The sequence below is a fragment of the Electrona antarctica genome (assembly GCF_951216825.1).
Source record: "Electrona antarctica genome assembly, chromosome: 16".
In the NCBI taxonomy this organism is placed as follows: domain Eukaryota; kingdom Metazoa; phylum Chordata; class Actinopteri; order Myctophiformes; family Myctophidae; genus Electrona; species Electrona antarctica.
The window spans coordinates 770,341-842,429 of NC_136797.1; the positions used below are offsets into that span (position 1 = coordinate 770,341).

Here is a 72,089-nt window from a genome sequence, read left to right on the forward strand (position 1 = left end):
GGATGTGTTCAATAGGGATGTGTTCAGAATAGGGATGTGTTCAATAGGGATGTGTTCAATAGGGATGTGTTCAGAATAGGGATGTGTTCAGAATAGGGATGTGTTCAGAATAGGGATGTGTTCAGAATAGGGATGTGTTCAGAATAGGGATGTGTTCAATAGGGATGTGTTCAATAGGGATGTGTTCAATAGGGATGTGTTCAATAGGGATGTGTTCAATAGGGATGTGTTCAGAATAGGGATGTGTTCAGAATAGGGATGTGTTCAGAATAGGGATGTGTTCAGAATAGGGATGTGTTCAATAGGGATGTGTTCAATAGGGATGTGTTCAATAGGGATGTGTTCAATAGGGATGTGTTCAATAGGGATGTGTTCAGAATAGGGATGTGTTCAGAATAGGGATGTGTTCAATAGGGATGTGTTCAGAATAGGGATGTGTTCAATAGGGATGTGTTCAATAGGGATGTGTTCAATAGGGATGTGTTCAGAATAGGGATGTGTTCAGAATAGGGATGTGTTCAGAATAGGGATGTGTTCAGAATAGGGATGTGTTCAATAGGGATGTGTTCAATAGGGATGTGTTCAATAGGGATGTGTTCAATAGGGATGTGTTCAGAATAGGGATGTGTTCAATAGGGATGTGTTCAGAATAGGGATGTGTTCAGAATAGGGATGTGTTCAATAGGGATGTGTTCAATAGGGATGTGTTCAGAATAGGGATGTGTTCAATAGGGATGTGTTCAGAATAGGGATGTGTTCAATAGGGATGTGTTCAATAGGGATGTGTTCAATAGGGATGTGTTCAATAGGGATGTGTTCAGAATAGGGATGTGTTCAATAGGGATGTGTTCAATAGGGATGTGTTCAGAATAGGGATGTGTTCAATAGGGATGTGTTCAGAATAGGGATGTGTTCAATAGGGATGTGTTCAATAGGGATGTGTTCAATAGGGATGTGTTCAATAGGGATGTGTTCAGAATAGGGATGTGTTCAATAGGGATGTGTTCAGAATAGGGATGTGTTCAGAATAGGGATGTGTTCAATAGGGATGTGTTCAATAGGGATGTGTTCAATAGGGATGTGTTCAATAGGGATGTGTTCAATAGGGATGTGTTCAGAATAGGGATGTGTTCAGAATAGGGATGTGTTCAGAATAGGGATGTGTTCAGAATAGGGATGTGTTCAGAATAGGGATGTGTTCAATAGGGATGTGTTCAATAGGGATGTGTTCAGAATAGGGATGTGTTCAATAGGGATGTGTTCAATAGGGATGTGTTCAGAATAGGGATGTGTTCAATAGGGATGTGTTCAATAGGGATGTGTTCAGAATAGGGATGTGTTCAATAGGGATGTGTTCAATAGGGATGTGTTCAGAATAGGGATGTGTTCAATAGGGATGTGTTCAATAGGGATGTGTTCAGAATAGGGATGTGTTCAGAATAGGGATGTGTTCAGAATAGGGATGTGTTCAATAGGGATGTGTTCAATAGGGATGTGTTCAGAATAGGGATGTGTTCAATAGGGATGTGTTCAATAGGGATGTGTTCAGAATAGGGATGTGTTCAATAGGGATGTGTTCAATAGGGATGTGTTCAGAATAGGGATGTGTTCAATAGGGATGTGTTCAATAGGGATGTGTTCAGAATAGGGATGTGTTCAAGTGGTTGATTGTGAAGTGAGCGGTGCTCTTATCATCATACATCATCTCATGAACAACTTTCCGCCATGGGATTGGTTGGTTAAACCACATTTCTCCTTTCATTGTCAATAATGGCACATATTGAGCCGTGTGGGCCTATATACAACAGCTGTATATAGGAGGGGCTAGGGGGAGGGGCTAGGGGGAGGGGCTAGGGGGAGGGGCTAGCACTGCTCAAAAAACACAAAAACACTGTTATAACTCCGAGGACCCCCGGGGGCAGTGGCTCTCAAACCTTTTCATGTCAAGGACCCCCAAATGGACACCTATTAGCACCTGGTGGACCTCCATTAGAAGAGATATTCCAGGGACCCCCATAAGAGAAGATCTTTACGGCTCTAGCAGTGATCAACAATTTTAATTTCAAGGACCCCCAGTTTGACATGCATTAGTCTACGGACCCCCATTTAATGGCATTTCCATCTCTGAGACCCCAATTTACATTGTAAAATCCATTTGGTCCCTAACTAACTATCATTTAGCTGGGGACCCCCCTGGAACTCCCTCGAGGACCCCTGGGGGTCCCCGGACCCCACTTTGAGAACCACCGCCCCCCAGGGGGGTCACACACCCCAGGTTGAACACCGCTGGCCACACATGGTTTTTTTTAGCATTTGGAACAGAAGTAAAACGTGGAGAAGTTCAGAGATCAACAGTTGGAATAACACGACTTGGCAAGTCAACGCCAACCAGAGTCCAGGTCCAGGGCGCAGAGGATCCGGCTCATGTTTTGCTTTGAACCCACATAACCAACAAGGTCATTAAAGTGCAAGGCTGTTCGTATCAATCATCGATTCAAACACAAGGAAAAGGTGGAATTAGATTTTACAATTAGTATTATAATTTAATTTGCTTGTACGGCTTTGTGACTCGCGTGGCGTCTTCAGATATTACTACTTAATATATAAACGCTTCACTTCCTCTGTCCATTCCAAGATGGCCGACAGAGCGCTCTGTCTCTGTCCATTCCAAGATGGCCGACAGAGCGCTCTGTCTCTGTCCATTCCAAGATGGCCGACAGAGCGCTCTGTCTCTCGTCAAAGTCTTTGGAACGTTGGAATGTGTGTCAACGCCAGACTACAGGGACCATGAATAATTTAATGTTTTGGACCATGAATAATTAAATGTTTTGGACCATGAATAATTTAATGAAACGTTGGAATGTTACGCTAGATAAAAACGGACCATGGATGTAGGGCTGTCACCATTAAAACGTTTTGAGTTGACGATTAATTTGACACACAAATAATTGCGTTTTTCTTTTTTTCGTTGAACATTGGAACATTACAATTTGTCCTTCTGTTTGGCCTTTTTAAGGCTTCGTAACAAATTCCTTTTGTGTAAATAGTTTATCTGCTATTTCTATTTTTTTTAAATGTACATGGAACGTTCAACATGGAAACAATGATGACGATTAGAATGTTCAACATGGAAACGATTATGTTGTCATAATCGTTGCCCACATGCCCACAATTACGATGCCCATTTGCGATCATCTCACATAATCCAGTAATAACTGCGATTAGGCGAATCATTGTAATAATGGTTGACAGGCCTACATGGACGGATGTTGGAATGTTTCGCTGTAGAAAAACGACATTAATTAATGTGACACATTTAGACAGACTAGATTTATCACATGCAGTAGAAAACCTTCCGCTCGCTAAACCTCGGCTCACACAATTAGTTTCTTCACTAGAAAAAAATATAATAATAATAATAATAATATTAGGGCTGAACAATTTGTGGGAAAAATCTAATTGTGATTTATTTTTTGTCTGACCAATAAAGCGATTGCGAGTCAACATTAGACCACCAGTTTGACATGCATTAGTCTACGGACCCCCATTTAATGGAATTTCGATCTCTGGGACCCCCAATTTATATTGTAAAATCAATGTTAATTTAACTCTGAGAGTGTAACACATTTGTACTGAGTGGCCGGTTCCGTAGGCAGCGCAGGTGTACCATTAATGATCTAATTGGGCGTGCTGCGATGCTCGTTTGTAGCGCGGCTAGAGAGACATTTCAGCCAATCCGATGGCTTCCTCCAAACGACCTGTGGTATAATTGTGTTTATATTTTCATTAATTGTTCAGCCCTACTAAAAATTAAAAATAAACACCCACTAACCCGTCCTGTTGTTTCCGTTGAATAGAAAAATGTACATTTCCAATCTAACACGTACTTATCGTACTGTACACAGTTACTGTTACCACGAAAAGAAATTTTCAAGCATATTATGGACATTTACATGTTCATGGCAGTGAATGAGTTAAGAATGGCCGATTGCACCGTACTAAATATCATAGCAATAACAGTCATGTTTTATGACTGCTGTACTTATATGAACCCATTTAGACCTGAGAACTCATTCTACAAATGTCTTCTAAATCATTTTCATTTTCTGAAAAGCCCTGTTTCTATATCAGTGGTGCTCAAAATATTTCATGTCAAGGACCCCAAAAATTATCTGTATTTGGCCGCTAACCCCATCTGAAAATATTTTGGCGGAAAATATACAAGCTCCGAGTGCCGCGCTATGAGCTTGTAGATCTGCTATTTTTGAAAAAAAAAGGTGGTTAAAAGCCGATGCGGCCTCAGGTCTGAATGGGTTAATATTAATAATAACCGCCATGTTTGAGCCGAGTTGAAACTCGTTTGTGTGCGAGTGCTGCCCCGGAGCTGTGTGTAGCTGTCACTACCTGTCACATGGGGGCGCTGTTGGCATACATGATGTACAAATGAGTTTGTTTTTTTTCTTTTTTAAATAAGTGTCAACAGTGTGTTGTTGTTGTTATGTACATCGCTGCCCGGCCGGGCGGCCATCTTGGTCCCAAATGATGGCCAGGCGGCCATCTTGGTCCCACATGGCTGCCGGCCGGGCGGCCATCTTGGTCCCAAATGGATGCTGGCCGGGCGGCCATCTTGGTCCCACATAGCTGCCGGCCGGGCGGCCATCTTGGTCCCGCATGGCTGCCTGGCCGGGCGGCCATCTTGGTCCCAAATGGTGGCCGGGCGGCCATCTTGGTCCCACATGGCGGCCCGGCCGGGCAGCCATCTTGGTCCCAAATGGTGGCCGGGCGGCCATCTTGGTCCCACATGGCGGCCTGACCGGGCGGCCATCTTGGCCCCTCTGAGGAGGAGCAGGAGGTGTCAATATGTCTCCAGTGAGTCGTGGTCGCTCCAGAACAGGTTGGTCACATCCAACATGGCCGCCAGGTCCAGGATGTGCTTCTGCAGCAGAGCGCTCTCCACCGTGTCCTCTAGGGGGAGCTGTGGGTACGACTCCGGATACGACCTCACTTCCTGTTGGAGACGTAACATTATGAAAGATACGACCTCACTTCCTGTTGGAGACATTACATAATTAAACTCAGAGTGCCAGCGCCATCTAGCGATAGCTCAGCTCGCGCCACCCCGTTACATCATAGAAGAAGACCCGCCTCTCGGATCCCCAGAAACAGTAATGGCGGAGGTGCTCGCGCGGATCGGACTATTAACTACAGCAGGGGGCGCACTTGTAAAGATTTGGCTCTTGTTGACTAGTTTTTGAATTCTGGTGTGGTGTTAGGTTATAAGGTTATAAGCAGAGATTAAAATAGGGTGCATTTTGCATCCCAAAACGCAGTTTATAGTTTATAGGGACGCAATAAAACAACAACCTCTGCATCCACGGGATGCACGGCACTACTGTACTGTAATGTTTTTTATTCTAGTTTATTTTGCTAGCTTTAGTTATAATAATCATTTCTTCTTTTTCTACGTTTTCTACATGAATATAACCACATAAATGACTCCTAACGTCGTTGAAGTGGGACTCATAAAATGTCCCTGGGACTCATCTAAAAGACCATACCTGCATCCCAGGACTCATTACATTGAAAACCTATTTACATCACTGGGTTTTCAAAAAGAACGCGTTGGGCGATAATAGTCTACTACTACATAAGAGTCTTTAGAGGCGTTCATATTTTAGAGGCGCAGTCACCGGTAGTTGAGCCACTAAACACGGTCGCTTTGTTAACCCAGCGCCATCTGAGCTGGAATAACAAGCCCCCACCTTTCTGTTTATCCATGCACTGAGGCTAAAGGGAAGGCCAATGGAACACAGAGCTACAGATCGACCAGAGCTTTTTCTGCGGTAAGCCAACATTACATGTTTATCATTAAATAGAACGATAAATAACACTTTGGCGACGTGGGAGGTCCTGAATAATCAGTTAAATCAGTACTTAACCCTTAGAAGATGAAAGACGCCAATTGGCGTCTTCATCAGAATTCCGTAAATGATCAATGACGCCAATTGGCGTCTTCACAGTTTTTGATGAATCTAAACATATTAATATGCTCCGAAGCGCTGTTTAAATTCCTGAGCTTATATTCCAACTACATTACCCAGAAAACCCGTGTCACGTGACACACGTGTACGTGTTGCCATTGGAAGCTGGTCCCACCCCCTGTAAACAGTGGGGGCAGAGGGAGTCTTCATAGTTTTCATTGTTTTGCCTGTTTGCCGTCTCGCCCGAGCGATTTTCTAGCAGAAAAAGTTGAAAGCAGTACTATTTATTTGAGCGAGTTTTGTGGTAGTAGTATTGATCCATACGCGTCCCAGTCGCCTTCTCCAGGCGGAGTAGCCCTGGTCCAGTGCTTACAGCGAGACTCGCTGCTCCCTCCCTCCTTTTTTCATTGTCTCCCCATCGTCGTCCGATGAGCTATACCGGGAAACCATTGAAGAAGACGATCAACCCGGAATGTTTTGAGGTAATCTTATTGTAGAAAATGCCCTTCTATAGTGATCAGAAATCATAAGATGATCGCTACAAATAGATGCTTGGATAATTACTACTACTAGTCAGATCATGACGCCAGAATGACTCACCACGATGGCCCCCAGCCATTAGCCAGCACCGAAGGTGCTGGCTAATGGTGTTGGTCGGTGCATTGGTGCTGGCTAAGGGCTGGAGGGGGGGTTGGTGTCGGATCGGTTGGTTGGTGCAGTACAAATGTATCGTAGCAGGCATGCACGCATGGCAGTACAAGTATTTTATATTGTAGCGTGCCTTATAGGCGATCTGATCTTTAGAGTAATGTTCGCTCCTTTTATTTACTGTCTACAAAGACGGAGAACAAACATGCATCGTTTACTGAAGCAACGCGTGGTTATGATGACGTTGCTACAAGGATCGGAGGGGGGACGGGGAGTGAAGCTAACAGTAGCGTATTATATAAGATCTGTATGACGTTTCATTGACGTCTGAGCTTGCATGATAATTGCATTCATTGTATATTGTATACAATCATTATTGTACATTGTTTAGTGTGTCTCCGTGTGATGATGATGATGACGATGATGTCAGATAGCCTACGTCCCCCCCCCCCCCCCCAACTGGCTATTGGCCGGGCTGACTACAGCTAAATGTTTATTTTTTATATATTTAGAACTGGCATCGGAGGAGGAGGATGATGATGATGATGATGATGATGAAGACGAAGAGTCAAGACTGCGATGGAGTTCTCCGACACTGAACCGGATGCATTCATTCATTTCAGTTGTTGTTTTTTTTTAAATTTAGCCTACACACACACACACACACCGTCAAGAACAACTGGAATGCAGTGGTTTGGGGACACTGGGGAGTTTGGGGACAACTGTTTTGTATGTAGGCCTATTTATTTTCTGTAATATTTATTATAATTGTATTATGTTAGTAGTCATAAAAAATAAAAGACAAGCTTTTACAATGAGTTAGACCTGTCATGGCTATTTTGTTCACTAGTCTGAGGTTTATGGTTTGACTAAGCGAGTTTCAACTGTGATTTACTCTGTAACGGTAGATGGTAAGAACCCAATTTTTTTGTTATAATACAGTATACATTCAAGTCTATATTTTGATACATATCATGGGCACAAAGTCATATCAAAACAATGTCCTTGGATGAGTTTTTTATCAAAACTGTTTCTTCACAACAGGTTTTTGAGATACATGCATGAATAGACACGGTACTGGTAAGACTATGTAAACATGGTATATATCAAAATGTGCGTTAGAATGTCTAATTTTACCCCAAAAAAGAATTGAGTTTATATGATGTTCCATTTCAGAGCTAGGGGGACTTTTAGCTGGATAGGTCAGATTGATCATGACTGACCATGCTATTTATAGATGGCAAAATATCTACAGTGGTACATGTGAGAAACTTTTTATTTTATTTTAATTGAACTAGACAACTCACCCTTTAAAATGAGATATTGCATGGCTATGTACGCCCAGCAGAAAAAAAGTTATTTAGAAAATAAAACTTCAACCGGTCATAACTTTTTTTGTTGTCCTAGAAACACTACCCAGTGTAAATGCAGGCTCTTTTAAATGGCTTCCAACACCACAACTAAACATTTTATCAACTCAGTTCATTTTTTTCCTGGAAGCAGACAAGCCAAGCTTTCTCTGAAGGTCTTTCGTTGTCACACATTCACAACAGAGAATTTTCAATAAATCATTCAAAAACGCCATTCTGCCATAGAGAAGTCTAAAAACTATATAGAAATCCATGAAACTCTCAAAGAGTTAAAGGGTTAGTTCGGAGTTTTGGACATAAAGCTCTATGAAATACTTACCATTAACATCGTGGTTGCAAAGGTATTAATTGACTTATAGTTGAAGTAGTTCTGTGGAGCACTGGGGGGCCACGCATTAAAAATAAACCACTGGGGGGCCACGCATTAAAAATGAACAACTGGGGGGCCACGCATTAAAAATAAACCACTGGGGGGCCACGCATTAAAAATAAACAACTGGGGGGCCACGCATTAAAAATAAACCACTGGGGGGCCACGCATTAAAAATAAACAACTGGGGGGCCACGCATTAAAAATAAACCACTGGGGGGCCACGCATTAAAAATAAACCACTGGGGGGCCACGCATTAACAATAAACCAATGTGGAGCACTGGGGGGCCACGCATTAACAACAAACCAATGTGGAGCACTGGAGGGCCACGCATTAACAATAAACCACTGGAGGGCCACGCATTAACAATAAACCAATGTGGAGCACTGGGGGGCCACGCATTAACAATAAACCAATGTGGAGCACTGGGGGGCCACGCATTAACAATAAACCAATGTGGAGCACTGGGGGGCCACGCATTAACAATAAACCAATGTGGAGCACTGGGGGGCCACGCATTAACAATAAACCAATGGGGGGCCACTGGGGGGCCACGCATTAACAATAAACCAATGGGGGGCCACTGGGGGGCCACGCATTAACAATAAACCAATGTGGAGCACTGGGGGGCCACGCATTAACAATAAACCAATGTGGAGCACTGGGGGGCCACGCATTAACAATAAACCAATGGGGGGCCACTGGGGGGCCACGCATTAACAATAAACCAATGGGGGGCCACTGGGGGGCCACGCATTAACAATAAACCAATGGGGGGCCACTGGGGGGCCACGCATTAACAATAAACCAATGTGGAGCAATGGGGGGGCCACGCATTAACAATAAACCACTGGGGGCCACGCATTAACAATAAACCAATGGGGGGCCACTGGGGGGCCACGCATTAACAATAAACCAATGGGGGGCCACTGGGGGGCCACGCATTAACAATAAACCAATGTGGAGCAATGGGGGGGCCACGCATTAACAATAAACCACTGGGGGGCCACTGGGGGGCCACGCATTAACAATAAACCACTGGGGGGCCACGCATTAACAATAAACCACTGGGGGGCCACGCATTAACAATAAACCAATGTGGAGCACTGGGGGGCCACGCATTAACAATAAACCACTGGGGGGCCACGCATTAAGAATAAACCACTGGGGGGCCACTGGGGGGCCACGCATTAACAATAAACAACTGGGGGGCCACTGGGGGGCCACGCATTAACAATAAACCAATGGGGGGCCACTGGGGGGCAACGCATTAACAATAAACCAATGTGGAGCACTGGGGGGCCACGCATTAACAATAAACCAATGTGGAGCACTGGGGGGCCACGCATTAACAATAAACCACTGGGGGGCCACGCATTAAGAATAAACCACTGGGGGGCCACGCATTAAGAATAAACCACTGGGGGGCCACGCATTAAGAATAAACCACTGGGGGGCCACGCATTAACAATAAACCAATGTGGAGCACTGGGGGGCCACGCATTAACAATAAACCACTGGGGGGCCACGCATTAAGAATAAACCACTGGGGGGCCACGCATTAACAATAAACAACTGGGGGGCCACGCATTAACAATAAACCAATGGGGGGCCACTGGGGGGCAACGCATTAACAATAAACCAATGTGGAGCACTGGGGGGCCACGCATTAACAATAAACCACTGGGGGGCCACTGGGGGGCCACGCAATAACAATAAACCACTGGGGGGCCACGCATTAACAATAAACCACTGGGGGGCCACTGGGGGGCCACGCATTAACAATAAACCACTGGGGGGCCACGCATTAACAATAAACCACTGGGGGGCACTGGGGGGCCACGCATTAACAATAAACCACTGGGGGGCACTGGGGGGCCACGCATTAACAATAAACCACTGGGGGGCCACGCATTAACAATAAACCACTGGGCACTGGGGGGCCACGCATTAACAATAAACCACTGGGGGGCCACTGGGGGGCCACGCATTAACAATAAACCACTGGGGGGCCACGCATTAACAAAAAACCACTGGGGGGCCACGCATTAACAATAAACCACTGGGGGGCCACGCATTAACAATAAACCACTGGGGGGCCACTGGGGGGCCACGCATTAACAATAAACCACTGGGGGCCACGCATTAACAATAAACCACTGGTGGGCCACGCATTAACAATAAACCACTGGGGGGCCACGCATTAACAATAAACCACTGGGGGGCCACGCATTAACAATAAACCACTGGGGGGCCACGCATTAACAATAAAACACTGGAGGGCCACGCATTAACCATAAACCACTGGGGGGCCACGCATTAACAATAAACCACTGGGGGGCCACGCATTAACAATAAAACACTGGGGGGGCCACGCATTAACCATAAACCACTGGGGGGCCACGCATTAACAATAAAACACTGGGGGGCCACTGGGGGGCCACGCATTAATAATAAACAACTGGGGGGCCACGCATTAACAATAAACCACTGGGGGGCCACGCATTAACAATAAACCACTGGGGGGCCACGCATTAACAATAAACCACTGGGGAGTACTGGGGGGCCACGCATTAACAATAAACCAATGGGGAGCACTGGGGGGCCACGCATTAACAATAAACCACTGGGGGCCACTGGGGGGCCACGCATTAACAATAAACCACTGGGGGGCCACGCATTAACAATAAACCACTGGGGGGCCACGCATTAACAATAAACCACTGGGGGGCCACTGGGGGGCCACGCATTAACAATAAACCACTGGGGGGCACTGGGGGGCCACGCATTAACAATAAACCACTGGGGGGCCACTGGGGGGCCACGCATTAACAATAAACCACTGGTGGGCCACTGGGGGGCCACGCATTAACAATAAACCACTGGGGGGCCACGCATTAACAATAAAACACTGGGGGGCCACGCATTAACAATAAACCACTGGGGGGCCACGCATTAACAATAAAACACTGGGGGGCCACGCATTAACAATAAACCAATGGGGGGCCACTGGGGGGCAACGCATTAACAATAAACCAATGTGGAGCACTGGGGGGCCACGCATTAACAATAAACCACTGGGGGGCCACTGGGGGGCCACGCATTAACAATAAACCACTGGGGGGCCACTGGGGGGCCACGCATTAACAATAAACCACTGGGGAGCACTGGGGGGCCACGCATTAACAATAAACCACTGGGGGGCCACTGGGGGGCCACGCATTAACAATAAACCACTGGGGGGCACTGGGGGGCCACGCATTAACAATAAACCACTGGGGGGCCACTGGGGGGCCACGCATTAACAATAAACCACTGGGGGGCCACTGGGGGGCCACGCATTAAAAATAAACCACTGGGAGGCCACGCATTAACAATAAACCACTGGGGGGCCACGCATTAACAATAAACCACTGGGGGGACACTGGGGGGCCACGCATTAACAATAAACCACTGGGGGGCCACGCATTAACAATAAACCACTGGGGGGCCACGCATTAACAATAAACCACTGGGGGGCCACTGGGGGGCCACGCATTAAAAATAAACCACTGGGGGGCCACGCATTAACAATAAACCACTGGGGGGCCACTGGGGGGCCACGCATTAACAATAAACCACTGGGGGGCCACGCATTAACAATAAACCACTGGGGGGCACTGGGGGGCCACGCATTAACAATAAACCACTGGGGGGCCACTGGGGGGCCACGCATTAAAAATAAACCACTGGGGGGCCACGCATTAACAATAAACCACTGGGGGGCCACTGGGGGGCCACGCATTAACAATAAACCACTGGGGGGCCACGCATTAACAATAAACCACTGGGGGGCACTGGGGGGCCAAGCATTAACAATAAACCACTGGGGGGCCACTGGGGGGCCACGCATTAACAATAAACCACTGGGGGGCCAGTGGGGGGCCACGCATTAACAATAAAACACTGGGGGGCCACGCATTAACAATAAAACACTGGGGGGCCACGCATTAACAATAAAACACTGGGGGGCCACTGGGGGGCCACGCATTAACAATAAACCACTGGGGGGCCACGCATTAACAATAAACCACTGGGGGGCCACGCATTAACAATAAACCAATGTGGAGCACTGGGGGGCCACGCATTAACAATAAACCAATGTGGAGCACTGGGGGGCCACTGGGGGGCCACGCATTAACAATAAACCACTGGGGGGCCACTGGGGGGCCACGCATTAACAATAAACCACTGGGGGGCCACTGGGGGGCCACGCATTAACAATAAACCACTGGGGGGCCACGCATTAACAATAAACCAATGTGGAGCACTGGGGGGCCACGCATTAACAATAAACCAATGTGGAGCACTGGGGGGCCACTGGGGGGCCACGCATTAACAATAAAACACTGGGGGGCCACGCATTAACAATAAACCACTGGGGGGCCACGCATTAACAATAAACCAATGTGGAGCACTGGGGGGCCACGCATTAACAATAAACCAATGTGGAGCACTGGGGGGCCACTGGAGGGCCACGCATTAACAATAAACCACTGGGGGGCACTGGAGGGCCACGCATTAACAATAAACCACTGGGGGGCCACGCATTAACAATAAACCACTGGGGGGCCACGCATTAACAATAAACCACTGGGGGGCCACGCATTAACAATAAACCACTGGGGGGCACTGGGGGGCCACGCATTAACAATAAACCACTGGTGGGCCATGCATTAACAATAAAACACTGGAGGGCCACGCATTAACAATAAACCACTGGGGGGCCACGCATTAACAATAAACCACTGGGGGGCCACGCATTAACAATAAACCACTGGGGGGCCACTGGGGGGCCACGCATTAACAATAAACCACTGGGGGGCCACGCATTAACAATAAACCACTGGGGAGCACTGGGGGGCCACGCATTAACAATAAACCACTGGGGGGCCACGCATTAACAATAAACCACTGGGGGGCCACGCATTAACAATAAACCACTGGGGGGCCACTGGGGGGCCACGCATTAACAATAAACCACTGGGGGGCCACTGGGGGGCCACGCATTAACAATGGGCCACTGGGGGGCCACGCATTAACAATAAACCACTGGGGGGCCACGCATTAACAATAAACCACTGGGGGGGCCACTGGGGGGCCACGCATTAACAATAAACCAATGTGGAGCACTGGGGGGCCACGCATTAACAATAAACCATATTGTTGACCTATATCTACCATATAGAGTAACTTCCGGTCCACTTTGACCGTTCTGTCACATGGAACTATTGTCTTTGTGTCCATCAGATATTAAAATAGGGTGCATTTTTAAATGCTGCACTTTGTAAAAAATATGACTCCTAACGTGGTTGAAGTGGGACTCAATAAAATTGCGATGTCTTCATATAAAACTGTATAAGACGTCCAGCCCGACTGGATTGCATGGAGGAGGTTTTTGTGTTGTGGAAGGCTGGAAGCACTAGCACTGCTGGATTATGGGTAGCCTATGTAGTTTGTTGGCTCACAGAAAGATGACTACAACAAAAATGGGTGCTTCTGTTCTTTTGGTTGGAACATGGCAGCGCGACCAACGTCATTCACGCTCCTGCACGCTCGCGTTGACTTTCATTCCCGTCCCGATCACGGGATTAATACAAATATTAATCCCATCCCGCAATCCCGTGTCCCGACAAAATGTCAGTCTCTACTGTGTACCAGGGCTACCACTAGGGGGCGTACCTACCCTGAACATCTTGTGCAGCCTCAGCGCTGCAGAGCAGAAGACGAAGCGGATCAGCATCAGTCGAAGGAACTCGTCTCCGAAGAACTGTAAGAAGGCTTGATCTGTAACAGAGACACCTGGTGGTCAGTAGAGGTACTAATCTGTGGACACAACGACAGAGACACCTGGTGGTCAGCAGAGGAACTGATCTGTGGACACAACAGAGACACTCAGACAGGTACAGTCTTCGTACATTGGAAGGTCAAGGAGGGCCTGATCACCTTTTCAGATTTATATATAAATAATCCATTTGCATCGTTTACTGAGCTTAAAGAAGCATTTTCTCTCCCCACATTCTTTTTTTCGTTATTTACAAGTTAAGACATTTTGTTCAAAATCAATTCAATAATGTTCCTAATTTAACCCAAGAAACAGTGTGTATAATAATTACGCGTTATTGAAACAACATCCCAACTCCAAACAACGTATCTCTAAATGTGTCTCACTGTTCTCCAAACTGTCTATTCTCTCCAAACACCATATGAAGGGAGCCGGGGACCCCCGCGGACCCCCTCCGCGGCCCCCCGGCGGACCCCCGGCCCTATGGAGGAGGAGGACGTTAGCCTGGAGCTGTCAGATGAGTTATGGTGCGAGGGGTTAACCCAATTAGGCCTGACCTCGAAATAAAATAACAAAAAAATTAAAATATTTTTTCAAAAATAGCAGACCTACAAGCTCTTACAAAAGTATGAAAAAGGTTGAAAACCACTGTTCGAGAGTTTAACCCATTTTGGGCGGGAACCCCTTTTGGTGTTAGCATTATCTTATGCTTTAGCTATTGAAAAATAGCAGATCTACAAGCTCGTAGCGTGCCACCGAGTGGCACGCTACGAGCTTGTAGATCTGCTATTTCTCGATAGAGGGTATGCACATGTCATCATCGTACCTCAACCTATGGTCCGCGAGCAGGCGTTGAGCTGTGTGTGTGTGTGTGTGCGTGCGTGCTCAACCTATGGTCCGCGAGCGGGCGTTGAGCTGTGTTTGTGTGCGTGCATGCGTGCGTGCTCAACCTATGGTCCGCGAGCGGGCGATGAGCTTTGTGTGTGTGTGTGTGTGTGTGTGTGTGCGCGTGCGTGCGTGCGCTACCTATGGTCCGCGAGCGTGCAAGGAGCTGGGCGATGTCGTGGTAGGTTCTCCGCAGCAGCTCGTGGGCGCGCTCCCACAGCGCCTGGCCCACGCTGCTCAGACCGCACACGCTCAGGAAGGCCAGCAGGGGGCAGTACAGGAACAGAGTGAAGAGGCTGCCGCGCTGAGCCTGGTCTGAGGAGGAGGAGAAGAAGAAGGGTTAGCAGTGGTTCCCACAGTGGGGTCCGGGGACCCCCAGGGGTCCTTGAGGGAGTTCCAGGGGGTCCCCAGCTAAATGATAGTTAGGAACCAAATGGACCCTTATGGGTCTGTTCCATTTGTACTCTCAGAGAGTTAGGAACCAAATGGACCCTCATGGGTCTGTTCCATTTGTACTCTCAGAGAGTTAGGAACCAAATGGACCCTCATGGGTCTGTTCCATTTGTACTCTCAGAGAGTTAGGAACCAAATGGACCCTCATGGGTCTGTTCCATTTGTACTCTCAGAGAGTTAGGAACCAAATGGACCCTCATGGGTCTGTTCCATTTGTACTCTCAGAGAGTTAGGAACCAAATGGACCCTCATGGGTCTGTTCCATTTGTACTCTCAGAGAGTTAGGAACCAAATGGACCCTCATGGGTCTGTTCCATTTGTACTCTCAGAGAGTTAGGAACCAAATGGACCCTCATGGGTCTGTTCCATTTGTACTCTCAGAGAGTTAGGAACCAAATGGACCCTCATGGGTCTGTTCCATTTGTACTCTCAGAGAGTTAGGAACCAAATGGACCCTCATGGGTCTGTTCCATTTGTACTCTCAGAGAGTTAGGAACCAAATGGACCCTCATGGGTCTGTTCCATTTGTACTCTCAGAGAGTTAGGAACCAAATGGACCCTCATGGGTCTGTTCCATTTGTACTCTCAGAGAGTTAGGAACCAAATGGACCCTCATGGGTCTGTTCCATTTGTACTCTCAGAGAGTTAGGAACCAAATGGACCCTCATGGGTCTGTTCCATTTGTACTCTCAGAGAGTTAGGAACCAAATGGACCCTCATGGGTCTGTTCCATTTGTACTCTCAGAGAGTTAGGAACCAAATGGACCCTCATGGGTCTGTTCCATTTGTACTCTCAGAGAGTTAGGAACCAAATGGACCCTCATGGGTCTGTTCCATTTGTACTCTCAGAGAGTTAGGAACCAAATGGACCCTCATGGGTCTGTTCCATTTGTACTCTCAGAGAGTTAGGAACCAAATGGACCCTCATGGGTCTGTTCCATTTGTACTCTCAGAGAGTTAGGAACCAAATGGACCCTCATGGGTCTGTTCCATTTGTACTCTCAGAGAGTTAGGAAACAAATGGACCCTCATGGGTCTGTTCCATTTGTACTCTCAGAGAGTTAGGAACCAAATGGACCCTCATGGGTCTGTTCCATTTGTACTCTCAGAGAGTTAGGAACCAAATGGACCCTCATGGGTCTGTTCCATTTGTACTCTCAGAGAGTTAGGAACCAAATGGACCCTCATGGGTCTGTTCCATTTGTACTCTCAGAGAGTTAGGAACCAAATGGACCCTCATGGGTCTGTTCCATTTGTACTCTCAGAGAGTTAGGAACCAAATGGACCCTCATGGGTCTGTTCCATTTGTACTCTCAGAGAGTTAGGAACCAAATGGACCCTCATGGGTCTGTTCCATTTGTACTCTCAGAGAGTTAGGAACCAAATGGACCCTCATGGGTCTGTTCCATTTGTACTCTCAGAGAGTTAGGAACCAAATGGACCCTCATGGGTCTGTTCCATTTGTACTCTCAGAGAGTTAGGAACCAAATGGACCCTCATGGGTCTGTTCCATTTGTACTCTCAGAGAGTTAGGAACCAAATGGACCCTCATGGGTCTGTTCCATTTGTACTCTCAGAGAGTTAGGAACCAAATGGACCCTCATGGGTCTGTTCCATTTGTACTCTCAGAGAGTTAGGAACCAAATGGACCCTCATGGGTCTGTTCCATTTGTACTCTCAGAGAGTTAGGAACCAAATGGACCCTCATGGGTCTGTTCCATTTGTACTCTCAGAGAGTTAGGAACCAAATGGACCCTCATGGGTCTGTTCCATTTGTACTCTCAGAGAGTTAGGAACCAAATGGACCCTCATGGGTCTGTTCCATTTGTACTCTCAGAGAGTTAGGAACCAAATGGACCCTCATGGGTCTGTTCCATTTGTACTCTCAGAGAGTTAGGAACCAAATGGACCCTCATGGGTCTGTTCCATTTGTACTCTCAGAGAGTTAGGAACCAAATGGACCCTCATGGGTCTGTTCCATTTGTACTCTCAGAGAGTTAGGAACCAAATGGACCCTCATGGGTCTGTTCCATTTGTACTCTCAGAGAGTTAGGAACCAAATGGACCCTCATGGGTCTGTTCCATTTGTACTCTCAGAGAGTTAGGAACCAAATGGACCCTCATGGGTCTGTTCCATTTGTACTCTCAGAGAGTTAGGAACCAAATGGACCCTCATGGGTCTGTTCCATTTGTACTCTCAGAGAGTTAGGAACCAAATGGACCCTCATGGGTCTGTTCCATTTGTACTCTCAGAGAGTTAGGAACCAAATGGACCCTCATGGGTCTGTTCCATTTGTACTCTCAGAGAGTTAGGAACCAAATGGACCCTCATGGGTCTGTTCCATTTGTACTCTCAGAGAGTTAGGAACCAAATGGACCCTCATGGGTCTGTTCCATTTGTACTCTCAGAGAGTTAGGAACCAAATGGACCCTCATGGGTCTGTTCCATTTGTACTCTCAGAGAGTTAGGAACCAAATGGACCCTCATGGGTCTGTTCCATTTGTACTCTCAGAGAGTTAGGAACCAAATGGACCCTCATGGGTCTGTTCCATTTGTACTCTCAGAGAGTTAGGAACCAAATGGACCCTCATGGGTCTGTTCCATTTGTACTCTCAGAGAGTTAGGAACCAAATGGACCCTCATGGGTCTGTTCCATTTGTACTCTCAGAGAGTTAGGAACCAAATGGACCCTCATGGGTCTGTTCCATTTGTACTCTCAGAGAGTTAGGAACCAAATGGACCCTCATGGGTCTGTTCCATTTGTACTCTCAGAGAGTTAGGAACCAAATGGACCCTCATGGGTCTGTTCCATTTGTACTCTCAGAGAGTTAGGAACCAAATGGACCCTCATGGGTCTGTTCCATTTGTACTCTCAGAGAGTTAGGAACCAAATGGACCCTCATGGGTCTGTTCCATTTGTACTCTCAGAGAGTTAGGAACCAAATGGACCCTCATGGGTCTGTTCCATTTGTACTCTCAGAGAGTTAGGAACCAAATGGACCCTCATGGGTCTGTTCCATTTGTACTCTCAGAGAGTTAGGAACCAAATGGACCCTCATGGGTCTGTTCCATTTGTACTCTCAGAGAGTTAGGAACCAAATGGACCCTCATGGGTCTGTTCCATTTGTACTCTCAGAGAGTTAGGAACCAAATGGACCCTCATGGGTCTGTTCCATTTGTACTCTCAGAGAGTTAGGAACCAAATGGACCCTCATGGGTCTGTTCCATTTGTACTCTCAGAGAGTTAGGAACCAAATGGACCCTCATGGGTCTGTTCCATTTGTACTCTCAGAGAGTTAGGAACCAAATGGACCCTCATGGGTCTGTTCCATTTGTACTCTCAGAGAGTTAGGAACCAAATGGACCCTCATGGGTCTGTTCCATTTGTACTCTCAGAGAGTTAGGAACCAAATGGACCCTCATGGGTCTGTTCCATTTGTACTCTCAGAGAGTTAGGAACCAAATGGACCCTCATGGGTCTGTTCCATTTGTACTCTCAGAGAGTTAGGAACCAAATGGACCCTCATGGGTCTGTTCCATTTGTACTCTCAGAGAGTTAGGAACCAAATGGACCCTCATGGGTCTGTTCCATTTGTACTCTCAGAGAGTTAGGAACCAAATGGACCCTCATGGGTCTGTTCCATTTGTACTCTCAGAGAGTTAGGAACCAAATGGACCCTCATGGGTCTGTTCCATTTGTACTCTCAGAGAGTTAGGAACCAAATGGACCCTCATGGGTCTGTTCCATTTGTACTCTCAGAGAGTTAGGAACCAAATGGACCCTCATGGGTCTGTTCCATTTGTACTCTCAGAGAGTTAGGAACCAAATGGACCCTCATGGGTCTGTTCCATTTGTACTCTCAGAGAGTTAGGAACCAAATGGACCCTCATGGGTCTGTTCCATTTGTACTCTCAGAGAGTTAGGAACCAAATGGACCCTCATGGGTCTGTTCCATTTGTACTCTCAGAGAGTTAGGAACCAAATGGACCCTCATGGGTCTGTTCCATTTGTACTCTCAGAGAGTTAGGAACCAAATGGACCCTCATGGGTCTGTTCCATTTGTACTCTCAGAGAGTTAGGAACCAAATGGACCCTCATGGGTCTGTTCCATTTGTACTCTCAGAGAGTTAGGAACCAAATGGACCCTCATGGGTCTGTTCCATTTGTACTCTCAGAGAGTTAGGAACCAAATGGACCCTCATGGGTCTGTTCCATTTGTACTCTCAGAGAGTTAGGAACCAAATGGACCCTCATGGGTCTGTTCCATTTGTACTCTCAGAGAGTTAGGAACCAAATGGACCCTCATGGGTCTGTTCCATTTGTACTCTCAGAGAGTTAGGAACCAAATGGACCCTCATGGGTCTGTTCCATTTGTACTCTCAGAGAGTTAGGAACCAAATGGACCCTCATGGGTCTGTTCCATTTGTACTCTCAGAGAGTTAGGAACCAAATGGACCCTCATGGGTCTGTTCCATTTGTACTCTCAGAGAGTTAGGAACCAAATGGACCCTCATGGGTCTGTTCCATTTGTACTCTCAGAGAGTTAGGAACCAAATGGACCCTCATGGGTCTGTTCCATTTGTACTCTCAGAGAGTTAGGAACCAAATGGACCCTCATGGGTCTGTTCCATTTGTACTCTCAGAGAGTTAGGAACCAAATGGACCCTCATGGGTCTGTTCCATTTGTACTCTCAGAGAGTTAGGAACCAAATGGACCCTCATGGGTCTGTTCCATTTGTACTCTCAGAGAGTTAGGAACCAAATGGACCCTCATGGGTCTGTTCCATTTGTACTCTCAGAGAGTTAGGAACCAAATGGACCCTCATGGGTCTGTTCCATTTGTACTCTCAGAGAGTTAGGAACCAAATGGACCCTCATGGGTCTGTTCCATTTGTACTCTCAGAGAGTTAGGAACCAAATGGACCCTCATGGGTCTGTTCCATTTGTACTCTCAGAGAGTTAGGAACCAAATGGACCCTCATGGGTCTGTTCCATTTGTACTCTCAGAGAGTTAGGAACCAAATGGACCCTCATGGGTCTGTTCCATTTGTACTCTCAGAGTTAAAATAACACGTACACGTAATACACGTACTGTACGTGCGTGCGTGTGTGTGTGCCTGCGTGCCTGTGTGTGTGCGTGCCTGTGTGTGTGCCTGCGTGCCTGTGTGTGTGCCTGCGTGTGTGTGTGTGCGTGCCTGTGTGTGTGCGTGCGTGCACGTGCATGCGTGAGGTGAGGCAGAGAAGAATGTATAAGCGTGTAACCTTGAACTAGTGATTTTGTCGACTAAAACTATGACGAAAAATGACAATTTCGTCAACAAATAGGTTATTTAATATGTCAGGGGGGGACTAGTGGAAAAGAGATCCAGATCCAGTAGAACTAAATGTCAGGGGGGGACTAGTGGAGAAGAGATCCAGTAGAACTAAATGTCAGGGAGGGACTAGTGGAGAAGAGATCCAGATCCAGTAGAACTAAATGTCAGGGGGGGACTAGTGGAGAAGAGATCCAGATACAGTAGAACTAAATGTCAGGGGGGGACTAGTGGAAAAGAGATCCAGTAGAACTAAATGTCAGGGAGGGACTAGTGGAAAAGAGATCCAGTAGAACTAAATGTCAGGGAGGGACTAGTGGAAAAGAGATCCAGTAGAACTGAATGTCAGGGAGGGACTAGTGGAGAAGAGATCCAGTAGAACTAAATGTCAGGGGGGGACTAGTGGAGAAGAGATCCAGATCCAGTAGAACTAAATGTCAGGGAGGGACTAGTGGAGAAGAGATCCAGATCCAGTAGAACTAAATGTCAGGGGGGGACTAGTGGAAAAGAGATCCAGTAGAACTAAATGTCAGGGAGGGACTAGTGGAGAAGAGATCCAGTAGAACTAAATGTCAGGGAGGGACTAGTGGAAAAGAGATCCAGTAGAACTAAATGTCAGGGAGGGACTAGTGGAGAAGAGATCCAGTAGAACTAAATGTCAGGGAGGGACTAGTGGAGAAGAGATCCAGATCCAGTAGAACTAAATGTCAGGGGGGGACTAGTGGAAAAGAGATCCAGTAGAACTAAATGTCAGGGAGGGACTAGTGGAGAAGAGATCCAGTAGAACTAAATGTCAGGGAGGGACTAGTGGAGAAGAGATCCAGTAGAACTAAATGTCAGGGAGGGACTAGTGGAGAAGAGATCCAGATCCAGTAGAACTAAATGTCAGGGGGGGACTAGTGGAAAAGAGATCCAGTAGAACTAAATGTCAGGGAGGGACTAGTGGAGAAGAGATCCAGATACAGTAGAACTAAATGTCAGGGGGGGGACTAGTGGAAAAGAGATCAAGTAGAACTAAATGTCAGGGAGGGACTAGTGGAGAAGAGATCCAGATCCAGTAGAACTAAATGTCAGGGGGGGACTAGTGGAGAAGAGATCCAGATACAGTAGAACTAAATGTCAGGGGAGGACTAGTGGAAAAGAGATCCATTAGAACTAAATGTCAGGGAGGGACTAGTGGAAAAGAGATCCAGATCCAGTAGAACTAAATGTCAGGGGGGGACTAGTGGAGAAGAGATCCAGTAGAACTAAATGTCAGGGAGGGACTAGTGGAGAAGAGATCCAGATACAGTAGAACTAAATGTCAGGGGGGGACTAGTGGAAAAGAGATCCAGATACAGTAGAACTAAATGTCAGGGGGGGACTAGTGGAAAAGAGATCCAGATACAGTAGAACTAAATGTCAGGGGGGGACTAGTGGAAAAGAGATCCAGTAGAACTAAATGTCAGGGAGGGACTAGTGGAAAAGAGATCCAGATCCAGTAGAACTAAATGTCAGGGGGGGACTAGTGGAGAAGAGATCCAGATACAGTAGAACTAAATGTCAGGGGGGGACTAGTGGAAAAGAGATCCAGTAGAACTAAATGTCAGGGAGGGACTAGTGGAAAAGAGATCCAGATACAGTAGAACTAAATGTCAGGGAGGGACTAGTGGAGAAGAGATCCAGATCCAGTAGAACTAAATGTCAGGGGGGGACTAGTGGAGAAGAGATCCAGATACAGTAGAACTAAATGTCAGGGGGGGACTAGTGGAAAAGAGATCCAGATACAGTAGAACTAAATGTCAGGGAGGGACTAGTGGAAAAGAGATCCAGTAGAACTAAATGTCAGGGAGGGACTAGTGGAGAAGAGATCCAGTAGAACTAAATGTCAGGGAGGGACTAGTGGAAAAGAGATCCAGATACAGTAGAACTAAATGTCAGGGAGGGACTAGTGGAGAAGAGATCCAGATCCAGTAGAACTAAATGTCAGGGGGGGACTAGTGGAAAAGAGATCCAGTAGAACTAAATGTCAGGGGGGGACTAGTGGAAAAGAGATCCAGATCCAGTAGAACTAAATGTCAGGGGGGGACTAGTGGAAAAGAGATCCAGTAGAACTAAATGTCAGGGAGGGACTAGTGGAGAAGAGATCCAGATCCAGTAGAACTAAATGTCAGGGGGGGACTAGTGGAGAAGAGATCCAGTAGAACTAAATGTCAGGGAGGGACTAGTGGAGAAGAGATCCAGTAGAACTAAATGTCAGGGAGGGACTAGTGGAGAAGAGATCCAGTAGAACTAAATGTTAGGGAGGGACTAGTGGAAAAGAGATCCAGTAGAACTAAATGTTAGGGAGGGACTAGTGGAAAAGAGATCCAGTAGAACTAAATGTCAGGGAGGGACTAGTGGAGAAGAGATCCAGTGGAACTAAATGTCAGGGAGGGACTAGTGGAAAAGAGATCCAGATCCAGTAGAACTAAATGTCAGGGGGGGACTAGTGGAAAAGAGATCCAGATCCAGTAGAACTAAATGTCAGGGGGGGACTAGTGGAAAAGAGATCCAGATCCAGTAGAACTAAATGTCAGGGGGGGACTAGTGGAAAAGAGATCCAGATCCAGTAGAACTAAATGTCAGGGGGGGACTAGTGGAAAAGAGATCCAGTAGAACTAAATGTCAGGGAGGGACTAGTGGAGAAGAGATCCAGTAGAACTAAATGTCAGGGAGGGACTAGTGGAGAAGAGATCCAGTAGAACTAAATGTCAGGGGGGGACTAGTGGAAAAGAGATCCAGATCCAGTAGAACTAAATGTCAGGGGGGGACTAGTGGAGAAGAGATCCATTAGAAGTAAATGTCAGGGAGGGACTAGTGGAGAAGAGATCCAGTAGAACTAAATGTCAGGGAGGGACTAGTGGAGAAGAGATCCAGTAGAACTAAATGTCAGGGAGGGACTAGTGAAGAAGAGATCCAGTAGAACTAAATGTCAGGGAGGGACTAGTGGAAAAGAGATCCAGATCCAGTAGAACTAAATGTCAGGGGGGGACTAGTGGAGAAGAGATCCAGATACAGTAGAACTAAATGTCAGGGGGGGACTAGTGGAAAAGAGATCCAGTAGAACTAAATGTCAGGGAGGGACTAGTGGAAAAGAGATCCAGATACAGTAGAACTAAATGTCAGGGAGGGACTAGTGGAGAAGAGATCCAGATCCAGTAGAACTAAATGTCAGGGGGGGACTAGTGGAGAAGAGATCCAGATACAGTAGAACTAAATGTCAGGGGGGGACTAGTGGAAAAGAGATCCAGATACAGTAGAACTAAATGTCAGGGAGGGACTAGTGGAAAAGAGATCCAGTAGAACTAAATGTCAGGGAGGGACTAGTGGAGAAGAGATCCAGTAGAACTAAATGTCAGGGAGGGACTAGTGGAAAAGAGATCCAGATACAGTATAACTAAATGTCAGGGAGGGACTAGTGGAGAAGAGATCCAGATCCAGTAGAACTAAATGTCAGGGGGGGACTAGTGGAAAAGAGATCCAGTAGAACTAAATGTCAGGGGGGGACTAGTGGAAAAGAGATCCAGATCCAGTAGAACTAAATGTCAGGGGGGGACTAGTGGAAAAGAGATCCAGTAGAACTAAATGTCAGGGAGGGACTAGTGGAGAAGAGATCCAGATCCAGTAGAACTAAATGTCAGGGGGGGACTAGTGGAGAAGAGATCCAGTAGAAATAAATGTCAGGGAGGGACTAGTGGAGAAGAGATCCAGTAGAACTAAATGTCAGGGAGGGACTAGTGGAGAAGAGATCCAGTAGAACTAAATGTTAGGGAGGGACTAGTGGAAAAGAGATCCAGTAGAACTAAATGTTAGGGAGGGACTAGTGGAAAAGAGATCCAGTAGAACTAAATGTCAGGGAGGGACTAGTGGAGAAGAGATCCAGTGGAACTAAATGTCAGGGAGGGACTAGTGGAAAAGAGATCCAGATCCAGTAGAACTAAATGTCAGGGGGGGACTAGTGGAAAAGAGATCCAGATCCAGTAGAACTAAATGTCAGGGGGGGACTAGTGGAAAGAGATCCAGATCCAGTAGAACTAAATGTCAGGGGGGGACTAGTGGAAAAGAGATCCAGATCCAGTAGAACTAAATGTCAGGGGGGGACTAGTGGAAAAGAGATCCAGTAGAACTAAATGTCAGGGAGGGACTAGTGGAGAAGAGATCCAGTAGAACTAAATGTCAGGGAGGGACTAGTGGAGAAGAGATCCAGTAGAACTAAATGTCAGGGGGGGACTAGTGGAAAAGAGATCCAGATCCAGTAGAACTAAATGTCAGGGGGGGACTAGTGGAGAAGAGATCCATTAGAAGTAAATGTCAGGGAGGGACTAGTGGAGAAGAGATCCAGTAGAACTAAATGTCAGGGAGGGACTAGTGGAGAAGAGATCCAGTAGAACTAAATGTCAGGGAGGGACTAGTGAAGAAGAGATCCAGTAGAACTAAATGTCAGGGAGGGACTAGTGGAGAAGAGATCCAGTAGAACTAAATGTCAGGGGGGGACTAGTGGAGAAGAGATCCAGTAGAACTAAATGTCAGGGAGGGACTAGTGGAGAAGAGATCCATTAGAAGTAAATGTCAGGGAGGGACTAGTGGAGAAGAGATCCAGTAGAACTAAATGTCAGGGAGGGACTAGTGGAGAAGAGATCCAGTAGAACTAAATGTCAGGGAGGGACTAGTGGAGAAGAGATCCAGTAGAACTAAATTTCAGGGAGGGACTAGTGGAGAAGAGATCCAGTAGAACTATATGTTAGGGAGGGACTAGTGGAGAAGAGATCCAGTAGAACTAAATGTCAGGGAGGGACTAGTGGAGAAGAGATCCAGTAGAACTAAATGTCAGGGGGGGACTAGTGGAAAAGAGATCCAGTAGAACTAAATGTCAGGGAGGGACTAGTGGAGAAGAGATCCAGATCCAGTAGAACTAAATGTCAGGGGGGGACTAGTGGAGAAGAGATCCAGTAGAAATAAATGTCAGGGAGGGACTAGTGGAGAAGAGATCCAGTAGAACTAAATGTCAGGGAGGGACTAGTGGAGAAGAGATCCAGTAGAACTAAATGTTAGGGAGGGACTAGTGGAAAAGAGATCCAGTAGAACTAAATGTTAGGGAGGGACTAGTGGAAAAGAGATCCAGTAGAACTAAATGTCAGGGAGGGACTAGTGGAGAAGAGATCCAGTGGAACTAAATGTCAGGGAGGGACTAGTGGAAAAGAGATCCAGATCCAGTAGAACTAAATGTCAGGGGGGGACTAGTGGAAAAGAGATCCAGATCCAGTAGAACTAAATGTCAGGGGGGGACTAGTGGAAAGAGATCCAGATCCAGTAGAACTAAATGTCAGGGGGGGGACTAGTGGAAAAGAGATCCAGATCCAGTAGAACTAAATGTCAGGGGGGGACTAGTGGAAAAGAGATCCAGTAGAACTAAATGTCAGGGAGGGACTAGTGGAGAAGAGATCCAGTAGAACTAAATGTCAGGGAGGGACTAGTGGAGAAGAGATCCAGTAGAACTAAATGTCAGGGGGGGACTAGTGGAAAAGAGATCCAGATCCAGTAGAACTAAATGTCAGGGGGGGACTAGTGGAGAAGAGATCCATTAGAAGTAAATGTCAGGGAGGGACTAGTGGAGAAGAGATCCAGTAGAACTAAATGTCAGGGAGGGACTAGTGGAGAAGAGATCCAGTAGAACTAAATGTCAGGGAGGGACTAGTGAAGAAGAGATCCAGTAGAACTAAATGTCAGGGAGGGACTAGTGGAGAAGAGATCCAGTAGAACTAAATGTCAGGGGGGGACTAGTGGAGAAGAGATCCAGTAGAACTAAATGTCAGGGAGGGACTAGTGGAGAAGAGATCCATTAGAAGTAAATGTCAGGGAGGGACTAGTGGAGAAGAGATCCAGTAGAACTAAATGTCAGGGAGGGACTAGTGGAGAAGAGATCCAGTAGAACTAAATGTCAGGGAGGGACTAATGGAGAAGAGATCCAGTAGAACTAAATTTCAGGGAGGGACTAGTGGAGAAGAGATCCAGTAGAACTATATGTTAGGGAGGGACTAGTGGAGAAGAGATCCAGTAGAACTAAATGTCAGGGAGGGACTAGTGGAGAAGAGATCCAGTAGAACTAAATGTTAGGGAGGGACTAGTGGAGAAGAGATCCAGTAGAACTAAATGTTAGGGGGGGGGACTAGTGGAGAAGAGATCCAGTAGAACTAAATGTCAGGGGGGGACTAGTGGAGAAGAGATCCAGTAGAACTAAATGTTAGGGAGGGACTAGTGGAGAAGAGATCCAGTAGAACTAAATGTTAGGGAGGGACTAGTGGAGAAGAGATCCAGTAGAACTAAATGTTAGGGAGGGACTAGTGGAGAAGAGATCCAGTAAAACATGTTTTTCAAAATAGTAAAATAAAAACACAGAGTTTAGGGATAAGGGGTTTTAGCATGGATGGAAATAGAGCCAAAGTCTTGAATACTAAAATCAATTTCCACATTTTAAATCCACACTACCTTGAACGTTCTTGGGATAAACGGTGGGAGAGAGCAGACACACCAAGGGCTGTCCGAAGAGGTTAGTGAAGTTCTACAAGGAAACACACACACGCACGCACGCACGCACGCACGCACGCACGCACGCACGCACGCACGCACGCACGCACGCACGCACGCACGCACGCACGCACGCACGCACACACACACACACAGTTAGTAGTAAATACCATCATTATGCAACATGCATACATTTATTATTATTATTATTATTATGCATACATACTGTCATAGTATCATCTTTAGCCTCTGTGCACAGCGGCCATTTTGGAAGGAACTTCCCTACTTCCTGTAACTGATGACACTAAGCAGGAAGACACCCTGAGGTGGCGTGCACGCTTCCGCCTGGGTGACGGCAGACTGCTGGGTGACAGCAGACTGCTGGGTGACAGCAGACTGCTGGGAGACAGCAGACTGCTGGGTGACAGCAGACTGCTGGGTGACAGCAGACTGCTGGGTGACAGCAGACTGCTGGGAGACAGCAGACTGCTGGGTGACGGCAGACTGCTGGGAGACAGCAGACTGCTGGGAGACAGCAGACTGCTGGGAGACAGCAGACTGCTGGGTGACAGCAGACTGCTGGGTGACAGCAGACTGCTGGGAGACAGCAGACTGCTGGGAGACAGCAGACTGCTGGGAGACAGCAGACTGCTGGGTGACAGCAGACTGCTGGGTGACAGCAGACTGCTGGGAGACAGCAGACTGCTGGGAGACGGCAGACTGCTGGGTGACGGCAGACTGCTGGGAGACAGCAGACTGCTGGGAGACAGCAGACTGCTGGGAGACGGCAGACTGCTGGGTGACGGCAGACTGCTGGGTGACAGCAGACTGCTGGGAGACAGCAGACTGCTGGGTGACGGCAGACTGCTGGGAGACAGCAGACTGCTGGGAGACGGCAGACTGCTGGGTGACGGCAGACTGCTGTCTCCCAGCAGACTGCTGGGTGACGGCAGACTGCTGGGTGACGGCAGACTGCTGGGTGACGGCAGACTGCTGGGAGACGGCAGACTGCTGGGTGACAGCAGACTGCTGGGTGACAGCAGACTGCTGGGAGACAGCAGACTGCTGGGTGACGGCAGACTGCTGGGTGACAGCAGACTGCTGGGAGACAGCAGACTGCTGGGTGACAGCAGACTGCTGGGTGACAGCAGACTGCTGGGTGACGGCAGACTGCTGGGTGACAGCAGACTGCTGGGAGACAGCAGACTGCTGGGAGACAGCAGACTGCTGGGCGAGAGCTGGCGCTTTGGCATGGAGGGGGTCAGATCAACATGGAATGAATTCTGTACTGGCCATATATGGAGCGTGTCTTGAGTGTACAGGGTTTGATGAGGGGCCCAGGTAGGGCCTGGTCTTAATTTCCGGGCCTGTTGAGAGCTCTAGTTTTGGCCGGCTGCCGGGCGCGGCTGCTTTGGGGCCCGTCTAGAGTTTAAAGCATTATGTTATACTTTAGCTATTGAAAAATAGCAGATCTACAAGCTCATAGCGCAGCACCGAGTGCCGCGCTATGAACATTTTAACTCAAATCTTTCTGGGGAGGTCCCTGGAACAACATATTTTCAGATGGGGGGGCGGAGGCATATTACATATCATTTTTGGAGTCCTTGACATGAAATATTGAGCACCACTGATACAGAAACATAAGGTTTTTCAGAAAACTGTCAGGATTTAGAAGACATTTTTTAACAGGCCCGTCTAGAGTTTAAATGGACAGGTATCAGTCAACTGGCCCGTCTAGAGTTTAAATGGACAGGTATCAGTCAACAGGCCCGTCTAGAGTTTAAATGGACAGGTATCAGTCAACAGGCCCGTCTAGAGTTTAAATGGACAGGTATCAGTCAACTGGCCCGTCTAGAGTTTAAATGGACAGGTATCAGTCAACAGGCCCGTCTAGAGTTTAAATGGACAGGTATCAGTCAACAGGCCCGTCTAGAGTTTAAATGGACAGGTATCAGTCAACAGGCCCGTCTAGAGTTTAAATGGACAGGTATCGGTCAACAGGCCCGTCTAGTTTGTACTTCTACATGGCAGTATTAGTACTTGTACTGAGTACTTGTACTGAGTACCTTGTAGGCGGAGCTGTTGGAGGAATCCACGATGACAAACAGAGGCTTCCTGGTGAACGGGAGCAGATCTCCAGGATGGAGGCTGAGGAAACACAATGATACGCTTAATTACAGAGGATCTATAGATCTGTTCTTTCCTTACCACTGAGGACAACCGTTCCAACATGAACCCTTACCACTGAGGACAACAGTTCCAACATGAACCCTTACCACTGAGGACAACTGTTCCAACATGAACCCTTACTGAGGACAACCGTTCCAACATGAACCCTTACTGAGGACAACCGTTCCAACATGAACCCTTACTGAGGACAACCGTTCCAACATGAACCCTTACTGAGGACAACCGTTCCAACATGAACCCTTACTGAGGACAAGCGTTCCAACATGAACCCTTACTGAGGACAACCGTTCCAACATGAACCCTTACCCCTGAGGACAACAGTTCCAACATGAACCCTTACCACTGAGGACAACCGTTCCAACATGAACCCTTACCACTGAGGACAACCGTTCCAACATGAACCCTTACTGAGGACAACCGTTCCAACATGAACCCTTACTGAGGACAACCGTTCCAACATGAACCCTTACTGAGGACAACCGTTCCAACATGAACCCTTACCGAGGACAACCGTTCCAACATGAACCCTTACCACTGAGGACAACAGTTCCAACATGAACCCTTACCACTGAGGACAACCGTTCCAACATGAACCCTTACTGAGGACAACCGTTCCAACATGAACCCTTACCGAGGACAACCGTTCCAACATGAACCCTTACCACTGAGGACAACAGTTCCAACATGAACCCTTACCACTGAGGACAACCGTTCCAACATGAACCCTTACAACTGAGGACAACCGTTCCAACATGAACCCTTACTGAGGACAACCGTTCCAACATGAACCCTTACTGAGGACAACCGTTCCAACATGAACCCTTACCGAGGACAACCGTTCCAACATGAACCCTTACTGAGGACAACCGTTCCAACATGAACCCTTACCACTGAGGACAACAGTTCCAACATGAACCCTTACCACTGAGGACAACCGTTCCAACATGAACCCTTACAACTGAGGACAACCGTTCCAACATGAACCCTTACTGAGGACAACCGTTCCAACATGAACCCTTACTGAGGACAACAGTTCCAACATGAACCCTTACTGAGGACAACCGTTCCAACATGAACCCTTACCGAGGACAACCGTTCCAACATGAACCCTTACTGAGGACAACCGTTCCAACATGAACCCTTACCGAGGACAACCGTTCCAACATGAACCCTTACCACCGAGGACAACCGTTCCAACATGAACCCTTACTGAGGACAACCGTTCCAACATGAACCCTTACCGAGGACAACCGTTCCAACATGAACCCTTACCACCGAGGACAACCGTTCCAACATGAACCCTTACTGAGGACAACCGTTCCAACATGAACCCTTACCGAGGACAACCGTTCCAACATGAACCCTTACCACCGAGGACAACCGTTCCAACATGAACCCTTACCACCGAGGACAACCGTTCCAACATGAACCCTTACCACTGAGGACAACAGTTCCAACATGAACCCTTACCACTGAGGACAACAGTTCCAACATGAACCCTTACCACTGAGGACAAACGTTCCAACATGAACCCTTACCGAGGACAACCGTTCCAACATGAACCCTTACTGAGGACAACCGTTCCAACATGAACCCTTACCACTGAGGACAACCGTTCCAACATGAACCCTTACTGAGGACAACCGTTCCAACATGAACCCTTACCACTGAGGACAACAGTTCCAACATGAACCCTTACTGAGGACAACCGTTCCAACATGAACCCTTACTGAGGACAACCGTTCCAACATGAACCCTTACCACTGAGGACAACAGTTCCAACATGAACCCTTACTGAGGACAACCGTTCCAACATGAACCCTTACCACCGAGGACAACCGTTCCAACATGAACCCTTACCACTGAGGACAACCGTTCCAACATGAACCCTTACCACTGAGGACAACCGTTCCAACATGAACCCTTACCACCGAGGACAACAGTTCCAACATGAACCCTTACCACTGAGGACAACCGTTCCAACATGAACCCTTACTGAGGACAACCGTTCCAACATGAACCCTTACTGAGGACAACAGTTCCAACATGAACCCTTACCACTGAGGACAACCGTTCCAACATGAACCCTTACTGAGGACAACCGTTCCAACATGAACCCTTACCACTGAGGACAACAGTTCCAACATGAACCCTTACTGAGGACAACAGTTCCAACATGAAGCCTTACTGAGAATAACCGTTCCAACATGAACCCTTACTGAGGACAACCGTTCCAACATGAACCCTTACTGAGGACAACCGTTCCAACATGAACCCTTACTGAGGACAACAGTTCCAACATGAACCCTTACTGAGGACAACCGTTCCAACATGAACCCTTACCACTGAGGACAACCGTTCCAACATGAACCCTTACCGAGGACAACCGTTCCAACATGAACCCTTACTGAGGACAACCGTTCCAACATGAACCCTTACCACTGAGGACAACCGTTCCAACATGAACCCTTACCACTGAGGACAACCGTTCCAACATGAACCCTTACCACTGAGGACAACCGTTCCAACATGAACCCTTACCGAGGCCAACAGTTCCAACATGAACCCTTACTGAGGACAACAGTTCCAACATGAACCCTTACTGAGGACAACAGTTCCAACATGAACCCTTACCACTGAGGACAACCGTTCCAACATGAACCCTTACCACTGAGGACAACCGTTCCAACATGAACCCTTACCACTGAGGACAACCGTTCCAACATGAACCCTTACTGAGGACAACCGTTCCAACATGAACCCTTACTGAGGACAACCGTTCCAACATGAACCCTTACCACTGAGGACAACAGTTCCAACATGAACCCTTACCACTGAGGACAACCGTTCCAACATGAACCCTTACTGAGGACAACCGTTCCAACATGAACCCTTACTGAGGACAACCGTTCCAACATGAACCCTTACCACTGAGGACAACAGTTCCAACATGAACCCTTACTGAGGACAACCGTTCCAACATGAACCCTTACTGAGGACAACCGTTCCAACATGAACCCTTACTGAGGACAACCGTTCCAACATGAACCCTTACTGAGGACAACCGTTCCAACATGAACCCTTACCACTGAGGACAACCGTTCTAACATGAACCCTTACCACTGAGGACAACCGTTCCAACATGAACCCTTACTGAGGACAACCGTTCCAACATGAATCCTTACTGAGGACAACAGTTCCAACATGAACCCTTACCACTGAGGACAACCGTTCCAACATGAACCCTTACTGAGGACAACCGTTCCAACATGAATCCTTACTGAGGACAACAGTTCCAACATGAACCCTTACAACTGAGGACAACCGTTCCAACATGAACCCCTACTGAGGACAACCGTTCCAACATGAATCCTTACTGAGGACAACCGTTCCAACATGAATCCTTACTGAGGACAACCGTTCCAACATGAATCCTTACTGAGGACAACCGTTCCAACATGAATCCTTACTGAGGACAACCGTTCCAACATGAACCCTTACCACTGAGGACAACCGTTCCAACATGAATCCTTACTGAGGACAACTTTTCCAACATGAACCCCTACTGAGGACAACCGTTCCAACATGAACCCTTACCACTGAGGACAACCGTTCCAACATGAACCCTTACTGAGGACAACCGTTCCAACATGAACCCTTACAACTGAGGACAACCGTTCCAACATGAATCCTTACTGAGGACAACCGTTCCAACATGAACCCTTACCACTGAGGACAACCGTTCCAACATGAACCCTTACTGAGGACAACCGTTCCAACATGAACACTTACCACTGAGGACAACCGTTCCAACATGAACCCTTACCAGTGCATCTCTTTCTGGGACTGGTTCCGTTTCTGTCCCGTCTCCCCGTTCAGCACGTCTCTGTTGGTGTTGGTCAGGACTCCTCCCATTTCATATGGACCTATCAGAGACAAGCAATCCATTTCATGAGGACACAGCAGTGTTCCACAGCCCTGTCTAATTTAACCCATTTTGGGCGAGAACCCCTTTTGGTGTTTTAAACATTATGTTATAATTTAGCTATTGAAAAATAGCAGATCTACAAGCTCATAGCGCACCACCGAGTGGCGCGCTACGAGCTTGTAGGTCTGCTACAAAACATTTCCTACCTGTTTGATTAAACTGTGGTGTAATCTTAGAGTATATATGAATAGAGACGGCACCCGGAGGAAACTCTGAGGCGAAATGGACATAGTGGCCGAATTTGGTATCGCAGCGCTGGGCCAAAGTCATGAACGCGCTGGTCCGTTGACTATCATTGCGCACGTTCATGATGACACGTGAACGCTGTTTCATAGTGAACGCTGTTTCATAGTGAACGCACGTGAACGCTGTTTCATACGTGACCGTGTGCAATGATAGTCAACGGCCAGCGCGTTCATGAGTTTGGGGCAAATCCATCCCAGAATGCACTCTGTTCCTGAGTGAAATCGCCTCATGCGCTTTTGAACCACTTAATGCAAGTGGATGGGAGGAGATATCCGGTGCCGTCTCTATTCATATATACTCTAAGGTTTAATCAACTTTCAATTTAGAACTCCAGTGACTTCCATTATTCCTGTGATCTTTCGGACGCTGCCATGATGGAGAAACCTCCAGAACTTCAGTGGAGAATTTAATCCGTACTACTACGTCAGAATAGGAGGGGGAAATCTAATCGAGCACGACAGACACTGGTGTTTGAAGGAACCCACAATATGTAACTATATGTAATGTATGAAATGTAAACCTAATGCAATTCACATGTATATCTTTTCTTTTTCTTCTGCTGATCTTCTGATGTATTGTGATGTTTTTTTTTTTCTATATTATTATATTGTATTGTTGTATTCGACTCGACGACAATGAAAATTAGTTTGAGAGAGTTCTGAGAATAAACAAAACTTGAATGAATGTTTGTTGAAGATATCTGCAGTAAGCAGATCTCCAAGCTCACAGCGCGTAGCCGTTTGGGGTTACACCGGGGCGGCGGTGGCTCAGCGGTAGAGTGCCGGGATGGTAACCACAAGGTCGCCAGTTCGAACCCAGCGGGCTCCCCCAGAGTTAGGGTCCAAGTGTCCTTGAGCAAGACACTGAACCCCTGATTGCTCCTGATGTGCAGGTTGGTGCCTTGCATGGTTTCCGCTGCCATCCGTGTGTGAATGTGTGTGTGAATGGGTGAATTGATGCATAATCTATGTAAAGGTGTGTGAATGCGTGAATTGATGCATAATCTATGTAAAGGTGTGTGAATGTGTGTGAATGTGTGAATTGATGCATAATCTATGTAAAGGTGTGTGAATTGATGCATAATCTATGTAAAGCGCCTTGGATAAAGGCACTTTACAAATACACCATTTACATTCAGCAGCGCGTGGTGCATTCTGAGCAGCTGAACCATATTATTTGAGTGCGAATGGAAGCTTTATGACTTCATGTCGTTCACACTGTGGCCATGGCTGCATAACCCCCACCCCTCTTATTAAATGTCTTAATGCTACATAACCCCCACCCCTTATTAAATGTCTTAATGCTGCATAACCCCCCACCCCTCTTATTAAATGTCTTAATGCTACATAACCCCCCACCCCTCTTATTAAATGTCTTAATGCTGCAAAACCCCCACCCCTCTTATTAAATGTCTTAATGCTACATAACCCCCCACCCCTCTTATTAAATGTCTTAATGCTACATAACCCCCCACCCCTCTTATTAAATGTCTTAATGCTGCATAACCCCCACCCCTCTTATTAAATGTCTTAATGCTACATAACCCCCCACCCCTCTTATTAAATGTCTTAATGCTACATAACCCCCACCCCTCTTATTAAATGTCTTAATGCTACATAACCCCCCACCTCTCTTATTAAATGTCTTAATGCTACATAACCCCCACCCCTTATTAAATGTCTTAATGCTACATAACCCCCCACCTCTCTTATTAAATGTCTTAATGCTACATAACCCCCACCCCTCTTATTAAATGTCTTAATGCTACATAACCCCCCACCTCTCTTATTAAATGTCTTAATGCTACATAACCCCCACCCCTCTTATTAAATGTCTTAATGCTACATAACCCCCACCCCTCTTATTAAATGTCTTAATGCTGCATAACCCCCCACCCCTCTTATTAAATGTCTTAATGCTGCATAACCCCCACCCCTCTTATTAAATGTCTTAATGCTACATAACCCCCACCCCTCTTATTAAATGTCTTAATGCTACATAACCCCACCCCTCTTATTAAATGTCTTAATGCTACATAACCCCCACCCCTCTTATTAAATGTCTTAATGCTACATAACCCCCCACCCCTCTTATTAAATGTCTTAATGCTACATAACCCCCCACCTCTCTTATTAAATGTCTTAATGCTACATAACCCCCCACCCCTCTTATTAAATGTCTTAATGCTACATAACCCCCACCCCTCTTATTAAATGTCTTAATGCTACATAACCCCCCACCTCTCTTATTAAATGTCTTAATGTTTCATAACCCCCACCACTCTTATTAAATGTCTTAATGCTGCATAACCCCCACCCCTCTTATTAAAAGTCTTAATGCTACATAACCCCCCACCCCTCTTATTAAATGTCTTAATGCTACATAACCCCCACCCCTCTTATTAAAAGTCTTAATGCTACATAACCCCCACCCCTCTTATTAAATGTCTTAATGCTGCATAACCCCCACCCCTCTTATTAAATGTCTTAATGCTACATAACCCCCACCCCTCTTATTAAATGTCTTAATGATACATAACCCCCCACCCCTCTTATTAAAAGTCTTAATGCTACATAACCCCCACCCCTCTTATTAAATGTCTTAATGCTACATAACCCCCCACCCCTCTTATTAAATGTCTTAATGCTACATAACCCCCACCCCTCTTATTAAATGTCTTAATGCTACATAACCCCCCACCCCTCTTATTAAATGTCTTAATGCTACATAACCCCCACCCCTCTTATTAAATGTCTTAATGCTGCATAACCCCCACCCCTCTTATTAAATGTCTTAATGCTACATAACCCCCCACCCCTCTTATTAAATGTCTTAATGCTACATAACCCCCACCCCTCTTATTAAATGTCTTAATGCTGCATAACCCCCCACCCCTCTTATTAAATGTCTTAATGCTACATAACCCCCACCCCTCTTATTAAATGTCTTAATGCTACATAACCCCCACCCCTCTTATTAAATGTCTTAATGCTACATAACCCCCACCCCTCTTATTAAATGTCTTAATGCTGCATAACCCCCCACCCCTCTTATTAAATGTCTTAATGCTACATAACCCCCACCCCTCTTATTAAATGTCTTAATGCTGCATAACCCCCCACCTCTCTTATTAAATGTCTTAATGCTACATAACCCCCCACCCCTCTTATTAAATGTCTTAATGCTACATAACCCCCCACCTCTCTTATTAAATGTCTTAATGCTACATAACCCCCACCCCTCTTATTAAATGTCTTAATTCTACATAACCCCCCACCCCTCTTATTAAATGTCTTAATGCTACATAACCCCCCACCCCTCTTATTAAATGTCTTAATGCTACATAACCCCCACCCCTCTTATTAAATGTCTTAATGCTACATAACCCCCCACCCCTCTTATTAAATGTCTTAATGCTACATAACCCCCCACCCCTCTTATTAAATGTCTTAATGCTACATAACCCCCCACCCCTCTTATTAAATGTCTTAATGCTACATAACCCCCACCCCTCTTATTAAATGTCTTAATGCTACATAACCCCCACCCCTCTTATTAAATGTCTTAATGCTACATAACCCCCACCCCTCTTATTAAATGTCTTAATGCTACATAACCCCCACCCCTCTTATTAAATGTCTTAATGCTACATAACCCCCACCCCTCTTATTAAATGACGGAAATCCGTTCCCAGGACGGAGAACGTTAAGCCCTGAGAGTTGTCACCATCCCAGTTGGGTTTAACCCATTCAGGGCGGGAACCCCATTAGGTGTTTTAAATCATTGTGTTATACTTTAGCTATTGAAAAATAGCAGATCTACAAGCTCATAGCGCGGCCGCTATGAGCTTGTAGGTATGATGTCATAGGTCAGAGGTCATTAGCTGTGTGTATGATGTCATAGGTCAGAGGTCATTACCTTCGTAGTCCAGGCGTGCGTTGGGGAACACTCCGGTCGCAGAGAGGTACACCAGCAGAACACTGTTGGCAGGAAGTTCCTGTTAGGAAGGAAGGAAGGAAGGAAAATAAATAAATGATCCTGGGGGCGGCTGCCTAGCGGTCCAGGCACCTAGGCCGGTAATCCAGCCTGACGGCTTGTCGCGGGTTCGAGTTCGACTCGAACCCGCGACAAAGTCAACAGTGTTTGATGTTTTTTTTCTTTTTTAAGATGTTTCTCTTGGCGTTTTTTGGGGGTTTTTAAGGGTTTTGTAGGGTACGTAACATCATCATCAAACCCGGAAGTTATGCGTGAACGCCTACTGAGTGGCCAAAAACTACTTCCTGTCCTCGACAGCCCAGACTGTACATCCACACAGACAGGCTGTACATCCACACAGACAGGCTGTACATCCACACAGACAGGCTGTACATCCACACAGACAGGCTGTACATCCACACAGACAGGCTGTACATCCACACAGACAGGCTGTACATCCACACAGACAGGCTGTACATCCACACAGACAGCCCAGGCTGTACATCCACACAGACAGGCTGTACATCCACACAGACAGCCCAGGCTGTACATCCACACAGACAGGCTGTACATCCACACAGACAGGCTGTACATCCACACAGACAGGCTGTACATCCACACAGACAGGCTGTACATCCACACAGACAGGCTGTACATCCACACAGACAGGCTGTACATCCACACAGACAGGCTGTACATCCACACAGACAGGCTGTACATCCACACAGACAGGCTGTACATCCACACAGACAGGCTGTACATCCACACAGACAGGCTGTACATCCACACAGACAGGCTGTACATCCACACAGACAGGCTGTACATCCACACAGACAGCCCAGACTGTACATCCACACAGACAGGCTGTACATCCACACAGACAGGCTGTACATCCACACAGACAGCCCAGACTGTACATCCACACAGACAGGCTGTACATCCACACAGACAGGCTGTACATCCACACAGACAGGCTGTACATCCACACAGACAGGCTGTACATCCACACAGACAGGCTGTACATCCACACAGACAGGCTGTACATCCACACAGACAGGCTGTACATCCACACAGACAGGCTGTACATCCACACAGAAAAGTCCTATTTGATTTGCATTCAATGAGTTTAAACAACATTAAATTCACTTTGTCATTCGATCTGCCATTCACGTTATGCGTGCGCATACCCTCTACTGATCAATACCAAAAACGCCAAACAATACTTTTGTGTGACTGCAGATCACGACATTCCTGACTTTTGTTTTCATTGATTAATTCGTGTTTTTTTTTAATAACTTTTAAAGAGATACATGGTTTCCGTCGGACACATGACCAGAAACGAATCAGTCTTAGGGGGTTATGGGAAATGGAGGCGCAAAGTCAACGAGGGACAACGGCCGCGCCCACGTTCCCCCCCCGCTGCTGCTGTTCTCGGACCGTGGGATATTTCTGGACACGATTACAAAACGACATTATGTTATACTTTAGCTGTTGAAAAATAGCAGATCTACAAGCTCATACGCTACAAGCTTGAAGATCTGCTATTTGTTTTTAAATGGTGAAAAATGTGGCGCAAATCTTTGAATATTATTTATATTCTTTCAGAGCAAATGTTTCTAACTCATATCTTTGCTTCTGGGAGAGGGGGGTCCCTGGAACAACATATTTTCAGATGGGGGTCGGCGGGCAATTACATACATTTCTGGGGGTCCTTGACATGAAATAGTTTGAGAACCACTGACATAGAAACAGGTTTTTTTCAGAAAACTGTCGGGATTTAGAAGACATTTGTAGAATCGTCCTCAGTGGCTTAAAATAAATGAATAAATTTGTTCTTACCTTAAAATAAATGAATAAATGTCCTTACCTTAAATGAGGCAGACAGGAAGGTGAATAACTGGCTGAACGTCGGCTTGTACAATAAATACTTATGAGGATTTTCTCTCTTCGCCGGCTTTTCACTGGGCTCCTGTATTAGAGACATTACGGTAACATATTTTCACTGGGCTCCTGTATTAGAGACATTACGGTAACATATTTTCACTGGGCTCCTGTATTAGAGACATTACGGTAACATATTTTCACTGGGCTCCTGTATTAGAGACATTACGGTAACATATTTTCACTGGGCTCCTGTATTAGAGACATTGCGGTAACAGCTTTTCACTGGGCTCCTGTATTAGAGACATTACGGTAACAGCTTTTCACTGGGCTCCTGTATTAGAGACATTACGGTAACAGCTTTTCACTGGGCTCCTATGGTGGCCTTGGAGGCCAACTTAAAAAAAAAGAAAAAAGGAAGAAATTCAGAATATTCTTCTCTCGTTTGATATGATTGAAAATGTGTCCTAGCACCCCGTCGGATGGATTGCTTATGACGTGCCCACACGTACGTCTGAACCAGTTAAAGAAAAAGAAAAATACTTTAGTTTCCAGAGCATTTGACTCACCAGCGTTCCCTGTTTGTTGGTCTGAGTGGTGAGATTCACCGGCTCTCTCTCCAACGCTTGGAGCATACGGAACATATCGATGGTTAGTTCACTGAACTTCACCTAAAACAATAAATACACAACATGTTGATGGTTAGTTCACTGAACTTCACCTAAAACAATAAATACACAACATGTTGATGGTTAGTTCACTGAACTACACCTAAAACAATAAATACACAACATGTTGATGGTTAGTTCACTGAACTTCACCTAAAACAATAAATACACAACATATCGATGGTTAGTTCACTGAACTTCACCTAAAACAATAAATACACAACATGTTGATGGTTAGTTCACTGAACTTCACCTAAAACAATAAATACACAACATGTTGATGGTTAGTTCACTGAACTACACCTAAAACAATAAATACACAACATGTTGATGGTTAGTTCACTGAACTTCACCTAAAACAATAAATACACAACATGTTGATGGTTAGTTCACTGAACTTCACCTAAAACAATAAATACACAACATGTTGATGGTTAGTTCACTGAACTACACCTAAACTAATAAATACACAACATGTTGATGGTTAGTTCACTGAACTTCACCTAAAACTAATAAATACACAACATGTTGATGGTTAGTTCACTGAACTTCACCTAAAACAATAAATACACAACATGTTGATGGTTAGTTCACTGAACTTCACCTAAAACAATAAATACACAACATGTTGATGGTTAGTTCACTGAACTACACCTAAAACAATAAATACACAACATGTTGATGGTTAGTTCACTGAACTTCACCTAAAACAATAAATACACAACATGTTGATGGTTAGTTCACTGAACTTCACCTAAAACAATAAATACACAACATGTTGATGGTTAGTTCACTGAACTTCACCTAAAACAATAAATACACAACATGTTGATGGTTAGTTCACTGAACTTCACCTAAAACAATAAATACACAACATGTTGATGGTTAGTTCACTGAACTTCACCTAAAACAATAAATACACAACATGTTGATGGTTAGTTCACTGAACTACACCTAAAACAATAAATACACAACATGTTGATGGTTAGTTCACTGAACTTCACCTAAAACAATAAATACACAACATGTTGATGGTTAGTTCACTGAACTTCACCTAAAACAATAAATACACAACATGTTGATGGTTAGTTCACTGAACTTCACCTAGAATAATAAATACACAACATGTTGATGGTTAGTTCACTGAACTTCACCTAAAACAATAAATACACAACATGTTGATGGTTAGTTCACTGAACTACACCTAAAACAATAAATACACAACATGTTGATGGTTAGTTCACTGAACTACACCTAAAACAATAAATACACAACATGTTGATGGTTAGTTCACTGAACTACACCTAAACTAATAAATACACAACATGTTGATGGTTAGTTCACTGAACTACACCTAAAACAATAAATACACAACATGTTGATGGTTAGTTCACTGAACTACACCTAAACTAATAAATACACAACATGTTGATGGTTAGTTCACTGAACTACACCTAAAACAATAAATACACAACATGTTGGTTAGTTCACTGAACTTCACCTAAACTAATAAACACACAACATGTTGATGGTTAGTTCACTGAACTTCACCTAAACTAATAAATACACAACATGTTGATGGTTAGTTCACTGAACTACACCTAAAACAATAAATACACAACATGTTGATGGTTAGTTCACTGAACTACACCTAAAACAATAAATACACAACATGTTGATGGTTAGTTCACTGAACTACACCTAAAACAATAAATACACAACATGTTGATGGTTAGTTCACTGAACTACACCTAAAACAATAAATACACAACATGTTGATGGTTAGTTCACTGAACTACACCTAAACTAATAAATACACAACATGTTGATGGTTAGTTCACTGAACTACACCTAAAACAATAAATACACAACATGTTGATGGTTAGTTCACTGAACTACACCTAAACTAATAAATACACAACATGTTGATGGTTAGTTCACTGAACTACACCTAAAACAATAAATACACAACATGTTGGTTAGTTCACTGAACTTCACCTAAACTAATAAACACACAACATGTTGATGGTTAGTTCACTGAACTTCACCTAAACTAATAAATACACAACATGTTGATGGTTAGTTCACTGAACTACACCTAAAACAATAAATACACAACATGTTGATGGTTAGTTCACTGAACTACACCTAAAACAATAAATACACAACATGTTGATGGTTAGTTCACTGAACTTCACCTAAACTAATAAACACACAACATGTTGATGGTTAGTTCACTGAACTTCACCTAAACTAATAAATACACAACATGTTGATGGTTAGTTCACTGAACTTCACCTAAAACAATAAATACACAACATGTTGATGGTTAGTTCACTGAACTTCACCTAAACTAATAAATACACAACATGTTGATGGTTAGTTCACTGAACTACACCTAAAACAATAAATACACAACATGTTGATGGTTAGTTCACTGAACTACACCTAAACTAATAAATACACAACATGTTGATGGTTAGTTCACTGAACTACACCTAAAACAATAAATACACAACATGTTGATGGTTAGTTCACTGAACTACACCTAAAACAATAAATACACAACATGTTGATGGTTAGTTCACTGAACTACACCTATAATAATAAATACACAACATGTTGATGGTTAGTTCACTGAACTACACCTAAAACAATAAATACACAACATGTTGATGGTTAGTTCACTGAACTACACCTAAAACAATAAATACACAACATGTTGATGTTTAGTTCACTGAACTACACCTAAACTAATAAATACACAACATGTTGATGGTTAGTTCACTGAACTACACCTAGAATACACAACATGTTGATGGTTAGTTCACTGAACTTCACCTAAACTAATAAATACACAACATGTTGATGGTTAGTTCACTGAACTTCACCTAAACTAATAAATACACAACATGTTGATGGTTAGTTCACTGAACTACACCTAAAACAATAAATACACAACATGTTGATGGTTAGTTCACTGAACTACACCTAAAACAATAAATACACAACATGTTGATGGTTAGTTCACTGAACTACACCTAAAACAATAAATACACAACATGTTGATGGTTAGTTCACTGAACTACACCTAAAACAATAAATACACAACATGTTGATGGTTAGTTCACTGAACTACACCTAGAATACACAACATGTTGATGGTTAGTTCACTGAACTACACCTAGAATACACAACATGTTGATGGTTAGTTCACTGAACTACACCTAGAATACACAACATGTTGATGGTTAGTTCACTGAACTTCACCTAAACACAAACACAAACAAAGTGCTTTGTTTATAAAAAACAATAGTCTAAATAAATGAAAAAAAGCAATTGAAAAAAAAAAAACAGCAACTTAACGCATTGTGTGTGAATTAGAAGGAGCTAAAGATGTGTTACAATAGAGGAATAATTGACCAAATAGAAATGTATATATGGCTGCTGTTGAGAACTCCAAAATGTTAATTTTTCAGGAAATTAAGAAAACCTTATATTTAAAAAACAAAGCAATAATGTCTCATCAAAGTTGGTGTACTTTATATATTATCAATTACTTGCATGAGAAGGTGGTGGAGTTAGCTGCTTTGTAGCAGACAGTTTGAGAGGGGGAGAGGTGGTGGTTAGCTGCTTTATAGCAGACAGTTTGAGAGGTGGTGGAGTTAGCTGCTTTATAGCAGACAGTTTGAGAGGGGGAGAGGTGGTGGAGTTAGCTGCTTTATAGCAGACAGTTTGAGAGGGAGAGGTGGTGGAGTTAGCTGCTTTAGCAGACAGTTTGAGAGGGAGAGGTGGTGGAGTTAGCTGCTTTAGCAGACAGTTTGAGAGGTGGTGGAGTTAGCTGCTTTATAGCAGACAGTTTGAGAGGGGGAGAGGTGGTGGAGTTAGCTGCTTTATAGCAGACAGTTTGAGAGGTGGTGGAGTTAGCTGCTTTAGCAGACAGTTTGAGAGTTGGTGGAGTTAGCTGCTTTATAGCAGACAGTTTGAGAGGTGGTGGAGTTAGCTGCTTTAGCAGACAGTTTGAGGGTCCAATGGAGTTGAGGTTTAATCTGAAGCACTTTTTACTACTTTCTATTGGTTCAATATGTTATAAACAACACACAGACGTAAATGGTGTTCAACAGCACTGATTTATGGAACCAAATCAAAAACCTCAAAAATGGAGTTGGGTGGTTTCCTCCTGACATCAACGTACATGTGTGTGTGTGTGCGTGCGTGCGTGCGTGCGTGCGTGCGTGCGTGCGTGCGTGCGTGCGTGCGTGCGTGCGTGCGTGCGTGCGTGCATATTAGAAGGAGCTAAGGGTTGAAACCTGGTTGTGACACTATAGTTAACAGGTGTAGTTAACAGGTGTGAATCACACCTGGTTGTTACAGTTTCCGATGATGAGCGCGTCGGCCAGGGCGAGCTGACCGACCACCATGCCTTGCTCGAGGGCCGGAACGCAGCCGTCCTGCAGCCGGTGGCTGGACACCAACGCAGAGCCGCTGTCCCTCAATACGCTCACTGGGTCAGCCTGTGGAAACAGCACAGCCACTGGGTCAGCAAACAGCACAGTCACTGGGTCAGCAAACAGCACAGTCACTGGGTCAGCAAACAGCACAGTCACTGGGTCAGCAAACAGCACAGTCACTGGGTCAGCAAACAGCACAGTCACTGGGTCAGCCTGTGGAAACAGTCACTGGGTCAGCCTGTGGAAACAGCACAGTCACTGGGTCAGCAAACAGCACAGTCACTGGGTCAGCCTGTGGAAACAGCACAGTCACTGGGTCAGCCTGTGGAAACAGCACAGTCACTGGGTCAGCAAACAGCACAGTCACTGGGTCAGCAAACAGCACAGTCACTGGGTCAGCAAACAGCACAGTCACTGGGTCAGCCTGTGGAAACAGCACAGTCACTGGGTCAGCAAACAGCTCAGTCACTGGGTCAGCCTGTGGAAACAGCACAGTCACTGGGTCAGCAAACAGCACAGTCACTGGGTCAGCCTGTGGAAACAGTCACTGGGTCAGCCTGTGGAAACAGCACAGTCACTGGGTCAGCAAACAGCTCAGTCACTGGGTCAGCCTGTGGAAACAGCACAGCCACTGGGTCAGCAAACAGCACAGTCACTGGGTCAGCCTGTGGAAACAGCACAGCCACTGGGTCAGCAAACAGCTCAGTCACTGGGTCAGCAAACAGCACAGTCACTGGGTCAGCCTGTGGAAACAGCACAGTCACTGGGTCAGCAAACAGCACAGTCACTGGGTCAGCAAACAGCACAGTCACTGGGTCAGCCTGTGGAAACAGCACAGTCACTGGGTCAGCAAACAGCACAGTCACTGGGTCAGCCTCCCTCAAATTCCGAGGACGCAATATCTGAAATGATTAGTTAGATTGTGATTGTACATTAGTTCTTATATGACTGTACATTAGTAATTATTATATGACTGTACATTAGTTATTATATGTACATTACCTCCACAAACGCTGCCACCTCCTGCAGCACCAGGTTCCATTCCATCTGGTCCTCTGTGTTGAACCTCTGGGTGTAATCCTCGATCTCCTCTGACAGTTCCTGTTAAATATTATATTAAACATTATATTATAGTCTAAATATTATATGAAACATTATATTATAGTCTAAATATTATATGAAACATTATATTATAGTCTTCGATTTAGTAAACATTTATACGTTAAAGGGATTGTGACATTTAAACAAGTTTTTGTAATTGTTCTTAATTATTATTTTTAGCTCAAATGCATCCAATAAAACTCAACTTCTAACATCCAGTAGATGTTCTGTGCTCTGATTGGCCTGTGGACTGTGATGTAAGAATCCACAGATCCCATATATGACATAGGGATTTGCCACCAGATGTCACTGTTGTTGCCTGTTTGCCTGTTTTCACTCATTGTCCTCATCGTGATGTCATCAATGTCACCCTACTTTGTATAATTCCTCCTCTTATTCAGTCTTCAGTTCCAAATTTGCATTTCCACTTTGTTTACAATGTCCACCATTGTTGATTTTCCAAGCTGGCATGGAATGGAAACAAGCCTGGTTTTATCTTCGCATCAGTATTTTAATGACTCAAATATTAAATAATCTGCATATCAGCGCCCTCACCACCTCAGGACATTGTGGTACTGCAGCTAAAACTGCTTTCAAAGTCCAGAAAGAAATGACAAGGACTGGTTATATCAGAGTGGTGATTGAGGCTCAAACCATTAGAAATAACTTTGAGGGGCATAGACAATGATATTAAATATTAAAAGCAGTTTTAAAATGCATTTTTTGCGCTTTAAAACACTAATCAAATGAGCAGTGCTTTTTTGTGACATCAATACCTTCACTAAGACTTTGACCAGATCCATCTTGTTGAGCAGTAAACACACCACGATGTAGCGAGCGTAGTATCTAAGCTTCTTCACCACCAGCTCTGGCCTGGAGGAGGGGGAGGGTGAGGGGGGGAGGAGAAGGAGGAGGAGGATGGGGGAGGAGGAGGAGGAGAGGAGGAGGAGGAGGAGGGGAGGAGGAGGGGAGGAGGAGGAAGAGGAGGAGGAGGAGAAGGTGGAGGATGGGGGAGGGGGAGGAGGAGGAGGAGGAGAAGGTGGAGGATGGGGGAGGGGGAGGAGGAGGGTGAGGGGGGGAGGAGAAGGAGGAGGAGGATGGGGGAGGAGGAGGAGGAGGAGGGGAGGAGGAGGAGGAAGGGGGAGGGGGAGGAGGGGAGGAGGATGGGGGAGGGGGAGGAGAAGGAGGAGAAGGAAGGGGGAGGAGGAGAAGGAGGATGGGGGAGGGGGAGGAGGAGGAGGGGGAGGGGAGGGAGGAGGAGGATGGGGAGGGGAGGAGGAGGGAGGAGAGGAGGAGGAGGAGGGGAGGAGGAGAAGGAGGAGGTGGGGGGAGGGGGAGGAGGAGGAGAAGGGTGGGAGGAGGGGATTAGGAGGAGGAGGAGGGAGGAGGTGGGGGGGAGGGGGAGGAGGAGGAGAAGGGTGGGAGGAGGGGATGAGGAGGAGGAGGGGGGAGGTGGGAGGTGGGATGAGGGGTTGAGGAGTGGGAGGAGGGGGGGGGAAGAGGAGGAGGGGGGGGAGGAGGGGGAAGAGGAGGAGGGGGGAGGTGGGAGGAGGAGGGGATGAGGAGGAGGGGGGGAGGAGGGGGAGGAGGGGAGGGGGGAGGTGGGAGGAGAGGGGAGGAAGAAATAAAGAAAGAAAGAAAGAAAGAAAGATACATTTTAATTCATCCACGCTTAACATCAAATGTGTGTTAAAGCACATTAAGCAGGTCTTAGACCTGCTTAATGTGTCCTCCTTGTTGACCTGGTTGTAGTAAGATCTCTGGTTTATAAATAATCTTAGTAGTAGTAGTAGTAGTAGTAGTAGTAGTAGTACTAGTATTAGTAATAGTACTAGTAGTAGTAGTAGTAGTAATAGTACCTGTAGTAGTAGTAGTAGTAGTAGTAATAGTACATGTAGTAGTAGTAGTAGTAATAGTAGTATTACCTGTCCTCCTTGTTGACCTGGTAGTAGTAGTAGTAATAGTACATGTAGTAGTAGTAGTAGTAGTAGTATTACCTGTCCTCCTTGTTGACCTGGTAGTAGTAGTAGTAATAGTACATGTAGTAGTAGTAGTAGTAGTAGTAGTAGTAGTAGTAGTAGTAGTAGTATTACCTGTCCTCCTTGTTGACCTGGTAGTAGTAGTAGTAGTAATAGTATCTGTAGTAGTAGTAGTAGTAGTAGTAGTAGTAGTAGTAGTAATAGTACCTGTAGTAGTAGTAGTAGTAGTAGTAGCAGTAGTAGTAATAGTACATGTAGTAGTAGTAGTATTAGTAATAGTACATGTAGTAGTAGTAGTAGTAGTAGTAGTAGTAATAGTACATGTAGTAGTAGTAGTAGTACTAGTAGTATTACCTGTCCTCCTTGTTGACCTGGTAGTAGTAGTAGTAGTAGTAGTAATAGTACATGTAGTAGTAGTAGTACTAGTAGTATTACCTGTCCTCCTTGTTGACCTGGTAGTAGTAGTAGTAGTAGTAGTAGTAATAGTACATGTAGTAGTAGTAGTAGTACTAGTAGTATCACCTGTCCTCCTTGTTGACCTGGTAGTAGTAAGATCTCTGGCGGATGGCTGAGTAGAAGGAGAAGGCCTCGTTCAGGTAGCTGGTCTCTGACGTACGGAGACTGAAAATATAACATGGACTGTATTAAAACATGAAGACTGGACCATGAAGACTGGACGATGAAGACTGGACGATGAAGACTGGACCATGACGACATTATAACATGAAGACTGGACCATGAAGACATTATAACATGAAGACTGGACCATGAAGACTGGACCATGAAGACTGGATCATGGAGACATTATAACAAGGAGACTGGACCATGAAGACTGGACCATGAAGACATTATAACATGAAGACTGGACCATGAAGACATTATAACATGAAGACTGGACCATGAAGACATTATAACATGAAGACTGGACCATGAAGACTGGACCATGAAGACTGGACCATGAAGACATTATAACATGAAGACTGGACCATGAAGACTGGACCAGGAAGACTGGACCATGAAGACTGGACCATTAATACATTATAACATGAAGACTGGACCATGAATACATTATAACATGAAGACTGGACCATGAAGACATCATAACATGAAGACTGGACCATGAAGACTGGACCATGAATACATTATAACATGAAGACAGGACCATGAAGACTGGACCATGAAGACTGGACCATGAATACATTATAACATGAAGACTGGACCATGAAGACATTATAACATGAAGACTGGACCATGAAGACTGGACCATGAAGACTGGACCATGAATACATTATAACATGAAGACTGGACCATGAAGACTGGACCATGAAGACTGGACCATGAATACATTATAACATGAAGACATGACCATGAAGACATTATAACATGAAGACTGGACCATGAAGACTGGACCATGAAGACATTATAACATGAAGACTGGACCATGAATACATCATAACATGAAGACTGGACCATGAATGCATTATAACATGAAGACTGGACCATGAATACATTATAACATGAAGACTGGACCATGAAGACTGGACCATGAAGACATTATAACATGAAGACTGGACCATGAAGACATTATAACATGAAGACTGGACCATGAAGACATTATAACATGAAGACTGGACCATGAATACATTATAACATGAAGACTGGACCATGAAGACTGGACCATGAAGACATTATAACATGAAGACTGGACCATGAAGACATTATAACATGAAGACTGGACCATGAAGACTGGACCATGAAGACATTATAACATGAAGACTGGACCATGAAGACATTATAACATGAAGACTGGACCATGAAGACATTATAACATGAAGACTGGACCATGAATACATGAAAACATGAAGACTGGACCATGAAGACATTATAACATGAAGACTGGACCATGAAGACTGGACCATGAAGACATCATAACATGAAGACTGGACCATGAAGACTGGACCATGAAGACATCATAACATGAAGACTGCACCATGAAGACTGGACCATGAATACATTATAACATGAAGACAGGACCATGAAGACTGGACCATGAAGACTGGACCATTAATACATTATAACATGAAGACTGGACCATGAAGACATTATAACATGAAGACTGGACCATGAAGACATTATAACATGAAGACTGGACCATGAAGACTGGACCATGAAGACTGGACCATGAATACATTATAACATGAAGACTGGACCATGAAGACATTATAACATGAAGACTGGACCATGACGACATTATAACATGAAGACTGGACCATGAAGACTGGACCATGAATACATTATAACATGAAGACAGGACCATGAAGACTGGACCATGAAGACTGGACCATTAATACATTATAACATGAAGACTGGACCATGAAGACATTATAACATGAAGACTGGACCATGAAGACATTATAACATGAAGACTGGACCATGAAGACTGGACCATGAAGACTGGACCATGAATACATTATAACATGGAGACTGGACCATGAAGACATTATAACATGAAGACTGGACCATGAAGACTGGACCATGAATACATTATAACATGAAGACTGGACCATGAAGACATTATAACATGAAGACTGGACCATGAAGACTGGACCATGAAGACTGGACCATTAATACATTATAACATGAAGACTGGACCATGAAAACTACAATACGACTGCTTTTCTAAATACTAGAACTCACTATAAACTAGAAAAAGTGCCCTTCTGGGCACAGGTCTCCACCAGGAGGATAGGAGTGTGTGTGATGTTTGGCAAAATGTTTAGGAGTAATATAAACATGTTTATTTGGGTTTGTGTGTGTGTGTGTGTGTGTGTGTGTGTGTGTGTGTGTGTGTGTGTGTGTGTGTGTGTGTGTGTGACGCGACTTGGCCTGTTGTAGCGCCACCATGAGGCTGATTTGAAAACTGTCAAGTGGCATTTCTTCGTCAGCCTCAGTGGGAATAGGCATGCACAGTTTCACCGCAATCGGACGCTGCGTTGAGGAGTTGTGGCCCAAAACGGGCTACTCCTGAAAACTTTAGAAGCCAATCGTAGCCAATCAGGATGGATAATTATGAGAAATCAAACAGATCACATGACTATGGAGAGCATGTGTACCAATTTGCGTGAAATTTGGATAAAATCTGAAGGAGCAATATTAGAAAATGTGTTTTACATATGTCGGCCTCCTGGTGGCGCTATAAAGAGCAGATGTGAAAAATGCCAGGCAAAGGTTTTTCCTTGGCCTCTAGGGAGTGTGCATACATGGTTTTACACAGATCGGTGCAGTTATAGGTAAAAACACAAATCGGCCAGTTATAGCGCCACCATGAGGCTGAGTTGAAAATATTCAAGTGGCATTTCTTCCTCGGCCTAGTGGGAATGTGCGTGCACAATTTCACGGAAATCACACGATGTGTTCATGATTTGCAGCATTTTGTTTGAAACGGAGCACTTCTGCGAACTTTGGAAGCCAATCGTAGCCAATCAGGATGGAGTCTGAGAAATCTGAAGGACCCGTTTCGTTGAATGGCTCTAGAGAGACTGTGTACCAATTTGCGTAATGTTTGGACAAAATCTGTAGGTGTACTTTCAAAACATTTGTTTTGCACAAAGCGGCCTCCTGGTGGCGCTATAACAGCCCAATGTGAAAACTTTGGAGCAGAGGTTCAGCTCTGGCATTCAGGGAGTGTGTGTACAGAGTATGGCTGCGATCAAGCCAACAGTGCCAGAGATTAGCTGTTCACAGACTGACGGACGGACACACGGACGGATGGACACACGGACGGACGGACGGAGTGCAAAACATACTCTCTCCCCATGCCTTCGGCATGGATTACTGGTCTCAGTATTCTCAGTATTCTCAGTATTACTGGTACTAGTGTTACTGGTACTTACTAGTAGTGGTAATAAGTATTCTCAGTATTACTGGTACTAGTGTTACTGGTACTTACTAGTAGTGGTAGTAAAGCTGTCCGATCTTGGATGCAACTTCTCCGATCTGCCATCTCTTCAGCCCATACCGGCTGTCCAGCACCTGCCTGATCACAAACATTAATTATAAACACCTGCCTGATCACAAACATTAATTATAAACACCTGCCTGATCACAAACATTAATTATAAACACCTGCCTGATCACAAACATTAATTATAAACACCTGCCTGATCACAAACATTAATTACAGTTATAAACACCTGCCTGATCACAAACATTCATTATAAACACCTGCCTGATCAATAACATTCATTATAAACACCTGCCTGATCACAAACATTAATTATAAACACCTGCCTGATCAAACATTAATTATAAACACCTGCCTGATCAAAAACATTAATTATAGTTATAAACACCTGCCTGATCAAAAACATGAATTATAGTTATAAACACCTGCCTGATCAAAAACATTAATTATAGTTATAAACACCTGCCTGATCAAAAACATTAATTATAAACACCTGCCTGATCACAAACATTAATTATAAACACCTGCCAGATCACAAACATTAATTATAAACACCTGCCAGATCACAAACATTAATTATAAACACCTGGTCAAAAACATTAATTGCACCATGAAGTTACTTTGAAATTAAATTAAGACTCTACTTTTTGGCTTTCCAATTTCAAAAAATATAATAACAAAAATAGCAGATTTACAAGCCCAAAATCACAATGCTTGTAGATCGGCTATTTATGCTACTTTTGTGTGACAAACTAATGATGAATGATTTATGAAAAAAGTGAAAATATGGAGTGACTGTGTAAATATAATGAAATATAGTGACCCTCTGGAGTGAGTGTGGAAATGTAGTGGCCATCTGGAGTGAGTGTGGAACTATAGTGGCCCTCTGGAGTGAGTGTGGAACTATAGTGGCCCTCTGGAGTGAGTGTGGAACTATAGTGGCCCTCTGGAGTGAGTGTGGAACTATAGTGGCCCTCTGGAGTGAGTGTGGAACTATAGTGGCCCTCTGGAGTGAGTGTGGGACTATAGTGGCCCTCTGGAGTGAGTGTGGGACTATAGTGGCCCTCTGGAGTGAGTGTGGAACTATAGTGGCCCTCTGGAGTGAGTGTGGGACTATAGTGGCCCTCTGGAGTGAGTGTGGAACTATAGTGGCCCTCTGGAGTGAGTGTGGAACTATTGTGGCCCTCTGGAGTGAGTGTGGAACTATTGTGGCCCTCTGGAGTGAGTGTGGAACTATAGTGGCCCTCTGGAGTGAGTGTGGGACTATAGTGGCCCTCTGGAGTGAGTGTGGAACTATTGTGGCCCTCTGGAGTGAGTGTGGAACTATTGTGGCCCTCTGGAGTGAGTGTGGAACTATTGTGGCCCTCTGGAGTGAGTGTGGAACTATTGTGGACCTCTCCATCATCAAACCCTGTTTTAAGCTATATTGTGACAGTAATCATTGCTATAAAGTGGGTGTACAGGGTGTCATGGGTTCAGATGAAGCCTGTACAGGGTGTCATGGGTTCAGATGAAGCCTGTACAGGGTGTCATGGGTTCAGATGAAGGGTGTACAGGGTGTCATGGGTTCAGATGAAGGGTGTACAGGGTGTCATGGGTACCTGTGCTGCTGCTGGAACTTCCACAGCTTGGTGTAGACGTCAAACGTCCGTCCGAAATATGACTGCCACTGTTTGTGTCCGTACTGAGGAAGGTCTCTGTTAACAGAGAGAGATATATAGTGAAATATGACTGTCGGGATGTTCTCTTTCTGCCTGTATGACAGGATCATCATGCAGTTGTGCGCTGCGCGCTCCAGTGAAATTGTACGGATGAGAAAGATTGGTTAATTTGTGTCGGATAATACGATATTAAGGCCTGTTTATAGGGTGTGTTTTAGCGGGTGTTTTCACTCTGAAAGAATATATATTCCAAGATTTGCGCCACATTTTAACGATTTAAAAAAAATAGCAGACCTACAAGCTCGTAGCGCGGCACCGTAGATCTGCCATTTTTCAATAGCTAAAGTATAACATAATGCTTAAAACACCAAAAGGGGTTCCTGCCCAGAATGAGGTTTAGAACTGACCTGAGACCATTGAACAGCTGCTTAGACTAGTCTAGGAGGTAACATAACTGACCTGAGACCATTGAACAGCTGCTTAGACTTGTCCAGGAGGTAACAGAACAGACCTGAGACCATTGAACAGCTGCTTAGACTTGTCCAGGAGGTAACAGAACTGACCTGAGACCATTGAACAGCTGATTAGACTTGTCCAGGAGGTAACAGAACTGACCTGAGACCATTGAACAGCTGCTTAGACTTGTCCAGAAGGTAACAGCACTGACCGGAGACCATTGAACAGCTGCTTAGACTTGTCCAGGAGGTAACAGAACTGACCTGAGACCATTGAACAGCTGCTTAGACTTGTCCAGGAACAGAACTGACCTGAGACCATTGAACAGCTGCTTAGACTTGTCCAGGAGGTAACAGAACTGACCTGAGACCATTGAACAGCTGCTTAGACTTGTCCAGGAGGTAACAGAACTGACCTGAGACCATTGAACAGCTGCTTAGACTTGTCCAGGAGGTAACAGAAGTCTGTGACCGTCTTGCGTTCTCCCAGAGGGATGTTGTCCTCGTCCGTCTCCGCTCCGGTCATCACTCACTCACTGCTGCTGACCACCTGACCTATGGCAGGCACGCACGCACGCACGCACGCACGCACGCACGCACGCACGCACGCACGCACGCACGCAGAGACACACACACACACACACACGGCGTAAAGCAAACATCCTTTGACTTGGCTGCCACAATTTACAATGTAGTAATTTATCAGACGCTCTTAATCCAGAGGGATTTACAGAAAGCAAGAACAACACATGGTGATACATCACATACGATGATACGGTACTTGAAAAATAGTCATCATGAATCCTACGTAAGCTACGAACCTAACAGTGGAATATCTGTACAATGAAACTATGCGTATACACTATAGAGCAGGGGTTCTCAACCCGTGGGTCGCGACCCCTCGGGGGGGGGTCGCCAAATTATTTTTGGGGGTCCCCAAATCATTTAAAAAAAAATGTGTTTGCAACTAAATGGCTGGAAAGTGGAAATGAAGAGTTTACATATAGTACACATAGTACATGCATACACCTTCCCTAATGATTATATCTGGTTTCAGTATTTATTTATGGTGTATTGTCTCTATTATTAACGGTGCCGGAGATTAGCTGTTCACAGACGGACGGACACACGGACGGACGGACACACGGACACACGGACGGACGGACAGAGTGCAAAACATACTCTCTCCCCAAGCCTTCGGCCTGGTGGAGACAATGAATCCAGCGGTTACAGGGTGCTTCTCAGTATGTAATGAATCCAGCGGTTACAGGGTGCTTCTCAGTATGTAATGAATCCAGCGGTTACAGGGTGCTTCTCAGTATGTAATGAATCCAGCGGTTACAGGGTGCTTCTCAGTATGTAATGAATCCAGCGGTTACAGGGTGCTTCCCAGTATGTAACTAGAAAAAGTGCCTCCACCAAGGGTCTCCACCAGGAGGATAGGACTGTGTGAGATGTTTGGCAAAATGTTTAGGATTAATATAAACATGTTTTTTAGGCATTTCGTTCCAAAAATGTGTTTTGCAAAAATCAACCTGTTGGTGGCGCTATAACAGGCCAATGTGAAAAGGGTGGGATATATTCCTCAGCCTAGTAAGAAAATGTGTGAAAGATTTCACGTAAATTGCATGCTGCGTTCATGATTTGAGGCTTTTGTTCAAAACGGGGCAATCTTGCAAACTGTGAAAGCCAATTATAGCCAATTAGGATGGAATATGAAATCTCGGACAGATCCGACTTGAGCACATGACCATAGATATACTGTGTAACGATTTGTGAGATGTTTGGACAGAATCTGGAGGAGTAATATCAATAAATGTGTTTTACAAAAGTCGGCCTCCTGGTGGCGCTATAAAAGGCAGATGCGGAAAATGCAGGTCAAAGGGTTTGTCCTTGGCCTCTAGGGAGTGTGCATGCAACGTTTCACGCAGATCGGTGCAGTTTTAGGTAAAACATGTGAAAAGCTGCCTCATGGTGGCGCTATAACAGGCCGTTCTGGAAAATGTGGGGCAGAGGTTCATCGTTGGCATCCAGGGAGTGTGTGTGCAAAGTTTGGCATCGACCGGGTTAACGGTGCCGGAGATTAGCTGTTCACAGACGGACGGAAGGACGGACAGACACACACACACACACGGACGGAGTGCAAAACATACTCTCTCCCCAAGCCTTCGGCCTGGTGGAGACAATGAATCCAGCGGTTACAGGGTGCTTCTCAGTATGTAATGAATCCAGCGGTTACAGGGTGCTTCTCAGTATGTAATGAATCCAGCGGTTACAGGGTGCTTCTCAGTATGTAATGAATCCAGCGGTTACAGGGTGCTTCTCAGTATGTAATGAATCCAGCGGTTACAGGGTGCTTCTCAGTATGTAATGAATCCAGCGGTTACAGGGTGCTTCCCAGTATGTAATGAATCCAGCGGTTACAGGGTGCTTCCCAGTATGTAATGAATCCAGCGGTTACAGGGTGCTTCTCAGTATGTAATGAATCCAGCGGTTACAGGGTGCTTCTCAGTATGTAATGAATCCAGCGGTTACAGGGTGCTTCTCAGTATGTAATGAATCCAGCGGTTACAGGGTGCTTCCCAGTATGTAACTAGAAAAAGTGCCTCCACCAAGGGTCTCCACCAGGAGGATAGGACTGTGTGAGATGTTTGGCAAAATGTTTAGGATTAATATAAACATGTTTTTTAGGCATTTTGTTCCAAAAATGTGTTTTGCAAAAATCAACCTGTTGGTGGCGCTATAACAGGCCAATGTGAAAAGGGTGGGATATATTCCTCAGCCTAGTAAGAAAATGTGTGAAAGATTTCACGTAAATTGCATGCTGCGTTCATGATTTGAGGCTTTTGTTCAAAACGGGGCAATCTTGCAAACTGTGAAAGCCAATTATAGCCAATTAGGATGGAATATGAAATCTCGGACAGATCCGACTTGAGCACATGACCATAGATATACTGTGTAACGATTTGTGAGATTTTTGGACAGAATCTGGAGGAGTAATATCAATAACTGCGGGAAAATGCAGGTCAAAGGGTTTGTCCTTGGCCTCTAGGGAGTGTGCATGCAACGTTTCACGCAGATCGGTGCAGTTTTAGGTAAAACATGTGAAAAGCTGCCTCATGGTGGCGCTATAACAGGCCGTTCTGGAAAATGTGGGGCAGAGGTTCATCGTTGGCATCCAGGGAGTGTGTGTGCAAAGTTTGGCATCGACCGGGTTAACGGTGCCGGAGATTAGCTGTTCACAGACGGACGGAAGGACGGACGGACGGACACACACACACACACACACACGGAGTGCAAAACATACTCTCTCCCCAAGCCTTTGGCCTGGTGGAGACAATGAATCCAGCGGTTACAGGGTGCTTCTCAGTATGTAATGAATCCAGCGGTTACAGGGTGCTTCTCAGTATGTAATGAATCCAGCGGTTACAGGGTGCTTCTCAGTATGTAATGAATCCAGCGGTTACAGGGTGCTTCTCAGTATGTAATGAATCCAGCGGTTACAGGGTGCTTCTCAGTATGTAATGAATCCAGCGGTTACAGGGTGCTTCTCAGTATGTAATGAATCCAGCGGTTACAGGGTGCTTCTCAGTATGTAATGAATCCAGCGGTTACAGGGTGCTTCTCAGTATGTAATGAATCCAGCGGTTACAGGGTGCTTCTCAGTATGTAATGAATCCAGCGGTTACAGGGTGCTTCCCAGTATGTAATGAATCCAGCGGTTACAGGGTGCTTCTCAGTATGTAATGAATCAAGCGGTTACAGGGTGCTTCCCAGGTGGCCTCGCTGAGCAGAAATAGAAGAGGTTCTTTTTTTTTTTTAGGTTGACCCGAAACGACCGACCGTGTCCCACATACGGTTTCCTAGAGCAGAGCAAACGCGGGCAGAGAGAGGGCTTTTTCTAGGAGTCCAACCAGAGAGACACAGAACCAGGAACCAGAGACACAGAACCAGAGACACAGAACCAGGGGTTCTAGTTGAACCAGAGACACAGAACCAGGGGTTCTAGTTGAACCAGAGACACAGAACCAAGGGTTCTAGTTGAACCAGAGACACAGAGACACAGAACCAGGGGTTCTAGTTGAACCAGAGACACAGAACCAGAGACACAGAACCAGGGGTTCTAGTTGAACCAGAGACACAGAACCAGAGACACAGAACCAGGGGTTCTAGTTGAACCAGAGACACAGAACCAGGGGTTCTAGTTGAACCAGAGACACAGAACCAGAGACACAGAACCAAGGGTTGTAGTTGAACCAGAGACACAGAACCAGAGACACAGAACCAGGGGTTCTAGTTGAACCAGAGACACAGAACCAGAGACACAGAACCAGGGGTTCTAGTTGAACCAGAGACACAGAACCAGAGACACAGAACCAAGGGTTCTAGTTGGACCATTCATTCATTCATGCAGCCCAGCCTTCATTCATTTATTCATTCATGCAGCCCAGCCTACATTCATTCATTCATTCAGCCCAGCCCTCATTAATTCATTAATTCATTAATTCATTCAGCCCAGCCTACATTCATTCATTCATTCATTCAGCACAGCCTACATTCATTCATTCATTCATGCATTTCATTCATTCATTCATTCATTCTTGCAGCCCAGCCTACATTCATTAATTGATTCATTATTGCAGCCCAGCCTACATTCATTCATTCATTCTTGCAGCCCAGCCTACATTCATAATTGATTCATTATTGCAGCCCAGCCTACATTGATTCATTCATTCTTGCAGCCCAGCCTACATTCATTCATTCATTCATTAATTCATTCTTGCAGCCCAGCCTACATTCATTCATTGATTCATTCTTGCAGCCCAGCCTACATTCATTCATTGATTCATTCATTCTTGCAGCCCAGCCTACATTCATTCATTGATTCATTCTTGCAGCCCAGCCTAAATTCATTCATTCATTCATTCATTCATTCATGCAGCCCAGCCTACATTCATTCCTTCATTCATTTAGAAGCAGCATAATTCGTCTACAATAATAAATAGTTGTGTTTTATTCACCATGTGATGAAATCTCCCCAGATATCCTAAATTATGTCAGGTCAAATCAAATATGTTAAAATCAGCCTGTGTGAATAACACTTATTCACATTATGAACCGTTATTAAGAAAACTAAAAATCACACCTGTGTGAAGTGAGGGGCGCTCTTTATCAACGTACATCATCATGTCATACTGGCCAATCAGAATGCCTGTTGCCTGTGATTGGTTGGCTGATTTGCTCATTTACATAGTACCACAGACGAAAAACAGTCTAAGTCCAAATTTCAGACTGACCCCTCCACGAAAAGGCCTCGTTGTCCTGAACCCTTATCTATCATTTATATATTATGGATCAATAGTGTGGACTTGTTATTCGTCTGTGGTACTCAATGATGTAAAGTTTCCCTTCAATGTCAACTTGGCGTTTAATGTTTTTTATGTTTAATTTACGTCACATTTAGAGGAATTCTGACGTCATTTCTCCGAATATTGACGTTTGGGGACAAAAGCTGTTTATAGGAGGGGCTAGCGCCCCTCAAATAAATATATACAAATAAATATCACTTAGTACAAAATATAACAGTACACTAATGCATAATACAGACATGTTGCTCCCTGTAATTCAGGTTAATTGAATAAAGCGTGAATAATTAATGAGTTCAACTGACACGTTTCCTAAAAATATGAATAATCTTCACAACGAGATCACAGCCATACAATGATGGAGACTTATGGTTCAGCGCAAGAGGGTGTCAGGCGTAGGAGAATAGCAGATCTACAAGCCCACAGCGCGTCGCTGAGGCGACGCGCTGTGGGCTTGTAGATCTGCTATTTAACACCCCCTCCAAAACAAATTTTAAAAATAAATAAATCTAAAAAAAATCAAAACCCATTGAGCCAGACTCAGACAGACACACACACACAAAAGCAGGCATGCATTCATGAATCATTGCTCGCCAATTGATGGTGTCTTGGTGTGTGTGTTGTCAGCGACAATGCTAGACAGAAGAGAACGCGGCGACAAAACGCACGCACAGATCAGATCTGCAAGACTACACGTTTTTGTCGGCGAGCGACGCCGTTAGCGTGCGCGCGCGCGCGTGTGTGTGTGTGTGTGTGTGTGTGTGTGTGAGATATATAGATCATGTTATTCTTACCTCCTCTAAGGTGTTTACAGATCTGGTATTAGATCTGCACCGGCGTGCACGCGCACACACACAGCCTCGTCTTCCTCACCTCTCCTGCAGACATCTTACTCTTCATCATCATCGTCATCGTCAGTCACACCAAACGTCAAAAACCGTTGGAGATTCTAGGCTGGATTCAGACAGACAGACAGGCAGACAGACAGACAGACAGACAGACAGGCAGTTCTGACCTGCGGACTGACAGACTGCTGCAGATACTTCCGGGTCAACCTTTTGGTTTTTGCCTTTCAAAATAAAAGTTATTTTTTTTTACCCGTTTTGTTTCAAAATAAACGCTTTTAACACTAGAACATTTTCATCGCCGCTAAATCCCGTACCCCTAAACTTCTTTTTTTACTATTTTGCAAAAAAATGGCCAGTTCTACAAGCTCACAACGTGACAATGTAGATTGGCTAGTTGAACTATTCAAAAATGTTTTTCAAAATAGTCAAAAAAAGGCAAAGAAGTTTAGGGATAAGGGGTTTAGCGGTGACTAAAATGGAGCGTTTTTCGGAAAACTTCCCATTGCAGTCAGAACTACAGACTCACTCCCAATCTAAACTATGGAATGAACTTCCCATTGCAGTCAGAAATACAGACTCACTCCCAATCTAAACTATGGAATTAACTTCCCATTGCAGTCAGAAATACAGACTCACTCCCAATCTAAACTATGGAATGAACTTCCCATTGCAGTCAGAACTACAGACTCACTCCCAATCTAAACTATGGAATTAACTTCCCATTGCAGTCAGAAATACAGACTCACTCCCAATCTAAACTATGGAATGAACTTCCCATTGCAGTCAGAACTACAGACTCACTCCCAATCTAAATTTTGGAATGAACTTCCCATTGCAGTCAGAACTGCAGCCTCACTCCCAATCTAAACTATGGAATGAACTTCCCATTGCAGTCAGAACTACAGACTCACTCCCAATCTTCCGTCGGAGTCTGAAAACCCACCTTTTCAGACTCCATCATGGCCCGTAACACTTACCCTACCCCCTTATAGCACTTTATGTAGACTTAGATAGCATTGGATACAGCCTTATAGCATTGGATACAGCCTTATAGCATTGGATACAGCCTTATAGCATTTGTATGCCAGTGGTGAAGCTCTAAACTGAATTGTGTTGTTTCATGCAAGCAATGACAATAAAGATCTATCTATGTTACGTAGACAGCACTATAAATGCATTGTATGTAGTCATAGCACTTATAGTACATATGTATATAGTATAGTTATAGTATAGTTTATATAATATAGTTTCATTATATAAAGATTACACTGTTACGTTCTTAGCTTACGCATGTTTCATGATAACTACTTTTTGTCTCCACCAGGCCGAAGGCATGGGGAGAGAGTATGTTTTGCACTCCGTCCGTCCGTCCGTGTGTGTGTCCGTGTGTCCGTCCGTCCGTGTGTCCGTCCGTCTGTGAACAGCTAATCTCCGGCATCGTTAACCCGGTCGATGCCAAATTTAGCACACACACTCCCTGGATGCCAACGATGAACCTCTGCCCCAAAATTTCCAGAACGGCCTGTTATAGCACCACCAGGAGGCCGCTTTGTGCAAAACAAGTTTTTGGACAGTACACCTACAGATTTTGTCCAAACATCACGCAAATTGGTACACAGTCTCTCTAGAGCCATTCAACGAAACGGGTTTTTCAGATTTCTCAGACTCCATCCTGATTGGCTAAGATTGTCTTCCAAAGTTCGCAGGAGTGCTCAGTTTCAAACAAAATGCTGCAAATCATGAACCCATCGTGTGATTTCCGTGAAATTGCGCACGCACATTCCCACTAGGCCGAGGAAGAAATGCCATGTGAACATTTTCAACTCAGCCTCATGGTGGCGCTATAACTGGCCGAAAAGTGTTTTTACCTCCAATTGCACGGATTTGTGGATAACTTTGTATGCCAACTCCCTAGAGGCCAAGGAAAAACCTTTGCCTGGAATTTTTCACATCTGCTCTTTATAGCGCCACCAGGAGGCCGACATATGTAAAACACATTTTCTAATATTACTCCTTCAGATGTTATCCAAATTTCACACAAATCGGTACACATGCTCTCCATAGTCATGTGATCAAGACGGCTTTGTTTGATTTCTCATAATCCACCTTCATTGCCTACGATTGGCATCTAAACTTTTCAGGAGTAGCCCGCTTTGTACCCGTTTTGTACAAATCGCCACAACTACTCAACGCAGCGTCCGATTGCGGTGAAACTGTGCATGCATATTCCCACTGGGCTGAGGAAGAAATGCCAGTTTTCAAATCAGCCTCATGGTGGCGCTACAACAGGCAAAGCCGTGTCTCACTCACACACACACACACACACACACACACACACACACACACACACACTCTCCTGGTGGAGACCTGTGCCCAGAAGGGCACTTTTTCTAGTTATATATGTGATGTATAGCCATGTTTTTTGTTCTTGCTTAATGTAAATCGCTCTGGATTAAGAGCGTCTGATAAATTAAATGAAATGTAATCTTTTATTTAACCCTAGAATATATTCCATCATTCTTTTTTTTTTTCTCATCAAAATATATTGAAGTACAGCTACGCCTATACTGTATAGTATATACGTATACTCAGTGTATATACAGCGCTGGAACCTTGAGCTACTCTTCTTTAATATTTCATCACAATATTGATATTTCATTACAGAAAACAAAACAAAAGAAGCCAGTCGGCTGCCGGACTACAGTTCAAATAGGATTATTTTGAGGGGTCCTCAGTTCAAATGGGATTATTTTGAGGGGTCCTCAGTACAAATAGGTTTATTTTGAGGGGTCCTCAGTACAAATAGGTTTATTTTGAGGGGTCCTCAGTACAAATAGGATTATTTTGAGGGGTCCTCAGTACAAATAGGATTATTTTGGGGGTCCTCAGTACAAATACGTTCAAACCACTAACCTTTAAACAAGAAACCCAAACAGATAAAATCCAAATGATCTTTTATGCTTTTTATTTTACAAAAGTTCCATAAAGTCCACTTCAAAGTTCAGAGAATGTAAAAAAGAAAAACAGAACAAAAAACAAATATGTTCACATCATTCTAGATCAGTGATTCTCAACCAGTGGTCCGTGGACCACCAGGGGTCCTTGAGGGGGTTCCAGGTGGTCCACGGACCACCAGGGGTCCTTGAGGGGGTTCCAGGTGGTCCGGGGACCAACAGGGGTCCTTGAGGAGGTTCCAGGTGGTCCCCTCAAATGGGTCTGAGAGGCTAAATGTATTCAAATGGTGGTCCGTGGCTCAGATGGGTCTGAGAGGCTAAAGGTCTGTGGCTCAAAAAAGTATGGGCCTTGACATGAAAAAGGTTGAAAACCACTGTTCTGTTAAACCTGTTCTGTTAAACCTGTTAAACCTGTTCTGTTAAACCTGTTCTGTTAAACCTGTTAAACCTGTTCTGTTAAACCTGTTCTGTTAAACCTGTTCTGTTAAACCTGTTCTGTTAAACCTGTTCTGTTCTGTTAAACCTGTTCTGTTCAACCTGTTCTGTTGAACCTGTTCTGTTGAACCTGTTCTGTTCAACCTGTTCTGTTGAACCTGTTCTGTTATGTTCTGTTAAACCTGTTCTGTTAAACCTGTTCTGTTAAACCTGTTCTGTTAAACCACTAAACCTGTTCTGTTAAACCTGTTCTGTTAAACCTGTTCTGTTCTCTAGAGTTTAATGTCAAATCAGACAAAGTTTCAAAACCTACCGACAGAAAAACATGTTTGCTTACATGTTTGAAGACAGTTTGAGTCTGCTGTGGGCGGGGCTGGGGAAAGACCTTTTCTACATTTCGGAGGTGTGGGAAAGACCTTTTCTACATTGCGGAGGTGTGGGAAAGACCTTTTCTACATTTCGGAGGTGTGGGAAAGACCTTTTCTACATTGCGGAGGTGTGGGAAAGACCTTTTCTACATTTCGGAGGTGTGGGAAAGACCTTTTCTACATTGCGGAGGTGTGGGAAAGACCTTTTCTACATTTCGGAGGTGTGGGAAAGACCTTTTCTACATTTCGGAGGTGTGGGAAAGACCTTTTCTACATTTCGGAGGTGTGGGAAAGACCTTTTCTTGACCTTTTCTACATTTCAGAGGTGTGGGAAAGACCTTTTCTACATTTCGGAGGTGTGGGAAAGACCTTTTCTTGACCTTTTCTACATTTCAGAGGTGTGGGAAAGACCTTTTCTACATTTCGGAGGTGTGGGAAAGACCTTTTCTACATTGCGGAGGTGTGGGAAAGACCTTTTCTACATTTCGGAGGTGTGGGAAAGACGTTTTTGCAAATAACTTACTTTTTATAAACCAGGGGGGGGGGGGGGGGGGGTGTAACCCATGTAACTTTGAGCTGCCCCAGAACATAACATATGATATTACATCATTATCTATAACATAACATATGATATTACATCATTATCTATAACATAACATATGATATTACATCATTATCTTATACGTAACGTACAGAACCAGTAACAGACAAGTATTATCTTTAGACGACCAAGTATTATCTTTAAATATCCAAATATTAACACATTCCGTGGTTTATAGTGTATAATAACATGTCACTCAGACCGCCGGTGTTTACAGTCGTAATTCTACCTCCTTATGATAAACAGACTTAAGGCTCATACATAGTGGTGAGGTGACCACCGAACTACCACATGACGTCACTGAGGTCGCATGACGTCACCTCACCACCGGAGCGGTGGTCACCTCACCACCGGAGCGGTGGTCACCTCACCACCGGAGCGGTGGTCACCTCACCACCGGAGCGGTGGTCACCTCACCACCGGAGCGGTGGTCACCTCACCACCGGAGCGGTGGTCACCTCACCACCGGAGCGGTGGTCACCTCACCACGGGAGCGGTAGTCACCTCACCACCGGAGCGGTGGTCACCTCACCACCGAAAATCCAGACTATGAATGAGCCTTCACGGTTTGTTATTGATCACATCGATAAACAGTCCCACGGTTTGTTATTGATCACATCGATAAACAGTCCCACGGTTTGTTATTGATCTGCCTCACAGACAAAGAGCAACGCGGGCTGAGATCGTCCACACCCCCTCCTTCACGTTGCATTGGACTCCGATTCCCAGAAGCCCTTGCAGCGAGCCCGGCGGTTGATTGGTTGAATTCCGGTGACGTCGTCATAAAGCGCCGGCCTCGTCACCAGCTCCGCGACAAAGCCGCTATTTCTAAGTTGCTAAAAAAAAGGCGAATGGTTTATTGTATTAATTAATGAATGTGTTGAAGGAAACGGTTTGGTTGTCATGGTTAGAAGGGTCAGGGTTATGGCCAGGGTCATGAGTTGGAAGAACGTTCCAGTTGAGTGAGAGGAATGTGTCACTTACTGCACAACCAGTGGGATGTGCGTGTGTGCGTGTGTGTGTGTGCGTGTGTGCGCGTGTGTGTGCGTCTCTCTCTCGTCATGTGGTCAGACCTCCAGGGACTCTCCTACCAGGAGGGGGCGGTGTTGGCCAGTCTTCTCATGCGTCTGCAGGAAGTAAAGTTACAACAGTTAGTTCTAAATGAGTCTCGCGTAGCCAGGCGACTATTACAGTCTGGAACTACACCTGATACAGTCTGGAACTACACCTGATAACCATCTGAATGAGTCTGGAACTACACCTGTGTGCTACAGTCTGGAACTACACCTCCCCAAATGCCAGTAGGGGAGGGGGGGAGTTACCTGGTGTTTCGGTCCTGGTCTCTGATCTTCTTCTCCATCTCTGCGTCGGTCAGTGTCTCCAGCAGGGGGCACCACTGGTCTGCATCGCCCGTGTTACGGATGGCGATCTCTACCGTGGGGAGGGGGTTCTCGCTGCAATGACATCATTATGACATCATTATGACATCATCAACTCTACCGTGGGGAGGGGGTTCTCACTGCAATGACATCATTATGACATCATTATGACATCATCATCTCTACCATGGGGAGGGGGTTCTCACTGCAATGACATCATTATGACATCATCTCTACCGTGGGGAGGGGGTTCTCACTGCAATGACATCATTATGACATCATTATGACATCATTATGACATCATCATCTCTACCGTGGGGAGGGGGTTCTCACTGCAATGACATCATTATGACATCATTATGACATCATCATCTCTACCGTGGGGAGGGGGTTCTCACTGCAATGACATCATTATGACATCATTATGACATCATCATCTCTACCGTGGGGAGGGGGTTCTCACTGCAATGACATCATTATGACATCATTATGACATCATCATCTCTACCAGGTGCTGTGATGTGTTGTGAGCTTGTAGATCTGCTATTTTTCAGCGTAAAATCAGTCATTATGACGGCATCAAGGCCCGCCAAAACACATTTTGTTCGACTAAATCAACTGTAGATTCAGTCGACTAAAATCTCATGACATTAAAGTCGACTAAAACTAGACCAACACTAACACATTCCAGGTGACTAAAACTAAATGAAAACTATTCAAGAGACTATGACTAAAACTAAAATAGAAATGTGCTGGCAAAAACAACACGGCTCTCAATACAGTAATACTGTTCACCCATTTCTACAAAATCCTGACAGTTTTCTGAAAAACCTCATGTTTCTATATCAGTGGTTCTCACAGGGTTAAACCTCATGTTTCTATATCAGTGGTTCTCACAGGGTTAAACCCTATGTTTCTATATCAGTGGTTCTCACAGGGTCAAACCTCATGTTTCTATATCAGTGGTTCTCACAGGGTCAAACCTCATGTTTCTATATCAGTGGTTCTCACAGGGTTAAACCCTATGTTTCTATATCAGTGGTTCTCACAGGGTTAAACCTCATGTTTCTATATCAGTGGTTCTCACAGGGTTAAACCCTCATGTTTCTATATCAGTGGTTCTCACAGGGTTAAACCTCATGTTTCTATATCAGTGGTTCTCACAGGGTTAAACCTCATGTTTCTATATCAGTGGTTCTCACAGGGTTAAACCTCATGTTTCTATATCAGTGGTTCTCACAGGGTTAAAACCTCATGTTTCTATATCAGTGGTTCTCACAGGGTCAAACCTCATGTTTCTATATCAGTGGTTCTCACAGGGTTAAACCTCATGTTTCTATATCAGTGGTTCTCACAGGGTTAAACCTCATGTTTCTATATCAGTGGTTCTCACAGGGTTAAACCTCATGTTTCTATATCAGTGGTTCTCACAGGGTTAAACCCTCATGTTTCTATATCAGTGGTTCTCACAGGGTCAAACCTCATGTTTCTATATCAGTGTTTCTCACAGGGTTAAACCCTATGTTTCTATACTAGAATTTTGCGGGCCTTCGGCCCGCTCATCCTAGCGCCATGCGATACGCAAATGGGAAGAAGGCAATGGCAACCCATGATGTTTTCATTTATGCATTTGCTTGGAAAGCGCAAAGTTGCCAAGCTGGCTGGGTGGCCTTGTTTGGTTTTGTGTATTTGCGTATGAAAGCGAGCATGGCAAGGCGCAGGAACAGTATACTGTACTGTACTGTGCTGTACTGTAAGTCTTTGTACTGTACTGTACTGTACTCATGTGTACTGTACTGTTCTCTGTACTGTTGTTATTAGTGTTGTGTTCTTATTTTGTATTATTATTATTACATGGAGTAATATTCTGATGTACTGTACTGTACTCTGTACTGTTGATATTATAGTTGTTATTAGTGTTGTGTTCACACACACACACACACACACACGTGTCTGCAGTGATACTGCGTTGTACGTAGCTGTTTTGTGTTGCAGCGCGTTGTTGCAGCGCGCGCGTGTGCGTGTAGTGTTGGTGTTGTTGTTCTTATCCATATATGCGCCTCGGTTCGTCCCGTTTGTTCCACGCCAGGTGTCGACGCAGTCGTTCGCGCAATTTTCGTGTTTGCATTATTTTAACTGTATGTAATCGCGGCGCTCTCCATCCAAGTTAAAATCAGTGTGTGCGGTGTGTTGTTGTTCTTCTTCTACTTTTGTTTTCCGGCAGGCTGTACAGTGTGTGTGTGTGTGGCTGGCAAGCGTGTGTGTGTGTGTGTGTGGCTGTGTGTGTGTGGCTGGCAAGCGTTCGTCTTGTTGTTATCCTAATGTGTGTGTGTGTAGTGTGTAACGTCCGGTGGTGCATCCGGATGTAAGATACGTATCATAAAAACTCGTGGGTCACGTGGTGGGCTTTGAGCAAATGGGAGAGGGAATATAGTGTTGCCAGGTCCGCGTATTGTAAGCGAGTGGTAGTGTGTGTAAGTAGCGTGTTGAATGGCATTTTTACTGTGCTTGTTTTCATAGACGTGGCAACAAATTAGCAACAGTAGCCAATGGGAAAAAAGGATGCAGTGTTGCCAGGTCCGCGAGTTTTAAGCGTGTTGTAGTGTGTGTGAGTAGCGTGTTGTATGGCATTTTTTCTGGGCTTGTTTGCATAGACCTGGCAACAGTGTTCCGTGGCCCGTGTGTGCGTGCGGGGGTGTCGGTGCTTGTGGCGTTTTTGTGTTTATTATTGATATAGATGTTGTTTGTGAGTGTGGAAGGCTGCCGGCTTTAGTGGCAGTGCAATGACAATTGTTCCGGGGGTGGTGTTGAGTGTCAGTGTGCTGCGCGACATGAGGAGATAGCCGTGGATCGACGCGGAGGGTAAGTCTGTGACGTCACTGTCGGGTGAGTGTAGCGTGTTGCAGTGTGTCAGTGACGTGTCGCAGTGTGTGACTTTGGGTCCCTTTTCCTGGGTTGGGTACACCTTTTCGTTACACCTTTTCAATTGTATAATAGATTAGTGGTTCTCACAGGGTTAAACCCTGTTTCTATATCAGTGGTTCTCACAGGGTTAAAACCTCATGTTCTATTTCGTCCCTGCTGGCCGCCAGAGGCGATGCTTAAGCACTGAATACGTCCCTTCGCGCATGCGCCGTCGAGTATTTTATACCAACAATGTCAATTTTGACCCCATGATGACCCGGAGCAGTCTACAGGGGTTCAGTCCCTAATTTCTTCTCGCTCGCCTGTGAGAACTAAGTTTGCACCGAGCTGCGATGTGTTGCTATGCAATGCAATATGTAGCCTATGGTGCCTGCCGAGTCGCTGGTAGTTCCGTGACCGCATCGGTCGGAGTAGCGGCTGTTCGCCCTCCAGGAACTGCGACTATGGATTTTGTTTTTACTCCTCTATGAGTGGAGTTTATTTGGATTCGCGTGGACGCGGTAGCGTCCAATCTCTCTCGCCGGTAATGAAGGGAACAAAACCCTCCCCGGACAAAAGGTACGTTATCGTCTAAAGCGGTGCTATGCTGCTTTGGTTAGCCCCTGCTGTTGATGGCAAGCGTTGGCGCTCCACTTTCTCAGCAGTCAGCATATAACTTATGATAAGTTAAGTTAGTTAAGGCTAAGTGTCATTTTCTGTTTGGCAAGCCTTGCTGGCCAAAGCCATAATGCCGATAATATTGGCAGCGTTCAAGCTTAACTGCTTTCGTGGATAGCTTGTCTTCTTGTTGTTTTTATTATTAGCCCAGCTAATAGAGCAGCTACCTGCATCCTCCCAGGGTATTGATGTTGCTACCAGTAGTTTGTAGCTCAATAGTATTAACAGCTATTGGTGTACATAGCTTGTCTGGTTATTAACCCAGCTGGCCCCCAGCAGTGGGCCTCGATACTGATGCTGCTACCAGTATGTCTGGAGCTCAAAGCTCTATTAACAGTTGTTTGTGTATACAGTGGGTACAACTTTGTTTTTTCCCCACAGGTGCCCCTGGGTACCTCTGGGTACCTCTGGGGCCTATTAGCCCAGCTGGTCCCCAGCACAGGGCATCTGGCGCTGCTGCCAGCGTAGCTCACAGCTGCTACCAGTAGCTTAAAGCTAAAGGCGTTTATTAACAGCTATTTGTGTAGGCTATAGCTTGTCTGTTAGTAGCCCAGCTGGTCTCCAGCATTGGGTCTCTGACTGGCGCTGCTACCCGTAGTTGTAGCCCAAGCGCTTATTATACTATTTATTATAACAGCTATCTGTGTATAGCTTGCCTTACTGTTTATTGGCCCAGCTGGTACAGGGCAGGCAGCGTATGCGCTCCGCTCCTCCAGCATACGGCCTCTAGTTTGATGTTACTTGCTACTAATCGTTTGTTAGCTCAAGCATTTATTAACAGCTATTGGTGTATAGCTTGTTCTGTTTATTAGCTGCAGCTGATACAGGCAGCGTACGCGCTCCCTTCCTTCAGCAGGCGGCCCCTATCGGTGGAGCTATCGGTTGTAGCCTTTTCTCCAAAACTTGTTTGTTGGTTTATTTAACCAAACGTTGGGCTGGTGTAGGCAGCGTTCGTGTCTTTTGTTTTCGCTCTGGACTAGCAAACATAAATAATAATGCACTTGGAGTTTGGATAAACGTCATAGTGCTGTGATAAACGTTCGCATAGGAAACACTACAGCTGCTACATAGCAGCGTCCAAGCCTTGACTGAAGGCTACTTTATTATCATAATTTATAAGTAAGCCTCAGCTGGGGGTACAGGTAGCGTGCAAGCTCTCCTCCCCCACCGCGACCATGCAGGTCGCACAGTCTAGCTAACGGCAGCGTTTGTGCGCTGTTCCTATGACGCACTTTACATCTGGTTAAATCTCAAGGTGCTACAATGAGCATTTGCATAAAACGTAAATGCATATTCACATGCTGCGGCAGGTATAGCAGCATTCAGTTGTTTGCTTAAGTCATTATATGCCGATCTAAGTTAAAGCCTCTGCTGGTACAGGCAGCGTACGCGCCTCCTCCCCCCAGCATATGGCCAACACCTAGCAACCAGTAGCGTCCGCGCCCTGGGCTAGTTGGGACTGGTGTGCACCGGCCGGTCCAGAGGAACCGGTGCCACCACAACGGAGAGCTCCCACTTTTGTACCTCGAAAGCCTCTGCTGGTACAGACGGCGTACGCACTCCCTCCAGCATATGGCCAACACCTAGCAACCAGTAGCGTCCGCGCCCTGGGCTAGTTGGGACTGGTGTGCACCGGCCGGTCCAGAGGAACCGGTGCCACCACAACGGAGAGCTCCCACTTTTGTACCTCGAAAGCCTCTGCTGGTACAGACGGCGTACGCACTCCCTCCAGCATATGGCCAACACCTAGCAACCAGTAGCGTCCGCGCCCTGGGCTAGTTGGGACTGGTGTGCACTGGTGTGCACTATGCCGATCTAAATTAAAGCCTCTGCTGGTACAGGCAGCGTACACGCTCCCTTCCTTCAGCATATGGCCAACATATGCACTTCCATGACTATGAGGAAGATGCAGAAGACGGTGCCTCGCAGGCATCAGAGCCAGCCTCCCACTTCTCAGCTCAGGACCCACTGGCCGAGATGGCTCCATGCGCAGTAGCCGTGGAGCGCTAATTGTTAGTCATACCACAGTAGGCAGTCGGATCCTCCAAGCGCCTTCTTCAGACGCGGGTCAGCCCTCACCGTCACTGGAGGCATTTGGGGTCATGTCCTCAGAGAAAGGACGGCTGATGTCCATCCTAGCTCTAGCCCATCGCCAAGTCGGGCTTTCACAGTAAAGCCTGACTGAGGAGCCTAGGCCAACTCTCCGTAGTCTCCCTGAGGAGCCAGGAGCACTAGGTGGTTCAGCTGTGCAAGAATCGCTGGAGCGAACCATCCAGGTGGGGAAGACCAGGCTGCAGCATGCAGGCCTATGACACATCACGCCTCCCAACGAGCTCCAACAGAGATGAAATCACTGTCCTCTGAGCTCGCGTATCACCGCCGGCCCACACTAGGCCAGTGTGTTCCTTGGCGTCCCATGCAGGGACCTGCCTGTGACTTTCCGGGCTGTGCAGTGCCTTCTGACGCCAGCCCCCCACATCCGGTGGGGTCAAAATGGCCGTTATCAGCAACATGACGAGAGCCCTAGTATCAGACCAGGAGTGATGTGTCCTCCTGCCCAAGGGCGCAACAGAGGCCGTAGATCCTCAGTCACACCAAGGGAAG

The 72,089-nt window shown here is 45.4% G+C and overlaps 2 protein-coding genes across 3 annotated transcripts in view; both read right to left on the bottom strand.

Moving 5' to 3' along the window:
• Nucleotides 1-2,206: 2,206 nt before the first annotated feature.
• On the bottom strand, nt 2,207-60,335 carry scai (suppressor of cancer cell invasion). The gene is made up of 17 exons (XM_079524743.1): nt 60,113-60,335; nt 54,369-54,507; nt 53,438-53,533; nt 51,822-51,908; nt 48,395-48,493; nt 46,670-46,766; nt 45,795-45,893; nt 44,703-44,855; nt 40,243-40,344; nt 39,660-39,761; nt 37,736-37,814; nt 33,410-33,509; nt 29,460-29,541; nt 27,355-27,427; nt 15,222-15,395; nt 14,097-14,197; nt 2,207-5,008 (listed from the first exon to the last, which is right to left on the bottom strand). The coding sequence occupies exons 2-17, from the start codon at nt 54,476-54,478 to the stop codon at nt 4,856-4,858; spliced, it is 1,707 nt and encodes a 568-aa protein (XP_079380869.1). The 5' UTR covers nt 54,479-54,507; nt 60,113-60,335; the 3' UTR covers nt 2,207-4,855.
• A 2,779-nt stretch (nt 60,336-63,114) lies between these two features.
• The window catches only part of LOC306939204 (SWI/SNF-related matrix-associated actin-dependent regulator of chromatin subfamily B member 1-like), a 29,502-nt gene continuing 20,527 nt past the window's right edge, over nt 63,115-72,089 (bottom strand). Inside the window, exons 8-9 of one of the 2 annotated variants that reach the window (XM_079523745.1) lie at nt 65,847-65,978; nt 63,115-65,651 (exon numbers count right to left, since the gene is read on the bottom strand). In XM_079523745.1, the coding sequence (XP_079379871.1) occupies nt 65,612-65,651; nt 65,847-65,978 (172 nt within the window). In that variant the 3' untranslated portion in view covers nt 63,115-65,611. Of the gene's footprint in view, nt 65,652-65,846; nt 65,979-66,305; nt 66,366-72,089 lie in introns of those variants that run through there. The other variant, XM_079523746.1, reaches the window with a different exon arrangement.

What these genes read in the sequence shown, in the direction of transcription:
- scai (XM_079524743.1), bottom strand. Translation starts at nt 54,478, where the DNA reads ATGACCGGAGCGGAGACGGACGAGGACAACATCCCTCTGGGAGAACGC. An exon ending in CCAACAAACAGGGAACGCTG is followed by an intron (nt 39,762 to 40,242) that starts GTGAGTCAAATG and finishes TCTCTAATACAG; the next exon opens with GAGCCCAGTGAAAAGCCGGC. An exon ending in TCCCAGAAAGAGATGCACTG is followed by an intron (nt 29,542 to 33,409) that starts GTAAGGGTTCAT and finishes GTGTTTCCTCAG; the next exon opens with CCTCCATCCTGGAGATCTGC.